The following is a 72,089-nucleotide window of genomic DNA, read 5'->3' as shown; positions in this document are numbered from 1 at the left end:
TTCTTGGAGCTTCACCCGCCGTCGAACGCCGTTCCCGCCGAGCCGCTTCACCTCCGCCCGCCGTTCTCCGTCGCCGGCCATCTTCGGACCTTCTCCGCCGCCGTCAAGCCCGCAGTAAGTTTCCCCGCGAGCTCCTCGTTGCTTTGCGCCAAGTCCCGAAGCAAAACGTGGCCGGATGCGCCTTTTTGCGCATCGCCGGCGAGCCCGCCGCCGTCCCCGTCGTCGCCGGCCGCCGCTCCCACCGTTGAACCACCGGCGCCACCCCCTTTTTGATTTCCGGCCGTCGGATCCCGGTTCTTCGGCCCGGATTAGACCGGCCAATTTTTCATACCCCTTCGGTCCACCATGGACCGGTGGACCGATGCCCTTTCAGTGGTCCACAAGCCCGTGGACCAATTCCATGTCATTTCCAATTAAGAAATAATTCAGTAATTGTTTTATTGCGTCATAATCCAATTTCCAGTATAAAATTATTTCGGTTTACTCTCTGGAAAACATGTAAAATTTGCAGTTTAGTCCCTACATCTTCAAAAGCTTATAACTTTTTGCTCGTAGCTCCGATTTTGGCGATTTTTGCGTCAAATCGTTTGTAGCGTCGTGTAGAATCTTTTTGTAGAGTTTTTGAATAGTTTCAGTACTGTTTGGTGTGCTGTTCTTAGAGTTTTGTTTGGTTTGTGTTTTTTCGGTCCGTCGTTTAGGAGCTGAGCAGTTCGGCAACCTCCAAGATCAAGTTTTCGAGGACTTTGAGCAGCAACCCGGTGAAGGCAAGTGCCCTTGAGCATTTCTATACCAGTTTTAGGACTTGCAGGTGTAGTTTTTATCCTTCATATGCATGCTGTCCAAAATGATATCCCATGCTAGGGTTTACTAGTTTTGTCTCAATATTTTTCCTTGTCGCCGTTGATGTATCAGGGTTAAGAAGATGGGTAGATCATGCTAGCGCTGTCCGGGTGGGAGAATGATTAATATTGACTAATGAACTATGTAACACTATCCCGATGAAAAAAAATGGTAATTCTTTTGTAGCAACATGGTATAGGTCTTCCCCAACAGAATGGATGGATTGTGGTGGTGCCTATGGCAAGTTTGTGTATGTATCTGTTTGGGGTCCTAAGGACCGGTTCTTGGGCATGTAACCAAGTTATATCCGTACAACCACGAGGCCTATATGGGTACGGCCTGGCCAAATAATTAGCGACCACCGATTTTGTGGGCATCACTGGTCGAGTATGTGGCACAAGAGGGGGCTTCTGCAGCGACTCGGTCGGCTGTTAGCGGTGAAACCTTAGTGGGTGCCTACAAATCGGCGGGAGTTTTGTAAAGGCCTTGTAGTGAGACCCCGACTCCTTACCCCGGAAGTATGGAGTAACAAGGGAATCACGACTCGTGGATCTGTGCAAACTCTGCAGAGTATCAAACTGGTCGATCAGCCGTGCTCACGGTCAAGAGCGAGCTTGGACTTCTTCAAGATTAGTTGGATCTGGGTTTTGGTATGGTTGGTCGGGTAGCCAGGTAATGGGATTATCTGGTGAGCTTTGGGGTAACCGGGTATGGGATACCCGGTGAGTCAAATCCCTTTGGTTATAGCAAGTGTCTTCACACCTAGTTAATAGGATGCCTGTTGCTGGGAGTATAGGTTAAGGCATCGTTTTGGTTGCTTAGTGCTGATAACCCCTGTCAAGCCTTTTTCTTGTCGAAAGCCTCATACCCTGCTTTCCCCTGCACTTGCGGAGTACAACCTTTTGTACTCACCCTTGTTATTTCTCCCCTGCATTTTCCCGCCATTCAGAAGCTGCCTTTGAAGCTGGTACCTTCGACCTCGATGACTTCGATCCCGAGCTGCTGTTCTAGGCTGTGGAGCCCCCGGTTGACGTCGTCGCCTGTGGAAGCTAGAGCCGCTGACGCTGAAGACCCCTCTTGTCTACCGCTGTGTTTTCTTTCAGACCCTCGGGTCATTTTGTAATAAGGTTAAGTTCGTTGTATCTTTTGCACTGTGATGATATCACTAATGATGTAAGCGCATGTATGGAAGTTGTTCCTGGCATACATGTGTTGTACCCGGTTTTGTTCCCTTTAAAACTGGGTGTTACAGAAGTGGTATCAGAGCCGTGTTGACCGTAGGACGCAGCCTAGGTAGACTGGACACGCTAAGGACTTATGTTTGTACAAAATTTACTTTCACAAAATTGTTTTCCTCCAGTTATTTCTTTCTCGGTCTGCTGCTTTTTATAAAATGGTTACTAATTTCTGTCTTTTCCAAAATTTTAGATGGCCCGTACGAAGATCACCCCGCGCAAGCGCATGTTGGTTCCCGACGTGGAGGTTCCTGCGGGTGCAGTCTGGAGGTACCAAACCCCAGCTGAGTTCTACTCCGACGGACAGCTGGCAGGGTACTTCGCCCGCACGTTGTGGTATCTGATGCAGGGTCTTGGCTACCACGACGCTCCACTCTTCAAAGGCGTCAGAGTTCCGCTTGGAGACCGTGGTTACTCCTTGACAGTGGAGGTAACAATGTTCGAGAAGCCCTCCGTCGACGACCTTCGCCGAGTCCGCCGAGTCCACACAGCCACCGCCTTCCGCCCCTGCACCGCCCCACTCTCCTTCGCGCAAGAGGCTCCGTCAGGCAGATGTTGCAGGACCTTCAGGCACCGCCGGCCAGCAGTAGAGTCGAGCTAGGAAGATGTCCCCTAGCAGAATAAGTCGTTTAGACTCGTGTCATTTGTAGTAGGGTGTGCTTGTGCTTGTGCTTGTGCTTGTGCCTGTTCTGTGTAGACCTTGTTTTGAGTTGGATCTTTGCTTGAGTGTTGGTGTGATGTAGGGGTTTCCCCTCTACATTTCATCAGTTATTATAATAATAGTCGGGAGTCCTTTCTTTCCGTTCCCTTCAGTTTCTTTCAGTTCTTGTCTCGTTTTCCGTCCCTGTTTTTCCCTTATGCTTCTCGCAACTTGGCAACAACAGATGGTGAACACCCGACGTAGCAACAACACCAACGACAACATCAACAACAACACTGTCAACAACAACGCTGCCAACAATAACAACCTTCCTCCCCCGCCACCCCTCATGGACGCCAACCAAGTCATGACTCTTCTTCAAGGTTTGGTCCAAGCCATCAACCAGCAGCCTCAGGCTCAGCAGGCACCGCTGCAGCAGCCACAGTCTAGACTCAGGACTTTCTTGAGCACCCAGCCACCTACCTTTTCTCAGGCAATAGAGCCAATGGAGGCAGATGATTGGCTAAGTACAATCGACAGCAAGCTTCAGATAGCTCAGTGCAATGGAAGAGAAAAAGTTCTCTTTGCATCCCACCAACTCAGTGGGCCAGCTCAGGAGTGGTGGACTGCTTACACTGCCGCTCATGAGGACCCCCAGGAGATCACCTGGGCAGAATTCCGAAGCAGTTTCCGCGCTCACCATGTTCCTATCGGAGAAATAAAGCTGAAAAGGAAGGAGTTCCTCAGTCTCAAGCAAGGCCCTATGTCTGTAAGAGAGTACCTCACTAAGTTCACTCAACTGTCTCGCTACGCCCCCAGTGATGTTGACACAGACGAGAAGAAGCAGGACTGTTTTCTTGAAGGTCTAAACTCCGGTCTACAGTATGCCCTCTCTGCCAACGAGTACCCTAATTTTCAGAAATTGGTGGATAGAGCTTTCATATTAGAAAAGAAGCGCCAGAATCTAGGTGAAGAACGTAAGCGCCATCTGCAGGGTCAGTCTTCTGGCAGTAACACTCGCCCCCGTTTCAACGCCCCTGCCACTGGTCCGATGTTCCGCCAGGGAGGTCAGAACCAGCTGCAGCAAAACCAGCAGAGGTCGCCGCAGAAGATGCAAGGTCAGGTTACAGGGTCTTACAAGCCCCCGATTCAGCAACAACAACAGCCTCGCCCCAACTTCCAGCAGCAGCGACCCAACCACAACCAGCCACAACCGCAGAAACGCACAGGTCAGGGGTCAGGCAACATTGGTCCGTGTTTCAGTTGCGGCCAATTCGGGCATCTTTCCAAGCAATGCCCTAAGAAGCAGCAAGGTCAGGCCCAAGGTAGCAACAACCAGCAGCAGCAGGCCCGCCAGAACGCGATGCATGGTCGCGTCAACCACGTTGCAGTGGAGGAAGCCCAAGAAGCTCCCGACGTAGTGCTGGGTATGTTCTCTGCAAACTCTCACCCCGCAACAGTATTATTCGATTCAGGTGCTACGCATTCTTTCATATCATACCAGTTTGTGAATGCTTATAAATTGCCAAGAGCATTAATGAAAAATAGAGTACTAGTAAGTTCTCCTGGAGGAGCAATGGAATCAAGGCAGGTATGCCCTAAAGTAAATATAAGCATAAGGGGGTAGATTTTCTTGCCAATCTCATCATTCTGGAATCCAAAGGAATCGATATCATTTTGGGAATGGATTGGCTGACCAAGTACAAAGGAGTCATAGGATGTGCAACAAAGACAGTACAGCTGACGCACACTGATGGTACCAAAGTGGAATTCCAAGCTACAACAGAGTCAGCCATCAACGCCAGTTTGAACAAAACCAATGCAGTGGAAGATAGCAGGGTGGTCAGCGAATTTCCTGATGTCTTCCCGGAAGATTTACCAGGTATGCCACCTGATCGAGAAATTGAATTTGCCATTGAATTAGTACCTGGAACGGCTCCTATATATAAGAGGCCATATAGAATGGATGCCAATCAGTTGGCTGAGCTCAAGGAGCAAATGCAAGAGCTACTAGACAAAGGGTTTATTCGCCCCAGTTCTTCGCCCTGGGGAGCCCCTGTAATCTTCGTTCCAAAGAAGGATGGTACACAGAGGATGTGTATAGACTATCGAGCTCTGAATGAAGTAACAATCAAAAACAAATACCCTCTGCCTCGCATTGAAGATCTGTTTGATATGCTGATAGGAGCATGTGTGTTTTCCAAGATTGATCTTAGATCTGGATATCACCAGCTGAAGATTCGTGCTTCGGATATCCCCAAGACTGCATTTGTTACTCGGTACGGTCTATACGAGTACACAGTAATGTCTTTCGGACTGACCAATGCCCCAGCATACTTCATGTATCTGATGAACAAGGTTTTTATGGAATATTTGGACAAGTTCGTGGTGGTATTCATCGATGACATCCTGGTTTACTCCCAGAACGAAGTAGAACATGAGGAGCATTTAAGGATGGTATTGCAGAAACTCAGGGAGAACCAGTTGTTTGCCAAACTGAGCAAATGTGAATTTTGGTTGAAGGAAGTTCCTTTCCTCGGTCACATCATATCAGCAGGAGGTGTGTCCGTAGATCCATCCAAGGTAAGAGATGTTCTGAATTGGAAGCCACCGCAGAATGTGTCTGAGATTCGTAGTTTTCTGGGTTTAGCAGGATACTATCGTCGATTTATTGAAGGTTTCTCCAAGATAGCGAAGCCAATGACCGAACTGTTAGGGAAGGGAGCAGAGTTCAAGTGGACAACAGCTAGAGAAGCCAGTTTCAATGAATTAAAGAAAAGATTGACCTCAGCACCAGTTTTGATCATGCCAGACACTCAGAAGCCATTCTCGGTATATTGTGATGCATCCCGTCAAGGTTTGGGATGTGTGCTTATGCAAGAAGGCCACGTTATAGCTTATGCATCCCGGCAGCTAAGAAAGCATGAAGAGAATTATCCAACGCATGATTTGGAGCTAGCCGCAGTTGTTCATGCACTCAAGATTTGGAGGCATTACCTGATTGGACAAAGATGTGAGATATATTCTGATCATAAGAGCTTAAAATATATTTTCACTCAGTCGGATCTTAACCTAAGGCAACGCAGATGGTTAGAGCTTATTAAGGACTATAATTTGGGAATCAACTATCATCCAGGAAAGGCGAACGTAGTAGCCGATGCCTTGAGCAGAAAATCTCAGGTTAATTCTATGACTCTCCAAGAGTTGAGTCCCGAACTATGCAAGGAATTCAAGAGGTTGAATCTAAGTATGGTGTGTAATACCGAGATGATTGCTATGGAAATAGACTCAACACTTGAACAAGATATAAGGAAGGGTCAGCTTGAAGATGACAAGATTTTGGAGATCAAGCAGTTGATCAAAGCAGGCAAAGCCCCGGACTTTTCTGAAGACAAGCAGGGTACAATATGGTATAAGCATAGGATTTGTGTTCCGGACATAAAGTCTATTCGGGATACTATTTTAAAGGAAGCTCATGATTCAGCGTATTCTATTCACCCTGGGAGCACCAAGATGTATCAAGATCTTAAGGATCAGTACTGGTGGTATGGAATGAAACGTGCAGTAGCAGAACACGTAGCTTTGTGTGATATCTGTCATCGGGTCAAAGCCGAACATCAAAGACCCGCAGGACTGCTACAGCCACTAAAAATACCTGAATGGAAGTGGGAAGAAATTAGCATGGATTTCATAGTGGGTCTACCACGAACGCAATCAGGATATGATTCTATATGGGTTGTGGTTGATCGGTTGACGAAAGTGGCTCACTTTATTCCAGTTAAGGAATCCTATCGAGGTCCAAAGTTAGCCGAGTTGTACATGTCCAAGGTTGTATGTCTGCATGGAGTGCCTAAGATAATTGTATCTGATCGTGGCAGTCAGTTTACTTCAAGGTTCTGGCGACGTCTGCATGAAACGCTGGATACAAGGTTGAATTTTAGTTCAGCCTATCACCCACAGACTGATGGGCAAACGGAAAGAGTAAATCAAATTCTTGAAGATATGCTGAGAGCATGTGCACTCAAGAATGGTAACAGTTGGGACAAGCATCTACCGTATGCAGAATTCTCATACAATAACAGCTTCCAAGCTAGTTTGAAGATGTCCCCTTTTGAAGCTTTGTATGGGAGAAAATGTAGAACCCCGTTGTTCTGGAATCAAACCGGGGAAAGCCAAGTTTTTGGTCCTGAAGTCCTGAGAGAAGCAGAAAAGCAAGTACACGAGATCCGGGATAATTTGAAAACCGCACAGTCAAGGCAGAAGAGTTATGCGGATCATCGACGTCGGGAACTAACCTTTGAAATAGGAGACTTTGTGTATCTCAAGGTATCACCAATCCGAGGGCTGCGTAGATTCAAAGTCAAAGGCAAGCTATCACCTCGGTTTATTGGTCCGTACAAGATACTGGGAAGACGAGGAGAAGTAGCTTACCAGCTGAAGTTACCACCTCAACTTTCAGGAGTACACGATGTCTTTCACGTATCACAGTTAAAAAAGTGCTTAAGAGTTCCTGAGGAACAGTTACCAGTAGAAGACCTGGATGTGCGAGAAGATCTGTCTTATGCCGAATATCCGGTCAAGATTCTTGAGACGTCAGAACGAGTTACCAGGAACAAGAGAGTCAAAATGTGCAGAGTGCAGTGGAAGCATCACTCAGAAGAAGAAGCCACCTGGGAAAGAGAAGATGATTTGAAGACGGAGTTTCCCCATCTCTTCTCCGATCTTTTCGAATCTCGAGGGTGAGATTCATCGTAAGGGGGGTAGGTTTGTAACACCCAAAACTTCAAAATTTGCAGTAATTTAAAATTTTGCTAGAAATTAAATAAGTGGATTTCATTTTAGCTCTATAGGAAATTAATTTCTAAATTTAATTTGGAATAGGTTGAATATTTGTCGCATTCATGCCGTTGTAGTTGCAATAAGGTTTTATTGTGTGGGAAATTCTTTTTGCTAAAATTCGCTAGAGTTCGCTCGGTTAAAATCTCTTTTGGAAAATAAGTTTGAAAACCTAAAGCAAAGAAGAAAAAAAAAGATTTCTAAAATGGAAAACCCTTCCTGGGCCGTCTTCCCCGCGCCGGCCCAACCCGCCTCTTTCCCCCTCCCTTTTCTCTCCCGCAGTGGGCCGCGCCCCTCCTTTTTCCGCGCCGGCCCGCAGGCCGAGCCGGCCTACCGCGCCCACCGAGCTGCTCACCTCCGCCCGCCTCACTGCCAAGTGGGCCCGGCTCTGAGCCGAGCCGCCCTCCCGCCCGAGCCGCCGAGCCGCCGGCTCGCCTTCTTCCTCATTCCGCCGCCGGACACCGACGCCCCCAAATCGCCGCGACCGTTTCAAATCGAAGCCTCCCCGTGCTTTAACTCTCCAATCAAACCACACCACCGTGATCGCCGCCCCCTATTTCCTCCATTTGAGCCGTTTCCCCCTTGAATACCCACTCGTTTGCATGGAAACCGAAGTTTTTAGTGCTTTCAAGCCGCCGGCCGAATCTCCTCGAATCCGGCCGTTCCACTCCTCCTCTCGGGTATTTAAGAGCTCTATCGGCATCCTTGTTCGGTTCCGCACCCGAATACCCCATCTCCCCTCTCTCTTGTGCACGGATTCGAGCCGCCGCCGTCACCTCCATTGCCGCCGGTAAGGAGCTCGGTCGCTGTTTTTTTTCTCCTCAACCGAACCGCGATTAAGCTCGCTCTTCGCTCTTTTGGTGCCGTCGGACCTCTAGGAGCTCACCCCGGCGCTTCTTGGAGCTTCACCCGCCGTCGAACGCCGTTCCCGCCGAGCCGCTTCACCTCCGCCCGCCGTTCTCCGTCGCCGGCCATCTTCGGACCTTCTCCGCCGCCGTCAAGCCCGCAGTAAGTTTCCCCGCGAGCTCCTCGTTGCTTTGCGCCAAGTCCCGAAGCAAAACGTGGCCGGATGCGCCTTTTTGCGCATCGCCGGCGAGCCCGCCGCCGTCCCCGTCGTCGCCGGCCGCCGCTCCCACCGTTGAACCACCGGCGCCACCCCCTTTTTGATTTCCGGCCGTCGGATCCCGGTTCTTCGGCCCGGATTAGACCGGCCAATTTTTCATACCCCTTCGGTCCACCATGGACCGGTGGACCGATGCCCTTTCAGTGGTCCACAAGCCCGTGGACCAATTCCATGTCATTTCCAATTAAGAAATAATTCAGTAATTGTTTTATTGCGTCATAATCCAATTTCCAGTATAAAATTATTTCGGTTTACTCTCTGGAAAACATGTAAAATTTGCAGTTTAGTCCCTACATCTTCAAAAGCTTATAACTTTTTGCTCGTAGCTCCGATTTTGGCGATTTTTGCGTCAAATCGTTTGTAGCGTCGTGTAGAATCTTTTTGTAGAGTTTTTGAATAGTTTCAGTACTGTTTGGTGTGCTGTTCTTAGAGTTTTGTTTGGTTTGTGTTTTTCCGGTCCGTCGTTTAGGAGCTGAGCAGTTCGGCAACCTCCAAGATCAAGTTTTCGAGGACTTTGAGCAGCAACCCGGTGAAGGCAAGTGCCCTTGAGCATTTCTATACCAGTTTTAGGACTTGCAGGTGTAGTTTTTATCCTTCATATGCATGCTGTCCAAAATGATATCCCATGCTAGGGTTTACTAGTTTTGTCTCAATATTTTTCCTTGTCGCCGTTGATGTATCAGGGTTAAGAAGATGGGTGGGTAGATCATGCTAGCGCTGTCCGGGTGGGAGAATGATTAATATTGACTAATGAACTATGTAACACTATCCCGATGAAAAAAAATGGTAATTCTTTTGTAGCAACATGGTATAGGTCTTCCCCAACAGAATGGATGGATTGTGGTGGTGCCTATGGCAAGTTTGTGTATGTATCTGTTTGGGGTCCTAAGGACCGGTTCTTGGGCATGTAACCAAGTTATATCCGTACAACCACGAGGCCTATATGGGTACGGCCTGGCCAAATAATTAGCGACCACCGATTTTGTGGGCATCACTGGTCGAGTATGTGGCACAAGAGGGGGCTTCTGCAGCGACTCGGTCGGCTGTTAGCGGTGAAACCTTAGTGGGTGCCTACAAATCGGCGGGAGTTTTGTAAAGGCCTTGTAGTGAGACCCCGACTCCTTACCCCGGAAGTATGGAGTAACAAGGGAATCACGACTCGTGGATCTGTGCAAACTCTGCAGAGTATCAAACTGGTCGATCAGCCGTGCTCACGGTCAAGAGCGAGCTTGGACTTCTTCAAGATTAGTTGGATCTGGGTTTTGGTATGGTTGGTCGGGTAGCCAGGTAATGGGATTATCTGGTGAGCTTTGGGGTAACCGGGTATGGGATACCCGGTGAGTCAAATCCCTTTGGTTATAGCAAGTGTCTTCACACCTAGTAAATAGGATGCCTGTTGCTGGGAGTATAGGTTAAGGCATCGTTTTGGTTGCTTAGTGCTGATAACCCCTGTCAAGCCTTTTTCTTGTCGAAAGCCTCATACCCTGCTTTCCCCTGCACTTGCGGAGTACAACCTTTTGTACTCACCCTTGTTATTTCTCCCCTGCATTTTCCCGCCATTCAGAAGCTGCCTTTGAAGCTGGTACCTTCGACCTCGATGACTTCGATCCCGAGCTGCTGTTCTAGGCTGTGGAGCCCCCGGTTGACGTCATCGCCTGTGGAAGCTAGAGCCACTGACGCTGAAGACCCCTCTTGTCTACCGCTGTGTTTTCTTTCAGACCCTCGGGTCATTTTGTAATAAGGTTAAGTTCGTTGTATCTTTTGCACTGTGATGATATCACTAATGATGTAAGCGCATGTATGGAAGTTGTTCCTGGCATACATGTGTTGTACCCGGTTTTGTTCCCTTTAAAACTGGGTGTTACAATAAATCTGGACCAAATAGGCACTTTGTGGAGGCGATGAGGTAATTCATAAGTAGAAGAATGCATCTATTCCACAAGCTGTCGTATAGGTTCTTAATATTTTTCTACTTATGTGTAGATGCCTAATGCTCTTGAGGGTCATGACAATGAGCAATCCCAGGAGCGGCATCATGCCCGTGGTCCTTCGAAGATGCCTACGGGACGATTTGTGATCACTAAGGTCTCACTAGCAGGGGAGCCAACTGCACCAGAGAGAGTTTTGGGCCCATACAAGTCAGTCTGTGGGATAGCTATTAAGGATTACGTGCCCATCAGCTACAGATTGTGGACTGGCGAACGAGGTGATCCACATGTTCTTCTTGATTTAATCAAGAACGACATCCTATGGCCCAAGATACTAGAGAGGTTCGAGTTCCCTATAGAGACAGATATGGACGTAGTTAAGAGTAAGGCGCTAATAATTATGGGCTTTTCATTTAAGAATTGGAAGGGCACACTGAACATAAACTATGTGCAGAAAGGTACAACACCAGATTTTAGCAATGGAACTAGAAGAACATTAGCAAACCTTTGCAGAGTACAAGTTGTTAGAAGAAGCATAGAGGTTGAGTGAAGTGAACAAAGCAAACTCGCAGAAGAACCTCTAACCCCACAATGTCGGCAGTGTGGGTACATGAGGAAAGAATGGCAATGGTAACAATAGCTAGATGAATTGTGTGAGAGAGGTGTCACGCCTGAGATGGAGGGCTAGAGAAAACGATCGATATGCTTCATTCTTGGGAGGAGTGCTTCTTACTCATTTGATGGAAGCTTATACTTTACGACCTCCAAAGACCAAGAAGTGATGCAAACTCTTGCAAAAAATGCTTGCGAAAGCCGATGAGCAGTCTACACAAAGTAGTTGACAAACGTTTGATACCAGAGGGCTACGCCATGGTCGAAGTAGATGAGGCAGTTGACCAATACCATCATGTTGAGGTGGACTACCCCTTAGAGGAGGGAGCGAAAACTATATGATAGAACGAGCACATATTCATTATGTGGGAGAAGGCCTACATAGTGTTTCCACCAGGGACATATACCGTGAACCTTTACTCCCCACGACACCTCAGGTCGTAGTCGCCTTGAAGATCTCCTTCTCCTTAGCCATCTTTTAAAATAAGTCCACCTCCCTAGCCATTGCCTCGAAGAAGCCCTGGTAGTAGTGCACCTGCTGTCAGTGCACCTGGTCCGGAGGATCCTGTTGTGGCCTTCGACCAGCTTTCGAAGTTGTTACTGTCGGATGACTCTTCAATAGAATGGCCTTCCAACGATGATGCGAAGGAGGAGTAAGAAGCAACGGCCTGTAAGCGTTCCCAGGAGGAGGAGGATGAGAGACTGGCCCGTTAGCTATGCGCTGCGGAGAAGCAAGAAGTAGCGTCCCGTAAGTGTGCCCAAGAGGAGGACTTGAGGCTAGCCTGTCAGTATGCTGTGGATGAGCACGAGAGGTTGGTTCGTCAGTGTGCTGCAAAGGAAGCCGAAGGCTGAAGACTCTATCTCTATCTGTTACAATGTCGACTCATTTTGAGGTTTTTGAGTACCTCACAAGGAATCTATTGATGGGGCTGGATCAGTTAGAAAGATCACGATGCAATATTTCCAACCTGTGGATAAACACTTCCATTGGACTCCGCATGAGACATATCTTACTTTTGTTGCACGACTATTTGTTGAATCCGGATCGAATTCAGAGGAAGAGTTGTATTCAAATTGGAGTCCGACTGGTGTTGGACAAGAAAAGGTGGCGTCAAGGTAATATTGTTGCCTTTGCAAAGGTGATTGTATACTTTTGGAATGTTCGCCATTTGATGTAGAGGTGTCCTATTGAATTTGTCATCTATTTGAAATGCACCTACATGCTAAGACGTCTTCTCCCATATTTCTTAGTAAGAAAACATCACGAGATTTATTTAGTAGTATCCCATCCTCATAAGTATGAATACGAATAGAGATAAATGAGTTCACCTCATGATTTGATTGAAATGTACGGGCGTTTATAATAGAACCTTGCATAAGTGCAACAACTAGATGATCATTTGTTGTGGTTGTATCCGAAAGAGTGATGTTCTTATCATCATCCCCTTCTTGAATTGAAGTCATCCTCGATGGTAGCTCATCTTCAATTAGTCGTGTTGTTGTGCACAACCTAAAATCAAGAAAATTGAGGTTATTCTCAAGTTATTCGTCCTCCAATTGTGCTAGTCTTTCAAATCTGAGTATAAGCAAAGTAATATATTAGGCAATATACTATTCTCATATAGAATATAATTTAAAGTACTTAGGAACAGATTCATCTTATTCTCATGTTTCCATTCATATGCTCGTATAATTGATTATTTGTATGCATTAAAAATGTTTTTATATCTTTTTGCGAGTTCATGTTGTTAAGATATACTTGAAGCATTCACTGCAATTGGTGGAACAATATTTAGTGTGTGATTGGTAGGGAGCTCCGCATCATACTCCCCTTCTTCAAGAAAAGCCATCCTTGGCATTTCATAGCCTAAAAATATACTAAACTAAAAGAACAATGTACTAAACGAAAAGAACAATGTACATACATGATATATATATTTGTCATCAGTTTAAGTTGTCTCCTTATTATGCACATTATATTTATTATAACAACTATAATAGATATATAACAAATATGTCAAATCAACACTTTAAAATATAGCATTCGCATCATTCACCCTCTCATATATCATGCATATATCATTTTCATTCATTTCAGAGTTATCAAAGTATGGCACAAAAGTTTACAGATCTATGAGATTTGGACGCAAGCTAGCAAGATTATCACAAGTAATGCATAATGTATGAACATAGAACAGATTATCCACACCACATTCTACAATCAAATAAAATCTATACTTTTGAGTGTAAGAACTCAAAAGTGATCTCATAGATGCAATTTCATAAATATGTTCCAACATACAAGATAACCTAATAGGCTTGCCAAACTTGATATAAAACAAGGAATCAATATGGGATATTCTAAAAAACACCTTTTTGTGAGATAATTTCCACATGAGTAAAATTGTATGTAACTAGTTCAGAACATGGATCAATTAAATATGTAAATATAGGCTCACATAAATGCAATGTACTTGGTATATACTCACAATTACTCACATTCCCTTGTTGCCAGAGCAAATAAATTCCTTTATCATTACCTTCCATGTCATCCTTACATGATGTAGATGTTGTGGGTGATGCGTCTTCACCATCTTCCTCAAGTGATGTAAGTTGTGGATTAATTACATTCTCTTCTTCTTTATTAACTTTTATAATGTAAGAAACACTAGAAGCAAATATGAATTCATTAGTTTCAGAAATATCATCACTTTTGCTAAAATTTACTTCACTCATTTCTTTTTTGATCTCTCACTATCTCAATTTTGATGCTCTCAACCTCACGTATTGTGGAATCACACAACTCACTATGTTCATCATTCTCACTTAATTAGGCTATTTGGCTCTCATACTCGCATTGGTTTTGATGCACTTTACCATCAACTACGATCTTCTCATGCTTTTGAATTCTTTTCTCTACCTCAATAGCACAATGCACAAGATCATGCATGTCATTAAAATATTTATGTTGAAGTGCGGCAGTAATCTCATAATTTAGACCACTCATAAAATGAGCCTTCATTGCATCTTCAGACTCATTAAGATCACAACAATTCAAACCACTTTGCAACTCTTGATTATACCCTTCTACAGAATTATTTTCTTTTTTCAAACGTTGCAATTTATTTAGCAAATCATGAGCATAATATGAAGGAACAAACCTAGCACACATAATTCTTTTTAAATCATCCCAAGTTTGTGGTTTAGTATTTGGATCAGTACAACAATATTTACTCCACCACATAGAAGCAAAATCAGTGAACCTACTAGTAGCAGCTATAACCCTTTTATTTGTAGGAAATTCATGGCAAGCAAATATTTGATCAACGGCTAACTCCCATGTAAGATAAGCATCAGGGTGATATTTACCATCAAAAGGGGGCATAGTGAACTTAATTTTGCCAAGCAAATCATCATTATCGCGTACCTATCGATGTGGGCACAAAGGTCTCATGCCATATCAATTGCGTTGAAGGCGGCACTGCTCATGGTCATTGTGGTTGTTGGCGTCATCAAGCTCTGAATCAATAACATATTTGTCACCGTTATCATCTATCTCTCTTCCTGAAACGCCATTGTTGTTGGCAGCATCAGGAGGTCACCACATCGTATCAAGTCACTGTATGATTTTTGCAAGAGAAGTGTTGATGGCACCTACAAAAGCCTCCGGAGTTCTAAGTTTGGTGTTGGTCCCAATCTGCACCATCTCCAACTGACCAAGGCGTTCATTAGTGACTCGTACGTCCTTGTCAAGTGCTTCTGTATGGAGCTTCACTTGTAACTCAAAATGTGATATGATCCCTTGGTACATGGTGAATGGGATGATGCATTCTTCAGGTGTTCATATGTTCCTGGTATGGTTAGTGGAAGACAAGAAACAAATCACAATAATAATATGTTCCTATCAACTACTAGGATGTGGTTTGTTGCAAAAGATCACTCAACTTTAAATCAAGCTCTTACCCATTCTTACCAAGCTAAATAGGAAGGTGACAAGCACTGGTGATCCCAAATCACTCCTCCTGAAGATTGGAATTGCCTTGGAACAAAGAGCATGTACGACATGTGGATCTAGGAGGGCTTCTAATATGTAGCAACGATTAGCAATATTCATATTAGCAATGCACATTGAAAATTTGCTCACTGTACTAGTGAAGTTTGCTAGTCCTAAGCTAGACTGTGCTAGAGATGCAAGCCTAGAACACAAGCGATATCACGGTGCAACACAACCCAAAAGAAGGTGATAGTTTAGATTATAGCAGCGGGTGCGAAGCTATGATGCGAAAATGGTGTTGGGGAATGGTCTCACATGCCCCCTTCGGACGGTGAGTTGAAGACCTCTGGTGAACATTGTTTATTGACGAAGGATGCAGTTGTGTATTTCAATAAATGCGGGACAAACAGACCCTTCGGGCCATCGACTCATGCCTTCGGGAGTAAACCGAAGGCCAACTCACAACACCAAGTATCATCGCAAGCGAAGCCTTTGGCAGGCCTTCAGACGAAGACTGAAATCTAGCCTGCAACGCTAAAATGAAGCCAGTCGAAGGCGCATTGAAGGTCCCATCTGCAATGGACCTTCGAGAGCTCAGTCAAAGGCGCGATGTCAGCCGGAGCTCGTGTAGAAGAGGAGGGTAAATTTGTAAATATAATAATGTCAATAGGATTGTACCAAAATACCCTCGAATATGCCAGGAATGTGGCAGTTAGAGTGGCAACATTGTAAAATATAATGTGGAGTGGTTGAGTACGGGCTATAAATAGACCGACATTGTAACTGAAGTGACGGTGGATATTAATGATATTGCACAGTTTTCCATACTCACGTCACTTTAGGAAACCTTCGGCTTTCCCCCGAAAGGGCCAAAGTCTCCAACAGTTGGCGCCGTCCGTGGGAATCGAGCATAGTGAAGACATGCCACCCAAAAAGAAGCCAAAGCCACTCGGTACATTGGCAACATTGCCGGAGCAGCCGATTCCAATGGGGGCTTTGGCCGAAACACTCCCTTTGGCGATGGAGCCAATTAACACTTCGACCGGTGGAGCTGACGGTGTCTAGTTAGGACAAGATGCTATGAATGTGGTGGCCCCAGATGATGGCGAAGCTCATCACGAAGACATTATCTAGGAAGATGCAACTGCAGCAATACGAAGAGTGGAAGCTAACCTTTGCGCTCGCTTCGAAGCTTCAGCAGAAGAAAGCAGGAAAGCACATCTTGTTGATGAGTCTGACAACCTCGGTAACCTGGGATGGTATGAAGAAGAAGAAGAAGAAGAAACCAAAGAGGAAAGATCCGCCAGGCTAGAAGCCAAAGAATTGGAGAGGCAAATTGCACAGAAAAGTGCATGTTGGATAGCTTGGCAGCAAGTTGGAAGGTCGCGGAGTACCGCCGATGAGTCGACGAAGCTAGAAGAACCCTGGAGAAAATGCAAGAAGAGATTAACATGTTGCAATGGGCAAATGAATGGACCCATCACATGATGACCCCTCCATCAGCATTTGAAACACGGCCAGTGCGGGATCTTCACCTTAGGTCATGCGTTGATGACCTAGAATCACTACTCTCTGTCCACTTGCAGAACCAGCCCTGGCCTTCGGGCTTCAAGATGTCGAGGGTGGTAATGTTTGATAGAGAGTCAGATCCAAAGGAATTCATTATGAGTTTTGAGGGAGTAGTTGAATCCACTAGGGGAGACTACACAACACTGACGAAGGCATTTGTGTTGGCAGTCAAGGGGATTGCCAGGTCGTGGTACTCCGCTTTGCCTCTAGGATCAATTTACTCATGGGAGTAGTTGCATAGTGCCCTTTATAGTAATTTCCAAGGAATAGAGTAGAGAAGGTTACCGCCGACGACCTTTTCGCAGTCAAGCAACAGCCAACGAAGACACTGCCGACCTATATGCGTCGCTTTGTGCATGTTCGCTGCCAGGCGATGGGGTTGAGTGAAAATACCATCATTGATGCCGTTATCCAGGGCATCGAATGAGGACTTTTGGCAAGAAAGCTTACACGCAAGAGGCCAGAGAGTTTTCAGGAGCTCCTCAACAAGATGGAGGAGTATGTAAGGTCTGAAATGGATAACCTTCGGAGAAAAAGTGAGCTGGCAGTGTCTAAATTGTCGAAGCCAAATTCATCTAGCAGTGATGCAAATGCTGGCCAGTCAAGGGATAGGCTAAAGCTTATGAAAAAAAGAGAAGCATTTGAATGCATATCAAAGCAAAAAAAATCAACCAGATAGACTCCGGATTGGTCGAGGTCGTTCAAGAGTACATCAAAACAGAAGGCGAGGGTACTCGAGGTGCCAAAGTGGTACAAGCTGCAGAGGCCAAGAGGGTCAAGGTGGATGGGCTCTGTGGGACCTGGCCACACTATACTATGAGTTGCATGGCGAAGGTGCTGGTCATAGGACTAACCAGTGTCCACAGGTCATAGCCATAAAAGAAAGTTTAGGGAAACAACCCTTCGATCCTGCAAAAGTCGTGCATCATGCCACACATTTCAGGAAAGGCAACACATGGGAATTCAATCAGACCCATGACCCAAACCCCACAACGTTCGCTAATCAGTGGCGTCCAATGGCTGCAACGTCACAGTATACTCCTACGCCTTTGGCTCCGCCGGACCAAACCTTTGATTAGCTAACAACTTTCCAAGCACAACTCTCACCCCCTCTGCCAAGACCAACAATCAAAGCCACTCTAAAAGCTAGCAGATCGGTGGACACAATAAACCGTGGACTCAATGTTGTGTTGGCAATCACTGGAGGATCCAATCAGGAAACTGAGTCAAAGAGACAACGAAAAGAATATGTACGAAAGGTTAACCATGTGGGAATAGGACCTACTTATGTCCATTCGAAGTGGTCTCATGTACCCATTACCTTCTCATAGGAGGATATGAGGGTCCTAGATTACCCGCATACAGACGCATTTGTCATCACTGCAAACATTTTAGGAAATAAAGTGCACAGAATCCTCATAGATGGCGGAAGCTCGGCAAACATCATCTTCGTTGACGCTTTTGATAGGATGGGCATGCAATGAAATGAACTTCGACAGGTTGGGTCCCTGTGGCTAGGCTTCGGGGGGAAAATAATTAATGCTTTAGGAAAAATAGAGATCCCAGTTTCGTTGGCAAAGGGTCAAACTTTCGGATGGAGGATATTATCTTCGATGTGGTTGATATCATCTATCCTTACAATGCAATTTTCGGACGGGCAGTCCTAAATAGATTTGGAGCAACACCACACCATTGGTATTTGTGCATGAAAATGCCTAGTTCTTGGGGTGTCATAACTGAAAGGACAATGATGTCATCTAGAGGGGGGGGGGGGTGAATAAGTGTTTTTACAAAAATTTGTCTCCTTTTACCGTTAGCCTAAACTTGCAGCGAAAAATAAACTAACGGATTTTTCACAAGTTAAAATCCTAAATATGCTAGGCTCAACCAGTGCACAATCACCCTAAATAAGTGTGAAAGTTACAATCCTAGGGTGACAAAAACTATTCAATTCTAACGAAAGATATGCAAGAAATCTCTAGTTGAAAATCCTGAAAATATTGTTCACCGAAGTCTCTGGGTTGATCCGGATATTCCGGGTTCAGAGCTGATTGTACAATATCCAACGTTTCTGGGTTAAATCCGGAACCTCCGAGTTCAACAGTGAACGAACTCGAAATTGAAATTAAACAGCGCTAAAGGGTTCTAGCTCAAACCAAGTGAAGTCGTGTGTTCCAAGTGATGATTCCAAATAGATCCACGGAGAACCTACAACCAAATGCACACAAACAAGTAGATCGACCAAAATGCGCAAATATTAAGCAAGAACACAAGACATGCAAAGAAGAGAGGAGCATGTAATTTGTTTTTTGAAGTTTGGACACCTCCTCTAGAGATTCCTACATATCCGTTGAGGGGCTCGGTCACTTTTGAGCCAGGTCTTTCTCAACCCTTTTTCTCGCCAATCTCGGTCACACTTGAGCTTGGGATTCCACTCTTGATTTCTTCCCTTCCGGAGGTAAAATCAAAGCCTTTATAAACTTCCCGTGACACACCATAACCTTAGGTGCTCACCGATGATGCCTAGCCTCCTAGGAGCTCTAAGCTCTAAGAGTAACAAATGCTTCACGAACTTCTCACCGATGAACTAGAGTGCTCAAGAATGGATTTTAGCTCACTTGCACTCAATCTTTCAATCTCTTAACCCAACTCACTTTTCTTCTCAAATCTTTCACTAAAATAGAGAGGGAAGGAGTTCTTTTGGCTCTAAAATGTGTTCTCTTCCGTGCCCTTTCAGCAGCATAAAAGAGGGGGGGGGGTGAGGGGTATTTATACCCAACCCCTAAAAACTAGCCGTTACAATATTTTTTGTACTGACCTGGAGTATCCGGGTCAACCCGGAGTCTCCGAGTAAACTAAAAAAGGCCCAAACTGAGATCCCAACTCGGAACCTCACCTGGAGTATCTGGGTAAACCAAAAAGACCCTAACAGACCACTCGGCTCGGAACCTCACGCAAAGACTCCGGACAACTCGGAGTCTCCGAGTTTAGTATAACTTGCCCTCTAAAAACGGTGATAACTTTTGATCTTGAAGTCCGATTTCAACGATTTTGGACTCTACAAAAAGCTTATTCAGAGGGCTACACATCCCAACTGAATTCATGACCTCAACATATTGGATCAAGCTAGAAAAACTACAAAACTCAATTCAGATACTTCCACACTTTCCGCACCAGGCTCCTAAAGCTAACTCTCACTTTGAGTTGGTTAGAAAACTCTTGATCATTGAGACACGACAATTAGCTCTATGTTGCATACCTCTTAATAGTGTGGCATACCTATACTCAATTTCAAAGATAAAACTCGTTTGAACCAATTTGAGCCTTTGACTACCTTCAAGTACCTTTTCTTTCATTCAAACTTTGAGGGTTCTCAACTTCCATATATTCTTCACTCCATCTCTTCTTGATTCTTCATATGATTGATGTGAATCACTCATAGCTTCCCATAGCCTCACACGATCCATTGGTGCAAAGCCTTTAGTTGCTCTTCACCACCGCCTTGGTCCTTCGGCGCCAAGCCAATTGCTTGCCCTTCACCAGCGGATGATCCATCGCAGCCGAGTCTTGCTTGCCCTTCACCATGTTGCCATAGAAAACCACTTTGTATTCAACATATTCAAAGAATTCACTTTATCAAATATGAAATCCACTCTTGTTCTTCACTGTTGGCATATATGATTTCAATTCAACTTTTGCCTTCTATAGATCCAAGCCCCAACTCACTCACAAGTAGAAAGCACATGGGTTAGTCCATAAAACTTAATTGATAATTTTATACCTTTAGACTTGATCTCCACAAGTAACTTAGCCTTCATGCTTCAAGCTTTTTCTTTGAGCTTTTCCTTCTTCTCATGAGCATCACTAAGACCTCAATGGCTTTGATGCAATTCTTTAAACTCATAGCATTTCTCAATGAATCCATGCTTAATTACTTCTGCATCTCCTATGGAATAACCTAATAATAATTATCAACATAATTATTAGTCTATAGATATTATCATTGACTTGCCCGAGCATCACTTAGAGCTAATTTATCTTGATGCATAGCCCTCCTCCATGCATCATCTATGGAATAACCTACTAACAATTCTCACCACCATTGTTAATCCATAGGTATTTCCATTAATTACCAAAACTACACATAAGGGCTAGATACACATTCAATAATGGTGTTCGGAGATCAACAAGTGACCCATAGAATTGAAGTGGGAAATACTCCGGACTTGTGAAATGTTCATGTATTAGCAGAACCTTTGATGAATCCTGAAGAATGCAAAGAACAGCCACAGACACAGCGGGCGATGAAGGCTAGGCTTGAAGGCCAGACCAAGAAGGTGCTGTTGTGTCAAGACAGGCTAGACAAAGTAGTTGTCATCGGGGTAGAGATCACAGATGAAGCTGAGTGAAGGTTGATACGGTTCCTTCGCAACAACGAAGATGTCTTCGCTTGGTTTCTGAAAGATTTGCAAGGAGTTAATAGAGAAATCATTCAGCATACTCTAAATGTCGACCCGAATGTGAAGCCAAAGAAGCAAAAGCTTCGGAAGGCTTCAAAAGAGAGAGAAGATGCAGCGAATGCTGAGGTGCAGAAGCTGCTTGACACTGGGGGTGGTACGCGAAGTGTTGCATTCAGAGTGGCTAGCCAACCCGATGCTAGTTAAGAAAAGTAATGGCAAATGGAGAATGTGTGTAGATTTCACAGACCTTAATAGAGCTTGTCCGAAGGATGACTTTCTTTTACCATGCATTGATCAATTGGTGGAATCTGTGGCTCGATGTGAGATGTTTAGCTTTCTGGATGCATATTTTGGTTACCATTAGGTTTGGATGGTGAAAGACGACAAGGAAAAACCAAGTTTCATAACCTCCTGCGGTATATATTGTTTCGTAAGGATGGCCTTCAGCCTTCGGAATGCTGGTGCCACCTTCGCTAGGTTGGTCCAGATAGTGCTGAGATCATAACTAGGGCAAAATGTCTCTGCATACGTTGACGATATAGTGGTAAAAAGCAACAGAGAGGACAAATACCTCGATGATCTTCGAGAAAAAGAGTGGACAAATAAGGGTGAAGTGCAGAATTAAAGCTAAACCCAAAAATGTGCATTTGGTGCACGATCTGGGAGGTTGTTGGGCTTCTTGGTCTCAAAAAGGGGCATTGAAGTAGATCCTCAGAAAATTCAAGCGATACTTGACATGAGACCTCCTAGAACCAGAAACAAGCGCAACGCCTAGCAGGAAGATTGGTAGCTCTGAACTGGTTCATCGCCAGATCCACCGAGCAAAGCCTTCCTTTCTTCAAAACACTTAAAGGCTCTAACCCTTTCAAATGGTGTGTGGAGCAGCAGAATGCCTTTGATGAGTTAAAGAATTATTTGACAGAGCTGACGGCCCTTTCTAGCCCAGACCCCAAGGCTGAGTTGTTGCTGCACATAGCGGCATCTCCTTCAGCAGTAAGTTCTGTACTTGTGCAAGAGAGTCAAGTAAATGACAAAATGCAGCGATTTATGGTATACTATGTGTCGGAGGCTTCGGCGGGGCTGAAGAGGTTCTACTCTGAGATGGAGAAGATGGCTTATGCACTGGTGATGGCATCGCGAAAGCTTCACCATTATTTGTAGCTCATAAGATAACAGTGCCCATCTCCTTACCACTTCATGACATGTTTGAAAATCATGAAGCTACAGGAAGAATTGGAAAATAGGTCACAGAGGTTACGCTATTCATGTTGGCCTTCGTTGCAAGGACGATGATAAAATCTCAGGTGCTAGCAGAGTTTTTGGTAGATTGGACACCGCAGGCCGGAGCTCAGGAGGAAATCCTGTTAGACCCGGTATGCATTGTGTATTTTGATGGAGCCTGAGGGGTTTCTGGTGCTAGTGTGGTGACAATAGTATCTTCGCCCTTGAGATTAAAGTTATGATACGCCTCCAGGATAGAGTTTTGGTCAATAAACAACGTTGCAGGGTACGAACCAATTCTCCTTGGGCTTTGTAAGGCGTGGGCATTGGGCGCTTGAAGGGTCCTGGTCAAGACAGACTCTAAGGTGGTTGTGAGCCAAATTGACAAGATATTTCAGATGAAGGAGCCAGAACTAGTTAAGTATATGGCAGGAGTGCGAAGCATGGAAAAGTATTTCTTGGGGTTTACAGTCAAAAGCATATCAAGAAATGACAACTTTGAGGCTAATGACTTCGTAAAGGCCACGGTGCAACATCTACCAATTCCACCGGATATTTTTTATCAGAAGTTGAAGGTGCCAGCTGTCGAGGCCCCTTTGCAGGCGACACGTTCTATCACTGTCATTAAGAGTGAAGATTGGCGTTCACCTATAATGGCATAACTTCGGGGATACTACGAACCCGAAGATAATGTAGAGATGAAGCGTATGGTGCAGAGAGCCAGAAACTATAAAATTGTGGAAGCCAAGTAGCGAAGGTAGTCAAAAACATTAAAAAAGACATGCGCATGTAGTGAAGGTAGTCACAAACATTAAACAAGAAATAAAAGCATTTATATTACATAAGACGATTGAACATTCGACCCAAAACAGCACTTCACACACTCAGACATGCTCTCGATCTTCTGCCACCTTGGTGGTGTCCCCGATGTTTCACGAAGCGGCAGCCTGTGAGGCTAGTGGGGCAGAGGCTCTAGCAGAAGAGGGATCGTCCTTTGCCTTTTCCTATAGAAAGAAAAACCAATAAATATGCGGGCAGGTGACAAAAATCTCGAGGGCATAGCTGAGAAGCGTACTTGTTGACAGTTCATTTCTGCTTCTCGGAGGGCCAATTCACGACCACATTTACACTAGTAATTGGTCATGAATGATCGTGCAGTGGCCTCTTTGCCTTTGTCACAGCCGCAATCAACATTTCCAGAGGATAGCAAAATGTTGGCTTTTGAAGCGTCGTGTGGTGGTCATAGCCGGTAATCTCAATAGATTGGACTACACTCCTGGCTGAGACCATGGCACAGTAGTCACCATATAACTGAGCCGCAGGCAGAAGGCTACTGCTGGTATCAGTAATCCATCCAAGAAGGCCACCTAGCCTGACATCATTAAGCGTTGGAGGCATGGCCGAAGCACCAATTTTCTCAAAAGTCCTGCTAATAGCTTCGCTAGCTATAACGACCTTTGGCTGCAGAGACTCTAATACTATAAAGGCATCGTTAGACAGCTGCTTCACCTCCTCTAATTCTTCGTGTAGCCATTGCGCTACATTTTTTCAGCATTGTAAAGGGCTTGAAGCTCACACACATTACCTTCGGACTCCATTAGGTTCTTGTAGAGAGAAATTACCTCTTCTTCTGCACTTTGTTTATTCGAGGTGAAGGGCCCACACTTCTTTTTCAAGCTATTGCGAGTGTAAAACAACCTCCTTTGTCTGCCGTGCATAATCCCTCTTCTGGGCTTCGACTTTCTTCTCCCGTGCTTGATACAGAGCCCTTTGTCCCTACTCATTTTTTGCGTGAGTTTCTGTGTGCTCCGCATGTTTGCGCTAAGTGCGTGAAAGAAGCATAGCCAGTGACAACACTACAGTATGTGAACAGGTATGCAAAGAAAACTTGCATGGAAATACAAAATACCTTCGTGATCGCCTTTTCGGTCGATAAGTTCAGAAGCAAGCTTCCGCGCCAATAGAATCTCAAGCTCAGGAAGAACGAAGCTGTGGAATATTTTCTTCACATTGTTCACCTCCCTAGAACTTGGCTCAAATGAAGTAAGATTTAGGGTTTTAGTGTCGATCGCCTTAGCATCGAGTAAGCCACTATGGCACATGAGTCCCTTGCCACCACAGTGGGGCAAAGGTGGCAAAGTGTTCTCCTCTTCGGTGTCTGTGGCTCTATGGCCTTCGGAGGAACTGTCCTCACTGGAAGAGCTAGAAGATGAAGAGGCTGAGGATGATTCAACTTTGATTCCTTTAGCATTTTTTGTTCATTCGAGTTTCTCGGCTCCCTCCTCCGCTGGTTCAGCAATGATGCACGGATCCGAAGGCTCATCATCGTCATCGCTAAATACGTTCGTGGCGAGGTCCACTTGAGCAAAAATGCCAGACTTCGGTGAAGCGGCGAAAAATTCGTGTGTACCCTTCAGAGGCGCCTATTGAAGAGGCATAGCACGAATGGCTATTGAGCCTTCGGGGATCTCTTCATCGCTCAAGTTGCCAAAGGTCACTTGACGAAGTCTCTTCTTCAGGGCTGAAGCTTTCTTTCTTCTGCCTCCTCACGATGAAGGGTTTTCGATCCTCCTCTTTCTCTGACTTCTAGCAGCAGATGCTTTGCTGGTCTCGGCATTCGAGGGCCGGTCATCTTTGCCTTGACCCGATGATAGCAAAGACAACTTTGGCCTGTCTTTGTAAACAAGGCCTCATAGATCAAAAATCCAGTTGAGTCGGCGACCTAAAGCCTGGTCAGCGCATAGCTGAGCCTCACCTTGGGTGAATTTCCCCAAGAGAAGCATAGCATTGGTCACCACTTTGCCCACTATCAAGTCTGTCCCGAAGCACATAATGTAAGGAAAACATAGAAAGCTGAAGTGCAATTAGGAATAGGATAACGAAAATACCTGAGAAACCTCTAAAATCAAGCTAGGGACTGCAAAGTCCCTTTGGCCCTTTATCACTGAATCTTGGGATGGACCAGCCTTGGTTGAGGGGTCACACCCCAGATGCCACGAACTCCTCTATGAGGTTGCGCGTGCTCAGGTGCTTCGCACACCTGGTGAAGGCTTTGAATGCCACCCTCTGGGAGTTGTTTAGTAGTACATCTGGGGATCGGTTCCCCTTAACCTCTTCGCACTTGGACACATGGTACATGGTAGAACCACTATTGTGTCCAGTCCTTCGGCCACTTTCTTTTTTATGCCACGACAAGCGTTGCCAGCTCGGCATGGTAGGTGAAGTTTACACAGCCGTAGTGAGCCTCGCTTTGCACACTAGACATGAAAACTGGCTTCAGCTGGCGGTGGAGTTTGTGGGTAGCAACGAAAGCCCTGGCCGAGGCCTTCGCTCCTTTTGAACGTGCTGCCCAGGAAAATAGACTGAGCCGAACGATGGCGTTCCGCGTCAGCTGATGGAGGTAGACTTCGAACAATTTCAGAACCTTGGGGACCATCTCATCGCAAGGGAGGTGAAGCCCTGCTCAAAAGTAGTCCACGAAAACGATGGCCTCATCGTCTTCAGGCTTCGCAGTTTCCTGGTCCTTCGGATGTTTGACCTTCAAAACATCATTGATCAGGCCTTCTTTAATTAGTCCAACTAGGACTTCTTCATCAACCTTAGATTTCCCAATACAGTATGTCTCTGGGCGGCTTGTTTTTCCTCTTGGAGCCATTAGATCTCTCTGGGCTTTGGAACGAGATGTGGGAGTCTTCGTACGAGAGCAAGTGCTTCAATGAGTTCGCATGGTAAAAAGTGAGGTGCCGGGTAGAGTATATATATATATATATAGGGGTTAAAAACAATGCTAACGGTAGTTGAATCGGTGCACATTGGAAATTGAACCTTTTCCTTAAAAGATGGTTAAGTACAAACCGAAGGCACCTAGAATTTGAACATTAGCGTTGCGCAGGGAAAAATCGTCAACCAAGTAAAACAAAAAATTTGAATAACAAAAGGGGGCTAAATGTTAAAGGGTAAAACGAGTCACCGGAAGTCTTCGACGGGCAGAAGGGGATGGCGTTCGGTCGTACCATTAGATTCATGGGTTCAGGTCATCGAAGGCAAACCTTACCCATGGGGTGCTGCTGTTGGGGAATGGTCTCACACGCCCCCTTCGGACGGTGAGTCAAAGACCTCTGGTGAACATTGTTTACTGACGAAGGATGTAGTTGTGTATTTCTGGAAATGCAGGACAAACAGACCCTTTGGGCAAGCGACTCATGCCTTCGGGAGTAAACCGAAGGTCAACTCACAATGCCGAGTATCATCACAGGCGAAGCCTCTGGTGGGCCTTTGGATGAAGACCGAAGTCCAGCTCATGACGCTACGACAAAGCCAGTTGAAGGTGCGTCGAAGGTCCCGTCTGCAATGGACCTTTGGGAGCTCAATGGAAGATGTGGCGTCCGCTGGAGCCTGTGTAGAGGAGGATGGTAAAGTTGTAAATATACTAATGTGCTTAGGATTGTATCAAAATACCCTCGAATATGCCGAGAATGTAGCAGTTAGGGGGGCAACATTGTAAAATATAACTTGGAGTTGTTGAGTACTGGCTTTAAATAGACCGACGCTATAACTAAAGTGACGGTGGATATGATTGATATCACATAGTTTTCCATATGTGTGTCACTTTAGGAAACCTTCGGCTTTCCCCCAAAAGGGCCGAGGACCCACCCTTGTGTCTGGTAACTTAGTCTCCAACAGATGATATTGCACAGCGTGGAGAAAACTGCACTATAAGGTAACTGGAGGCACTTTCCAAACATATTACAACTCAAATTTCCAAACCTATTCAGATTTGCTCTCTTTTTTCTTTCTTTTTCTTTCTTTCTTTCTTTCTTTCCTTTTTTTTTCTTTCTTTCTTTCTATTTTTTAATCTGAATCAAACTCTTTGTTTTTCTCTCTATCTATTTCTATTCCGAAATGAATGTTATCTTCTTTCCTTATACACAATATGATCAATTGAGAAACAAAGTGCACAACAAGATTAGAACAGTAAAGTGTGGAGCGGTGGGTGTTAGGTGTTTTGCATCAAAGATGTATGAGCACAAGCAAAATTTTTAGTGGGTGCATGGAAGTGATGATAATGGCGTGTGCAGCAGTGACATGATGAAAACGTGATAAGAACTCAAAACTCTAAAGGCAAGACACGAGACCAGCGACTCAACATGACAATGCAACAAAAGTTCAACAATGCAAATATCAAACCAAATTGCAAGGCATAAAGTTTTGGACCACGGATGATCTAATGCTATTTTTTTGGGTTTTTCTGGATTATAGGTAAAAGAACTAATCTACTAAGTCAGGAAATCTCTCACTGATCAATTGGAGCTCTGATGACACTTGATATGTCTTGCGACCCCGATCTTTTGATGAGAATGGTAGCTATCGATTTTGGTGGAGAAGACGTTGACGATTTGACTATAACCGTACAAGACATTGCGCCTTAGCAATCGATATAGCAACTTTGGAGCGTTATTGATCACACCGGGGCCTGATCAACCTGACCACGAAGGTCTTTGTTCCTGCAAGCAACCGGAGAACGAGTAAGAACAAGATCAAATCAATCAAAAATTGCGAATAAGAATCCGAAGTTTCAATAATGAATTTTGAATACTCAATAAGGTAGAATTCTGTCGACGATAAAACAGGCGGTTTAACCAACACACCCGACCCGTTACGCCATAAAGTAGCTAAGAGCTAGACTTCAATCTAAACAAAAACCAAGTATTTTGGCCGCACCTGGCCTCTATTTATGGGGCATGCAATCCCCCTCCCCCCCCCCCCTAAACTTTACAAAACAAGCTAGGAAAAATATTCGACTCTAACTCTATCTGTTATAATGTCGGCTAGTTTTGTGATTTTCGAGTCGCTCACAAGGAATCTATTGATGGGACTGGATCGGTTGAAAAGATTATGATGTAATCTTTCCAACATGTGGCTAGACACTTTCATTGGACTCTGTACGAGAGAGATATCTTCATTTTGTTGCATGACTAATTTTGAATCCGAATTGAATTCGGAGGCCGAGTTGTATTTGAATTGGAGTCCGACTTGTCTTGGACGTGGAAAGGTGGCATGTTAGGAATGTTCGCCATTTGATGGTGTACTTTTGTAATGTTCGCCATTTGATGTAGAGGTGGCCGACTGAATTTGGCATCCATTTGAAATGTGCCAACATGCTGAGACGTCTTCTTCCATATTTTTATGTAACAAAACATCAACAGATTTATTTAGTAGCATCCTATCCTCATAAGTATAAATACAAACATAGAAAAACAAGCTCACCTCATGATTTAATTGAAATGTATGAGCTTTTATAATAGAACCTTACATAAGTGTAACAACTAGATTATCATTTGTTATGGTTATATCCGAATGAGTATGTCATCATCATATGCATGGACGCAAATTGTGTATGTACTTCGGTTAATGAAGGCATGCACACCACATCGACCATGGAGATCTGACCTGGGATAGGTGGAGCTAGTACATTTACTTCGACATACATTTAGTTCATTGGCTTGTCTTGGATAAGTATTGGATTAAATTTAAGTATTAACGAACTAGCAAATAGTTTTGATATACTGCCAGCCAGAGTTGCCCTATATTACTGTCTGCTGGAGTTGATTTGGAGTTATGTTACTATATCAAACGCGGGTGCGATCTCGGCTCTTGGGGACGTCCATGTCATCACCACCGTTCCCAGCCATCGGATCAGAGGTCGAGCTGATTTGCGCTGCCCGATTCTTATCCTATCGAGGGCTTCGTCTAGAATACTCGGCCTATTGTTCCGATTCCCCGACTCCTCCCTATCGTTCTCGCCGCGAAATTGAAGTCGTTGCTACTGTGAGGTCCGCCACTGTCCCCGCTTCCCTCTTCCATGGCTCACCCCGGAGGAGCTGGTGGCCCACACCATCGCCCCGTCAAGACCGCCTTCCTCAGACCGCCCGTACTGCTTGCCTGCTATTTATAGAGCTCGGGGCAAAGGCGGTCTCATTTGAGGGAGGTTAGAGCATCTCTAACGGATTTTTTTTATTGGATTTTCGTTTTATTTAGTGTTTTAATGGTTTCTTTTTACAGTTTTATTTACGAAGAGATTTTTAAGATTATTTATTTTACCTCGAGATTCTCTCTCCTTTCCCTTCGCGAATCTCTTCGAAAGGAGGCCGTTAAAGATAAGAAAAAAATAAAGAAAATAGGAACGAAGAGAGGAATCAGAAAAGGAACGAAATGAAGAAAAAATGGTTGGAGATGGTGTTACAACAACTCCCTTCTCTAATCTCCTTCTGAGTTTTTATTTGCTAATCAAAGTTTTAAGTGGCACTATCTTGTAGTTGTGCACATCGTGCGCGACACCTACAGTGTGTGGGAGTCAAGGTACTGAATAGTGTTGGTAGTAAGGATGGCAGTGGGCCAAGTTGAGTCGGGGCACCGCAGGTTTTGGACCCGGAGGGGGGTAGGGTCGGGTATAAAATTTCACCCGCAGGGTTATCGGGTCGAGGGCTTGATTTGGGTCGGGTCTAGGGCTGGGGTAGTTTTTGCACCCACGGGTCCACACATGCCCCAAATGTAGCTCAATTCGGCCACGGTTGCATCTTCCATTTGCCCACCTGGTGTCCTAAGCGGCTGAGCCTCATCTCATCTTTCACCTTCAGACGCAGCCACCGCCCACCTCCTCTCCAAGCTGCTGCGCCACCGCCATCCTCCTCTCTAAGCTGTTTTGCCACTGCTTTTTTCTCCAATAAACCAAAACTAGACAACCAGCCCGTCCTCTATCTCTCTCCTAAAGCAAATTCCAACCGGCGCCCATCTCAATCCCTAACTGAATCATGGTCGGGGGTTGGCGGCTACCCACCGATGGGCAAGCCCCTACTAAAGCTGTGCTGCGAGGAGATCTAAGGGAGCCGCTGAACTCCTACCGTCGCTGAGCACCATCGCCAAGCGCCACCATCAAGTTCTTCGCATACCCGGCCGAAGCCCGGTCGCTGCAGTCTCATCTCACATTGCCCCTTCGCCTCCCACCTTGGCCTCCCTCTGCCCACGGTTTCATGCGTTGCTGACAACACCCTCACTGCCATCTCCGGATACGCGTGACAGAGAGCGTCGCATAGGTGGTGGATGAGGCAAAGCTGGAGGGCAAGGTAGTGCCAGCGTCGATAGAGGACGGGAGGGAGTCATGGCCCTGGCGGTGGTGGCGGCAGGTCAGTGGCAAAGCCGAGATGATATGTCTTGCAATTTGTGGCTTAAAGAAGCTCTCGGGTTGTGGGTTGCCCCATCGGGTCTCGGGTCCTCGCCGGGGTCAGGGGCGGGTGTGGTTTTACATCCGTTATTAATTTCAGGGCTAGATCGGGTTTGAAGATTTGGGTTTTATATCGGATGCATTCTTGTTACACCCGGCCACGACCCAACTTGCTGCCACCCCTAGTTGGTAGCGGCCGCAATAGCGGTAGCGGGTATAAACACTTCCTAGACCGTTGCAGCGCTTGTAATTATACTTTACCAGCCGCTATTTAGTTATGGTTGCGGTCCTTCCTAGCATATTATTTATTTAAATTTTTTATTTTTAATATTTAAAATTTTGTTGTCTTATTACCTTTATTGGTATATTTTGCACGATTTTTATGAGAAGAAATTCATAATATATATACATTGTTACACAAAAAATTAGATTTTTTTTAAATACTGCTATTGGAACTTAGCACAACCATTCCGCTATCTATTATTTATTACCTTGGTGCGAGTTTCTACCCCGACTGCATGGACCTGTCAGTCCGTGAACATGCATTTTCTTTTAACTGGAAACCTCAAAGCCTTGGCGGCTAAGTTGTGGGTCCCAGCGGCTACACTTGGTTAATTAATTGCTTAAGGGCAGTATTTAGTGCATGCAGGCGTTCGATCGTGGGTCTAATAACCTCCCTTTATTCTTAATTATCATGATTACGGAAATACTTTTTATTATCTGCCGGCATGCAAGCTTCATGCACGAGCCATTTTCTTGCCAACATGAAAACATGGCCTCGTTTGTTTAATTGACTTGATCAATTACGTGCAGGTACGATGTAGGAAATGTTAACACGTATGGTTTGTGTGGGGCTCTTTTATTTAGCGAACTAATTGGCTAGCTAGTTCGAGAGGTTTTGAGCCCAAGCATACATACAACCACTTAAACTATGAACGTGGGTTAGTGATACTTCCCAGTTCATTCCATTTTCTCTATTTCTTTTTGTTCTCTTTTTACTTGTTCAACAAGTGTGCCAGGTATATGTGTCTCTTTCATTTAATCGGCTAATTATTTACTTAGATGAAGAAATACTGAGTTCACGTGCCGTGTAATCTTGTGCACCAGTTGTATTCACATGTAGCCGCTACGGACGCACAAGTGGATAACCATACATAATTTTTTTATTTGATACGGCCCTAATATTTTAGGCGCACCGATATGCTGTGGATGATGAGTGATTATATTTATCTCCCACTTTTTCAGTGAATGATTGTTTTGAACTGTCCATTTAATTCTTATTCAGACCGAATTTAGCCATTAGTGTTATTTTATTTAAGATAAAGACTAGTTTCTGACCGTGTGGACTAAGTCATTTTGGCCTGCACGCCACTCGCAACCGCTCGATCTGGTGCATCCGGTCCTCCTTCCCACTATGCTCCCTCGCTCTACTCGATCCATCCGCTCCCTAAATATCTCTTTTCCTCATCGCGTTCTCTCTTTCCCCAAATCTCTCTTCTTAGAACCGCATAAGGTCTCCATAGTCTTCCCTAAGCTACAGTAGCAAAAGCGAAAGCCAGACGATTCTTCGGTACCGGCGTTGATCCCACCGTTTCCCCTCCTCCGGCGGGCTTCCTGCCATCCGTAGTGACTGGGGAACGGTTGGATTGACGTCTGGTGGTGTTGCAGCTAGAGCGTGTACGGCGCTGCATGTGGGTGCTGCTGCGGTGCGAGGAGGTCGAGGGTGGGGCGGTGTCGCCGTGTCGGTTGGGAGTGCCACTGTCTTGCTCATCGTCCTCGTCGTGCTCATCCTCCCCGCCGTTGTGTGGTGCTGTGTTCTGCCCCCGTACGCCGTCATCAAGCTCATCATCCTCGCCGTGGTCTGGGTGTGTTTGTGTTTTGTATGTTTTTGTGTTTGGGTAGGATAGTTAGTGTTCTAATGGAGTCACCGGCGGCGGTGTTGTGCTGGATTTTGTTTCTCTATGGTGTCTCCGATGTGGTTGCTGCTGTCGACAGTGGCCCCATTGACACCATTGTGCGGCTCTCTGATGGTAGCCTCGTAACAGCCTTCGAGACGGCTATCACGACGTTTCTGAGGTTCGTGGGGTGGGATGTCCCGGTGCCGAGGGTGAGTTTGGGGGCTTCCAAGGTGCCATGGTGGTGGGAGGAGGTGGCGATTCGGTGAGCTCAAGCGTAAAGGGTCGGATGCGGGGTGCTTTGGAGCGACGAGACGCTGACTACTAGCTCCGGACGCAGGTTGTTTCATTTTTCAGAGAATACAATTGTTCTATTTGTAATTCTGCACTGCATGTATGTTGGTTCTGGAAGCCTATCAGTGCTTCTAAGACAATTTTGACGCAATTTTGTGCAGATTTGGTAGAACACAGGGAGCGTCAGTGGCATCTGCTGGTTGCACGAACATGTGCTCCGCTGCTACAAGAGAGATATCATGTCTCTTCTCAGTTGCTTCATGCTTGTCATTTCATTGCAGCATGTCCAAAATTAAGGAAATGAAAGATGCCATTCTAGCCCTTTTTACTTTCATTTTCTTGTAGTTAGTTTGATTGGGCATTTGAAATCCATTTTTACCATTTCCTATAAAGTTCATTTGCACAAAATCTCTAGTATATTTGTCTGCCGCACCTGGATAAGATGTTTTTTACTCATCATAAGCAATTCTTCTATGATTGGTATTTGAGGTAAGCATTTTTCTTATAAATGCAATGCTTAAGTAATATTTGAATGATTGAGGCAAGTTATGTTTTAATGTTAAGCATTTTTTTTACCGGTTAGAAGTATTTCCCCTCTAGAGATTAGATGCATCTGAATTTTACGAGGAAAACGATGATTATGTGAATTATTGATATTGTTTTATCTGATTATATTCGTGAGCCATTTAGATTAATCTGTATGGTTGTGTCAAATCTTGTAAGTCTTTACCTTTTCTCCCACTTAAATGATGAAAGCCATGTACACCAGCACAGTGATGATCAATTCAATTACATCCTAATCTATATTGAGTTAGTGATAGCCTAAATTTTATATTGAGTTAACTTCAATAAGTAACCATTTTCTTGGATGATGAGATCTTAGATGTTTCTGACATGTGTAAGAGAAGTATATTTTCAAAACGTAGAAGCAAAATATAATAGTATATAGAAGTATATCTTTAAAAATTGAGAAGCAACCTAATATTTAAATACCTGGTTCAATAAATCAACTCATTATTTATTTAGTACATGCAGGCGTTTGATCGTGGGTCTAACAACCACCCTTTATTCTTAATTATCATGATTACGGAAATACTTTTTATTATCTGACGGCATCCAAGCTTCATGCACGTGCCATTTTCTTGCCACCGTGAAAAACATGGCATGGTTTGTTTAATTGCCTTGATCACTAATTACGTACAGGTACCAACAAATATTTATGGGAAGCGAACGTGAAAACATTAAAAAAATGTCTTCTCCAATCCGGATCAATTGCTGATAGGAGATGATGAGATAATTTATTTGTTAGTAATCGTAAAATTTTCTAGACGTTATAAGTTTGGATTTACAATAATGACATAATTATAGATGGATAGAAGGTGGATATACGATGTGAGTCATGTGAGTGTAGAGTACAAGAACGGTGTGGATTGTTTCCAATAATATGACATAAATAACTATACATTTTATATGAGAGATCAGGATAATAAGAGCGTCAATCAAAATAGCAGTGTCTGTATAAATACCTACGACTGTAATGAAAATAGCGAGACATACTATGGATTCGTAGAGGTGATCTGGGAGCTTGAATATGGAGTGTTAAAGATTCATCTTTTCTAGTGCCAATGGGTCGGACTCCTAGGAGTGAAGATCGACGAGTACGATATGACTATAGTGGATCAAAAACTCATTGGATACAGAGAAGAACTATTCGTACTTGCGAATGATGTTATGCATGTCTGCTATGTGAAGGACCCGGACTCGGCTAACAAGGAAGAGAGCCACATAGTTCTTCAAGGAAAAAAAGGATTGTCAGAATGAAGAATGTTGTTGACGGGGAAGACTACAATCAATTCGATGCGGTACCTCCTTTCGGAGAGGACATCGACCTAGGTCCCATGGAATACACCGATGAACTTCTCTATGTACGTTGTGATCATAATGAAGGGCGAATCGTTAAGAAAAAAATAGCTAAATTGTATTAATTACTATGTATGAATTTTTTTTAGATGCAAGTATACCTCATTTTTGTTATGGAAGCATCAATTTATAGTTTATGGTGGAAGATGTCTTTATTATTGAGCATATTGATATTTGATTTTTAATAATGAATTAGCAATAGCACAAGCTAGCACTATTTATATGTATTACTATTTTTATTTTTAGTGAATTACCTACAGTTATGAGCATATTTATTTTCATTTTTTAATGATTTAAAATATTTATCAATGAAATTAAGATATATAGGAAGCTCTAATTATATTTTTAATTAATTAGCAAGCCCCAATATAGAAACTTAGGTATGCACATATTTATTTTAACTTTTTTATTGAATTAGAAATTTAAACCACGAAATTTAGGTATATACAAAACTTAATTTTGTTATATAGCAAGTTCAAATTTAAATAAATATGGATTAAGATTTTTAGTCAACAGAATGTTAATAAATAAAGATAGTATAAACTTAATCAAAATCACTTGAGTAGGGCAGCAGTTTATTCGGTCTTACTTGGTGCAGATCGTGGGTTTGAGTATCTACACGCGCATGAAGCTAAAACAATTTTTTTTCACCCTGTGGCACTAGCAGTAAAAGGGGTTTCACGTCGGTGGATATATTGGACCGACTGTGAAACTACTTTCACTGCCGGTGGACTAATTGGGCCAGCAGTAAAAGTAGTTTCACTGCTGGTAATCCTCTTGAGCCGATAGTGAAGGTATCATTTCTCTATTGGTGGTCATATCGAGCTGACAGTGAAAGTCCTCCCTTATAAAATGGCTTGACGCCTTGCGTCCTTTGAGACTTTGAAACTTTTTCCCCTTTCCTATGCCTGTAGGATCGAATATGCATAAATACCCAATCAGAGAGGGGAGGGGGTTGAATGATTACAGAAACCAAATTCAAAGATTAACTCACCCAAATCAAAACTCGATTAAACTCGGTATTCCACTCGATAGAGAATGCACAAGCTCTAGTAAAAATGATGTAGAGAAAGAACTGCTGGTCGGATTGCTCTCAAATTTGGTCACCAAAAATTAGATTCAAATAAAAACTAACTCAACAAGTATCGAGTAAATCGGATATGTGGATCAAAAGTTATTCCTGGTCGAATTAGACCGTGTCAACCAGTATCGAGTAAATCAAACCTTAGTCGAGTTGACAAAAAACTACTCGAGAACAAACCAAATCTACTCAAAATTTTCTCAAATCAAACACTAGATATTCTAGCAAGGTTTTGGATGGATTCAACCAAGATGAAACTTCATAGACACATGACATTAACTAAAAAGCAAAATCGAGCATGCAGAAGATAAAACAGAGAGAAAATTTCGAATCAGTAACTCATCAACTTACAAAACTTGATTTTCATTGCATAGATGAGTTTATAAGATGACTCTCCAAAGCATCCAACAAGAATTTCCACGAAATCCCAAAACAACTCTCTCTCTCTCTCTCTCTCTCTCTCTCTCTCTCTCGTTTATGTGCTGCCCTATTCTGCGCTTTTTTCCGAATACAACACACCTTTCTATTTATAGGGTAGACACACACACAAATATGATTGAATTAAACTACAACTCCCGGTCGTATTCAATATGGTCTCTATCCTCCTCTAATCACAAGAGGATAAACAACTTCTGCTAATTAATCTAATTAGTCAACTACTCTTATGTAATCATGCATGCACATCTTACATGCACACATGCATATATGTAACCAACTCAGAGTCCGTCTCTAACACTAACTCTTGTCTCAAGTCCAGCTACCACACGATTCCCTCATGCCTACTTCGAATTGAACACGAATTAGTCTTCACGTCCTCTCACGATCAGATTGCATCATGCGTCCATCGTGAAGCCTTGTCTCCATATGCATTATTTTCTCAGCTCAAACATCCCGCATGACATCTTCGATCACCATGACCTTAGTTCCTCTTGAACCTAGTCGCTGAACCTCAGTTCCTCCCTAAACTTAATTCGTCGATCCGTCATCAACCACATTCACCTTCGAGTAACACCTGCACATGAATCAAACAACAATCGAATACGAGTACAAGTCCTTTCTAACTTGACTCAAGATCAGTTCACGCAAACACCATGCAAACTCCAAGCAAAACCAGCACGCTAACATAAGCATACCCAACTAATGATAACGCATCAAACCAACTATACTATCCAAGCATATCTTAGTAACTCATGAACATCAACCAAATATTATTATGCTAAATCACTTTACTCTGCCAATTTTATCAATCAAACCAATTTTCATCACTTGATCTCACAATCTCTCCCTTGATGAAAACATTGAGAACCCTGATGTGAACATTGGTAACCCTTTTAACAGACATGATTTGATTTTGAAATCAAACGCTAAGTGAAATCAAAAGCAAAAAAAATCCTTTGAAGAAAAAAATTTCTCTCCCCCCTTTGAAGCAAAAATCCTTTGAGACAAAAATGAGCAACTTTCTCTCCCCCTTTGGCAATGATTTCATCAAAAATTCAAAAGAGAGAATCAAATCTTGTTATTTCAATTATTTCAATGAGCATCAGAACTCATCCACATATATAACAAATACTCGACCAAACCACACTATCAAGAATACTTGCACCAACCCGTCTACACATGTAAAAATATAGTGTGAGCACAACTTATCAAGTATAATTAATGATTTATTTGTAAGGCATGGTCTCCCAATCTCAATCACTCGAATCCTTAATTTATATGCTATCAAAAACATGAATATCAAAAGTATGTCATTGATTTGATTAAAAAGACATATAACAGGATGCCAATATTGATGTCAAGAACTTCTCATATTTTTTTGCAAGGAATTATATACACCATCAGCATTATTCCATCCAACCATACCAAGCCTATGTCAAAAAGACAATCATAAACTTAAGACAATAATTTTGGTCATACACGACTTCTTCCAAGTTTATATTAATGATAAGCAGTCTCAAAAAAAGAAATGCGACAGTGCATACTTCCTTGATCTTTTATCTATCAACTATTATTCAGCACTTTTTCATTTCTTTGATTCTTTCACATATAGCATTTTTATCAAAGACCAAAGTAATCAAGAGAGTTTAACCATGACAAAATTTAATTCAAGTTGTCATTCGATTTAAAAAGTCATGACAAAAACTACACAGTTACACATGTCGATATGAAAGTGGAAAAACTCCTATATAGCATTAAGCACTGGCTTCAAAAGTCATATATATATCAGATATGATACTCATCATATTTCATTATTTTTTTATTTTTATAAACTTCGATAAGTTCCAAAGATATAAGAACTCCCTCTCAAAACAATCCCAGAGGATGAATAACACCGAAGAAAAGTAAACTGAGAAGAATCCAAAGGTTTTATGAAAATATCTGCAAATTGGTGTTCAGTATTCACACGGAGAAGTTCAGTATTTTCTTTTTCAAAATTGTCTCTAAGAAAATGAAATCTGATGCCAATGTGTTTAGTCTAAGAATGTTGCACAGGATTTGTCGCAATACTTATAGCACTAGTGTTATAATAGAAAAGTGGAACACTCTCTAAATTAACCTCATAATCTTTAAGATATTATGAACAACTAGCAGCAGCTATATATTCAGATTCAGCAGTAGATTATGCAACAGAGGATTGTTTCTGAGATGACCATGGAACAAGAGAATTACCCAAGAAATGATATATACCAAATGTACTTTTTCTATCAATTCTACAACCCCCAAAATCAGCATTAGAAAAAGCTCTTAAGCTAATAGATGAAGAAGTAGAAAGGCAAATGCCAAAATCTTGAGTTCCATTAAGATACCTTAGAATCCGTTTGACAGCTTGTTGATGTGAAGCACGTGGAGAAGCTTGAAATCGTGCACACAAGCATACAACAAATTGTATGTCTGACCTTGAAGCGATGAGATACAAAAGTGATCCAATTATACTTCTATATTCTTTTTGATCAACTGGCTCATCATCTTCATCAGGTGTCACACCCGGTTTTAAGACCAAAACCAGATGTAAACTATATGTATGTCAGGATCAGTTTAATCATACATATAGCGACTTTATTAGTGTAACAGACACAGTGCTTCTTATTACAACATTAAATTATTACAAAATGACCACACACGGGTCTAAAGAAAAGAACACGGCGCAGCTCCAAGCCAACAGGCAGCCGACCGAGAGTTCCACAAGCCTAGAACTCGGCATCATCCTCGGGGAAGTCGTCCTCAGGAAATTCTTCAAAAGTTTCACCTTCTGAAACAGCAACCGTGAGTATTTCCAATACTCAACAAGTGGGGGAAAACATTTAATTTGATATGGTGGCTTGAATCAAGGTTTCCTATTCTAGGGTTTCATTTGCATAAAAGCCAATTTTTAGCCCTGAACTTTGGAAAACAAATTTTTATTTTAACCGGGAAAAGATGTACCAAAGATTTTCTTTAACCTCCGGGAATTCAACCCAATTCCCAAAGATTTTCTTTAACCTCCGGGAATTCAACCCAATTCCCAAACCAAGAAAAACAACCACCTGACTAATCATGTGAGGGTCCATGCTGCTCATAACTGTGAGCATGGCTGAATATTCAGTTTGACACTCTGCAGAGTTTGCACATTTTACCCACGAGTCGTGATCTTCTCTGTTGCCGGCACCTGATGGTACCTTACACACTTCCAGGGTGTGCGCCAAGAGATCACTACGAGGCTTTTCCAAAGAGTCTCCCAGTACGCACTCGTCTACTGAGGTTTCACCGCCGTACATAAGTGGAGTAACCCTCCACCCCAGAAGCCCCCTCTTGTGCCGGGTAGAATCGGGAAGTAACCCTTCCTTATCTACACATCCGATTGGCTCATACAACACTGGGAAAACATCTAATTACTAGGCCAAGCCGTACCATATTGGTCTCATGGTTGCTCTGTTTGCCATGGATGTTCGCTCCACGAACCGGTCCTTAAAATGGTCTGGGCAAGACCTCCAATAATCCCATAAGGGTATATTTCCAAACATTTCCAAACAACCAACCATGCTGGGAAAAGTAGCCCTTTCTTGCCCAAAACCCCAATTATCTTTGTTGTTAACTCCCTTAACAACATCAGTTTCCATGATATTCTTCCTATATCAATTTTTAGTTCATAATTCAAGATTCATCACCTACACGCTACATGTTCATCTAAAGCATGGCTAAGCATAAACATGATGATCTTGTATGGATAAAACATCTATATCTAACACTAGTATTTGCTATACTACCCATTTTTGTAAAATAGCATGCATATTTGACAAAGACTCGCTTTATGTAAAAAAAAACTAGGTTTGCATTATGGTCAAGACACTTGCCTTCGTCGAAGTGTTGCACAGGTCCTTCAAAATCTTCCTCCTGAAAGTTGCCGAACTCCTGGACTGAATCGTCTACACGAGCACACAATCTAACATAAGAACAGTACACCAAACATTCCTAGAACTAGATAAAAACCCTATAAACAGATTCTACGCGATGCTATGATCATTTGAGCCTGAAAATTGCCTAAATCGGAGCTACGAACAAAAAGTTATGATTATTTGAAGTTCCAGAGGTGTTTCTACAAAATTTCCTTATTATCAGAGAAAATCCGAATTGTTTTTATACTGGAAATTGGATTTATGATGTCATAAACAATATTGGTTTATTCTTCTATTAGAAAGGAAATGGAATAGGTTCATGAGCCCATGGACTAGGGCCAATTGGCCGGTCCATGAGTCCACGGTGGACCGAAGTTCAAATAATGAAGTGGTTTTAATCCTGCCGTAGAAAGGAGATCAAACGGCCGAGATTGATCCGGGCTCGGTCCAAAGGCGCGAACGGTGGCCGACGGCGGCGGGTTGGTCGGAGCGCGACCGGAGTTGGCCGAAACGGGCTCCGGCGGTCGGGTTGCTCCGACGAGCGGCGGAAGGGAGAGAGAGGAGGCCGGTGAACTTACCCCGGGCTTCGGTGAGGTCGGGGCGGCGGCGAAGTAGCCGGCCGACGAGCGCAAGCGGCAGAGGCGGTCGGGGCGCGACGGGGAAGGGGCTCCGGCACCCAATTGGCGACGAGGAGGCGCGGGAACTCCTCCTAGGTCACCTGCGAAGCCGGCAAGGTGGTTAGAGAGGCCGGAGACGGCACAGCACGCAAGAATGGTGGCGGCGGCGTTGGACTCACAGGAGACAATGGCGATGGAAAACCGAGAGAGAAGAAAGGGTAGAGATGGTTGGACGGGGTGCACAAAAGAGAGGGTTAAATCCTTTAGATGCAGTAAAAACTAAAAGAATTCTAATGGCTTCTAGTCTAGCAAGCGGAGCAAAAGTTTCCACAAAATCTAGCCCTTCTACCTATGTAAAACCTTGAGCTACAAGTCTAGCTTTGTTTCTAACAACAACACCATCCTCACTTTGTTTATTTTTGAAAACCCATTTAGTACCGATTAGTGTATGACCTGGAGGAGGTGCGACAAGCTTCCATACTTTGTTGCGTTCAAAATTTCCAAGTTCCTCATGCATGGCATTGATCCAAGATTCGTCAGTTAATGCATGTGAAACATCTTTGGGTTCAAAAAAAGCAACAAAAGCTGAATGAGCATGAGAATTAGAATCAATAAACCTGGATCATGTGACTCGCTCATGCAAATCTCCAATCATCTGATCTGGTGGATGACTCTGCTGAATGTGCAAAGGAGCTGTCACTCGAGAAGCAATCTCTTCTTCTCCTTAAATACGCATAGATGATGTAGTAGCTTGAGTATGTCCAACTGTAGCTGAAGTGATCGAAGGTGTCAAGGGATCTACAACTGATTGCATAATTGGAATTAAAATGCCATCCTCATCGACATCATCATCATCCACAAAAATACTCTTGAACTCCCCCTGAATATATGTACCTATACCTGTATCACTTGATCTAGTTCCAGGATTAGTCTCATCAAAAGTAACCTCATAGATTTCAACAGTATCCAAAACAAGCACTTAATAGCCACGAGTATGAGCAGGATATCCAAGAAAAATACCATCTGTTGATCTGGACTCAAATTTATCCAAATTTTCAGATTTCAACACAAAGCACTTGTAGCCAAAAACTCGAAATTGAGACACACTAGGCCTATGTCCAAACCGCAGCTCATATGACGTTTTACCTAATTTAGATCTCAAGAAAACACGGTTTGAAACATAACAAGCAATGGATATAGCTTCAGTCCAAAATTTTCTAGGAGTACAAAATTCATCTTACATGGTCCTAGCCATATCGACCAGAGTTCTATTCTTCTTTTCAACTATACCATTTTGTTGAGGAACTCTTGGTGATGAAAATTGATGTTCAATACCTTTCCCAGCACAAAAGTCATCAAAAGATGAATTCTTAAATTTTGTTCCATTATCACTTCTAATCGCTCTCAAAGATCCTGGGAGATCAATAGACAACCTAAGAACTAAACTTCTAAAATAACCAAAAGCTTCATCCTTAGATGCTATAAAATAAACCCAAGAATACCTAGAGTAGTCATCAACAATAATAAGCACATACCATTTACCTCCAAAAGATTGTACTCTAAAAGGACCAACAGTATCAAAGTGTAAAAGTTGATTGGGTGCATTTGTCATAACCATGGTAATGGGTTAATGTGAACCTGAATGTATTTTACCATGTCTACAAGAAGAGCAAACTAACTCACTGTCACCCTTAAGCTTAGGCAAGCCACGAATAAGATATAAACCACTAACTTGAGTGAGATGATCTATACCAACATGACCAAGTCTACGATACCAAAACAATAAATCATTATAAACATTAGCAACAAGACATCTAAGCTTAGAAGAAGGTGATACATCAAAATCGTCCTTAAAAACTCTTTCAAAATGTGAGATTTTAAAAACCAGATCACCTGAAGCATCTAATACTTTACATTTATTTTTCTTAAAGCACACCTCAAGGTCTTCACCAATCATTTGTGAGATAGAAAGCGAGTTAAATTTCAAGTTTTCGACCAAAGCAACATCCTTGAACATAAACCTGTTATTTACCTACACTGTACCTTTTGCAATAATTGAGGTAGAAGAAGTATCTCCAAAAGTAACACTTTTAGCATGAGATGGATGTACAAGGAAGGAGAACAAATTTTTATTACCAGACATGTGGCGTGAGCATCTGGAATCGACTAGCCAAATGTTCTCCTTCCTCGCTCGAGAAACCTACAAGTAAATAGAAGGTGTCGATGCCTCAGTACTAGGGTTAGTAATGAAGCTTTTAGGAATCCAGTACTGAGTCACTCGACCAACAACAGAAGTAGGCAAAACATGAGTAGCCCGAGTACTCGAGAAGCTCGAGTAGGTTCAACTCGAGTTACACGAGTAGTAAAAGGTGATGACTGTTTCACTTGAGGCACAAAATGAGGTGCCACAACCTCACGAGAGATAAAACGTGCCTTTCGCAAATTAGACCTAGCCTTAGACTTTTCTTTTTTTGTTGGTTAGGTAGTCTAAAACAAAAATCTACTAAATGTCTATCTCTACCGCAATGAGTGCAAGTGTACTTAACCTGATGTATGGATTTTGAAGAAGAAGCAACATTTGCATTCATTGTAGAGGATAAAAATCTAGTAGACTTAAAAACAAACTTCTTAGGTTCAGATTCAGCAAGAGCTTCAAATTTTCCACAGCCAAGAGCTCTAACAATAGTTGGTGCATTTGTCCTAGAACGAGTATAGGGATCAAAACCTAAATCTTGTTTACATGTACTTGACTTAGATAAATCTAAAATCAGGTTCAGATGTTTCTTTCCCTTAGAAAATGTTCTAAAGTTCCTTTCAAGTAATCAACCTGTTTAGAAAGAGCTAGGCACTTATGACAAGCAAAACTCATGGGTTTCTTTTGTTTACGACAATTAGAGCATGAAAGAACCTCATGAGTAATCATGTCATTAGCTATTTGAGAAACTCTAGTATTAGCATCATGCAACTTCAATTCAACAATTGAGCAATTACAATAGAAAATTGAATCATGCAAATTAGACGTTGAACAACTTGCATTTTTAATATGTGTGCAATTTAACACAACAAGTTTTTATTTTTTCTCAATTTATTCTCTAAGTTTCTCAAGAGTAGAAGCATGAACAACTTTAAGAGAAGTGAGCTCAGAATAAATTAAGTCACATGACTTGCAAGCATCATCATCAGGAATTAAAGTCTTAAGTCTTGCAATTTCATAATTAAGCGATTCAATTAAAACATCATGTTTCTTAATTTTCTTGTTACGTTTCTCTAAGAGTGTACCAAGATGAACAACAACATTATATAGATCATCATAAGTAGGTAATACCTCATTACCATCACTGTCAAGTTCATCTTCGGTCAAGCTTTCTTTGTTGCTTGCCATGAGACACAATAAAGTCAAATCACGTAATGTCTTGCTCTTAGATGTTGTGTCATGCTGCTCTTTGAATCAATGTCACTCAAGTTGACTTGTTCGAGCACTGAAAGAACTCGATGAACAATCTTGCGGTTGAGAAAACTCTTTTTCTTCTTGTTGTTGAACGATCATTTGTTTTTCTCCTTCTCCTCTTTTGATACTTTATCTACAAGCTTAGGACAATTGGAACGAATGTGGTTGAGACCACCACATTCATAGCATCTTTGAGGACCTCCACTTCCTTCTTCCTCATATGCACATTCTACAATGCTTTAGGAAACCAAGTAGAAAGTAGTGCTAAATCTTCTTCAGGAATCAACTCAAGCTGATCATCGATTAATGAAGATATAGAAGGTACTGAAAAACTTGATGAAGAAGATTCAATATGAGACATGCTGGGTTGAGAGACCAAAGCAATTGATTTATTAACGTTCTTCCTAGAAAAAACATCTAGCTCATGAGTTTCCAATTTAGAATAAAGTACATCTAATGTAGGTGAACTCATGAGAGTAGATTCTCTAATAGATGTAACTTTCATCTCCTATACTGACATCAGAAACTGGATTCAAAGAAGAAACTAACCCAATAAGTATCGAGTAAATCGGATATGTGGATCAAAAGTTATTCCTGGTTGAAGTAGACTGTGTCAACCAGTATCGAGTGGATCAAAATCTAGTCGAGTTGACAAAAAGCTACTCGAGAACAAACCAAATCCACTCAAAATTTTCTCAGATCAAACACTAGATATTCTATCAAGGTTTTGGATGTATTCAACCAAGATGAAACTTCATAGACACATGAAATTAACTGAAAACCAAAACTGAGAATGCAGAATATAAAACAAAGAGAAAATTTTGAATCAGCAACTCATCAATTTACGAAACATGATTTTCATTGCATAGATGAGTTTACAAGATGCCTCTCCAAAGCAACCAACAAGGATTTCCATGAAATCCCAAAATAGCTCTCTCTCGAGTTTTTGTGCTACCCTATTCTGCGCTTTTTTCCCAATACAACAGATGTCTCAATTTATAGGGTAGCCACACTCACAAACGTGACCGAATCAAACTACAACTCCCTGTCATATTCAATCTGGTCTCTATCCTCCTCTAATCACAATAGGAAAAACAACTTCCTCTAATTAATCTAATTAGCCAACTACTCTTATGTAATCATGCATGCGCATCTCCCATGCACACATGCATATACAAAACCAACTCAGAGTCCATCTCCGACACTAACTCTTGTCTCAAGTCTAGCCACCACACGACTCCCTCGTGCCTGCTCCAACTTGAACACGAATTAGTCCTCACGTCCTCTCATGATCAGATCGCCTCTTGCATCCATTGTGAAGCCTTGTCTCCATATGCATTGTTTTCTCAGCTCGAACGTCCCGCATGACATCCTCGATCACCATGACCTCAGTTCCTCCTGAACCAAGTCGTCGAACCTCAGTTTCTCCCAGAACTTAGTTCATCGATCTGTCATCAACCACGTTCGCCTTCGAGCACCACCTGCACATGAATCAAACAACAATCAAGTAGGAGCACAAGTCTTTCCTGACTTGACTCAAGATCATTTAATGCAAACACCACTCAAACTCAAAACAAAACCAACACGCTAACATAAGCATACCCAACTAATGATAACACATTAAACCAACTATGCTATCCAAGCATATGTTAGCAACTCATGAACATCAACCAAATTTCATTATGCTAAATCACTTTACTCTGCCAATTTCATCAACCAAACTAATTTTTTATCACATGATCTCACAATGCCCTCCGCCAAAATGCCTTCTGATGTTGAGGAGCCCACACTGTCGGAGGACCACGAGCCCGGACCGATGAGCCCGTACCTGTTATCCCTGTCCTCCTCGACACCTTCATCCTCCTCCCCGCCCCCATTCCCATCCTCCTCGACGCCCAGCTTGCGCACTCGCCACCCAGACCCTTGCCGTCTTGCAGGTACCCGCCGTTCTAAACCTCATATTGACCTTCTTACCTCACCTCCTTATCTCCTAGCTATTGTAATGGAGGCAAGTGGCATATAATCCTTAGTTGAAGTTCAGACATTACTTTTTTTTTATCAATTCTCTAAAAATGATTGTATTTGTGTTATGTAGTAGTAGTATTGAATCTATTTTTTTTTTGTTGGCCTTGTTATCAAGGTCAAATTGGTGCCTGCCTTGGGATTGTATACTTGCAGTGGGGTAAATATGGGTGCATAGTTCACTGTTGATGAGCTTGTGAAGGTGTTCTTCTCATTACAAAACCGTTCACCATCTTACAATCTTTTAAATATCGGAAGAATGTTGTGGCAATGGGCTACATGTGTTTTCCGGGGTTGGCCGAGGGGTATGTAAGAAACTAGTTGAATAAAATATCGTCTCACTAAACAGATATGATGATTATATCTCGCATAGTCATGAAGGGATCTCATTGCCAATACTCTTTAGAAAAGTAGTGGATGACACTAGATAGGTAATTGAACTTGAGGTTGTTCCTTTACTGCAGTGGGAGATGTGAATGAAATTGCAAAGTTTAATTTGATGGTCTGCATAACATGTATAAATCATGATCCTTTTAGTGAAAGGTAGATGAAAAAATGAGTGATGAAAGGTATAATTAGCATGTCCTTTGGCATTAGTGTAAACTCTATTTCAAAATATGCACAATAATTTGCAAAATTTTGTGATGGTAAAGAAAGCAAAAGTGGAAAAGTGGCATGCTTATATGACAAGCTATATGTATCAAGATGAATTTACATGTTGATGAATCATTAATGTTGCTAGACAGATCTTAGATGTGTCTAACGATAGTTTAATCTGCAAAAATTTGTGATGGTACAGAAAGCAAAAGTGGAAAAGTTGTATGCTTATATGACAAGCTATATGTATCAAGATGAATTTACATGTTGATGAATCATTAATGTTGCTAGATAGATCTTAGATGTATCTAATGATAGTTTTCGTTAAAGCTCAATAACTTGATAATAATATAATTAGAATTCTAATTGCACAAGATGCACAGAATAATTTGTAGTGATAAAGTCAGGCTCATTAATTGGGAGTTTGTATTCCTGTTTGTTTAGCAAGTTAAACACCTGGGAATATTCTTGTCGCAGTGGTTACTTTGTAATAGCACTTTGATGCCAATTCGAGTTGAGAATATTGGGTCATGTATAAGGACGCTTATGATCCTACTAGAGCCTATTCTATACATTTTTGTTACCTTCTGCTGTTCGTTGTTAGATGAGCAAATGATGAAAGGAGATAATTATCTTCATAATCTGATACAAATGATACTAGGTTTCCAGATTTTTGTTACCTCCTATGGAGAGGAAAACATTTCTTTTGAAATAGAATAAAATAGTGGCATTGATGATATGTCTCGAGGCCATATTTCTTTCTTACCTAGGACTTTGGTACCGATTACCTGTTCAGAGAGGAAGGGTATCCAACTCGTCTTGAGAGAAACTGCTCTTTGAACCAGTAGGACTGTCATATAAATGGTGACTTGAGAAGAATGCTTTCTCTCTGAACAGGTAATCAGTACTGACGTCCTAATAAGGCCATTTGCTAGAGGCACTGTGCCTAATAGTTTTTTTTGCAAGAACATTCTTTGGTGTTAGTGTTTTGTAGTATATTATTTTTGCATATTCTTTGAATAGGACTGTTATGACATGATATGTTGTTCATCATGGCTAGCAAAGTGGAGTGTTCTCCAATTGGGAGGAATACCATGCACAAGTTAATGGATTCAAAGGAGCATGTTACAAAGGATATAAATCCAAACATGAAGCTGTTGCAGCATACAACAGTCAAAGTTATCCAAGCTGAGCTAAAATTGGCTAACTTCAAAAATAAGAAGTGTGATTTCATGTGTAAAGATGTCATAATCCTAGTTCTGGTTGTAATCATCATTATTTTGCTATGTAAGATGATGTGACTTGTAAGATCAATGTGTCAACTATTAGTACCTTTATGCCTATTTTGTTATGAAAGATGTAACTTTTTTTGTTAAATGTGGTCGTAACGTACTTATTTACAATATTATATGTGTATGCATTCTATCTATCGACTCCTTCATGGTTATCTCACTCTTTCGACAACCTCCCTCCGTCCCTCGTCGGCTTTATCTCTATCTCCCTCCTTCCTCTGCTCATTATATGTAGAATACTCAACCGCTCGTCATTGTATGCAGAACTCCCAAGAAGGGGTGGCATCACCAACCACTGATCCAGCCCAAGTGCTAGAAGATGTAGTGCCGCCATCAAACATTGAAGAAGGTAGCCTGAGCGACTACCTTAACCTGGACCAAATAGACGCTAGTGGAGGCGATGAGGTAATTCATAAGTAGATGAATGCTTCTATTATACATATTACCGTGTAGGTTTCTAATAGTTTTTTTACTTATGCGCAGATGCTTGAACTCTAGAGGGCTACGACAATGAGCAATCCCAGGAGCGACATCATGTCCGAGGTCCCTCGAAGATGTTTACGGGACAATTTGTGATCATGGAGGTCTCACCAGCAGGGGAGCCAACTACACTAGAGAGAATTCTGGGGCCATACAAGTCAGTCTGTGGGATTGCTATTAAAGATCATATGCCTATCAATTACAGATTGTGGACTGGCGAACGAGGTGATCCACACGTGGTTCCTGATTCAATAAAGAATGACATCTTGTGGCACAAGATATTAGAGAAGTTCGACTTCCCTGAAGAGACAGATATGGAAGAAGTTAAGCATAAGACGTCAATGATCATGGGCCTTTCATTTAAGAACTGGAATGGGACATTGAACATAACGTATGTGTAGAAAGGTACAACCACCAGATTTTCGTAAATGACCACAACTGGAAGATCATTGGCAAGCCTTTGCGGTGTACAAGTTGTCGAAAGAAGCACAGAGATTGAGTGTGGTGAACAAAGCAAACTCGAAGAAGAACCTCTACCCCCACAAAGTCGGTAGTCATGGGTGCATGAGGAAAGAATAGTAGTGGTAACAACAGCTAGATGAACTGTGAGAGAGAGGTGTCATGACTGAGACGGAGGGCTAGAGCGAATGATCAACATGGTTCCTTCTTGGGAGGAGTGCTTCTTACTCGTCTGATGGAAGCTTATGCTTTACGACCTCTAAAGACCTGGAAGTGATGTAAGATCTTGCAAAAAAGCTTACGGAAGCCCACAACCAGTCTGCACAAGGCTCTTTCAAGCCAAACAATGGTAGGGACGAGCTCACCTTGGCCCTGGGAAACAAGGAGCACGGTAGTCGCACACGAGGCGTTGGGGTGATGGGTGGGAAATATGGATTCCCAGGCGATGCCGATAGTTACAAGAGTCGAAAGAGATCCTAAGCAGAGCGAGATGTAGAACGAGAGGCAGAACATGCTAGGATGACGAAAATGCTTGAACAAGTGCTAAAAAAGGAGTGGGAACATACAGAAGAAAAATAGAATAAGCACTATGACAAGCCCTCATGAGTGAACGGGGTGCCATTGTGAGCGAATAAGAACGGCCAACAGTGTCTCCTAATGTTATAGGCTCTAGCCCCGGTGGTCATTCAAGTAGATGTGCATCAACAGGAGTTCCGGGAGATGACTCCATCACTTATGTTGTGGACCTCATCACAGCACGGACACCTTGTGAACTACACATTGGTGTTAGGAACATTACCATCAAGGTGGCTTCCAACGTGACTTATCCCCACGGCTCCCATGAACATTTGCACGGATGTCCAATACTAAAGGGTTACGTCGTGGTCAAAGTAGACGAGACAGTTGACTAGTACCGCCATATTGCGGTGGACTACCCCGTAGAGGAGGGGGCAAACACTATAGGAGAGAATGAGCACACATTCATCGTGTGGGAGAAGATCTATATATTGTTTCCACTAGGGACAACTCCTAAGAATCTCTACTCTCCACTACACCCTGGGCCGCCATCGCCTCGAAGATTTCCCTCTCCTCAGCCATCTCCCAAAAGAAGTCCACCTCCTCAGCCATCGCCTCGAAGCAAGATCAGGTTCTGCAACATCCAAGCAGACGACATCATCTAAGAAGTCGGTGACATCTAAGAAGTTGGCAGAATCCAAGAATGTCTATTAACTCACTGATGAGGAAACATAAAAGATTGTAGATGCCAGTGTCACGTCTCATTTCCATCCTCCACCACCTACACTGAAGCCTATTGTGCCTAAAGATGCCTTGAAACTTTTCAAGAAAATGGCCAAAGCTAAACAGATAGGGGTAGCTTCAAGTAAGCCGCCGACTGACTATGAACGCATTAGCATGAAGCAGGCCAAGAGCGAACTAGGACCAATCGTTAAGGATTCTCCAAGCATTGCAAACTTCCTGGCTGATTTAAGAATAATAGTAGAGGAACTAGCATGGCTTACTGTTGGAGTGGATATATCAAAGTTGGATGTTACATGGCCATTTGAGTTTAACAAACCTTTGGTCAAACCAGGCATAGAAAGAAACCTTACAACTCAAATGTGCCGATTACATCATTAGTATTTGGAGCAGTCTAGGCAGGTTTTTAGGCTTTTCCCGTAAGATACAGGTATGAATATTTCCTCAACGGAGATGGCTTCTTTTGGTTGGAATTCTTGCACTTGTATGAAATGTACAAGGAAGATGCCCTCGATGTGGCTATAGTCAGAGTGTGGACTCTGTAAGTGACTTATGCATATAATTCACATTATATGATCTTGTACCTTGAAATTGCATAGCTAACTTCTTTGTTTCATAGAATGGAGACCCAAGCATATGAAAAAGACTTAGATAAGAAAGTAGGATTCAACGATCTTAGGCTTGTGAACCAAAAACTTGTAACGAGTAATCCAGACTTCACCGAGGACTACTTATTGAAGTGTTTGCTTCACCACTAATACAAGAAATTCACATTCTTACCCTAAAACTATGAGTGCGTGTTTGCGCACCAGGGCATCTTCATTTTATGGGTAACTAGATTCTAGTACTAATTTGCTATGGTGCATAGTCTGCAGTTTTCATTGGATCCTTTTTGTCATCCACCTAGACTTGAGCAAGATCATTGTCTTGGACTCATAAAAGAGAGATAAGACGACTTACCAACACCTCATTGACATGCTAAACAGGTCAACTCGATCATTTAATCTTCTCAATGATTGCATCTAAGTTTAATTGGTATTCATATTCACGTACATGGCGTAGCAAGATACCACAAAAAGAGTGTTATCCACTTTCCATTCAGTAAGTAGTATGATGTAAAAACCGACTTTTCGGTACACAATCCATATTCATGTCTTACATTTTCTACTGAATAAAAGTGTTCAATTCATTCCACTGACGAATCCTTTCCTCTTGAAGTGTATGAGGCAACCACCCGGTAACAATCTCTGCGCGTTTTATGTTCTTACTTTCATGCACGCATTCAGCCTGGACGGAGATGCTGTTAGGTTCAATGATCTTGAGGTATGAAATAACATATCGATACCTTCTTTTCAAGTCCTACACATGTTCAAGAACTAATTCTTTCGATTCTTTAAACACAACGCTCTAAACTACGCACAAGTGTGTTATAACTTGCAAAAATACATGCCGTTTAAGAATAGATAGTAGGGTTCTTCTTGGAACATGTTATCAACCCAAATGACGATTTTCATGAACCGATCGTGCCGTCCACGTATGAGAGACCTTCAGATGACACTCTATCTTCTAGTAGAGGGTATGCTACAATGACAACATATTATATTTCACTAATTGACACAATATTAATGAATGACATTAATTCCTATTTTTTAATGAATGATATGAATTACTATGTAGGATGCGAAGTTGGTATCGTCGGACGACTCTTCGACAGAATGGTCTTCCAACGATGTTGAGATGGAGGAGCACAAAGTAGTGTCCCGTAAGCATGCCCAGGAGGAGGAGGATGAGAGGCTGGCCCATCTGTTGTGCACTATGGAGGAGCAAGAAGTAGTGTCCCATAAGTGTGCCCAAGAAGAGGAAGATGAGAGGGTGGCCCGTCAGTGTGCTGCACAGGAGGCTAAAGGCTCAAACCATAGAGGCGTTCAGGTGTCAGACTTCGATGTCCTTGACAAGCCAGCGAGCCTAGAGCATAGGCGACGTTGCGGTCAATCAGGCGTGGCCAGGTCCTTTGCTCCACCATCATCGCCCCCCCGGCATCCACTGACGTACATACGTCATCAGTCGTCAGTGCGGAGACGCGGTCCTCATTGCGTGAGAGGTAGTGTGATACTGGACTGGCTCAACTCGATCGACTTTTCAGGGTTGACCTGTGAGAACTATTATGTATATATGTGTGTTTGTCGATGTCTAACTTATAATATGTTACTATGTATTAATGAAGGTGTTTTATTATTGATTTACAGTAAATATATGTATCATTTTATGCACGTATTGAGAGAGATACGGAGAGATTGAGGAGAGAAAGGGAGTACAGAGAGGATAGAGAGAGGGAGTTGAGGGAATACGCTGCCAGCTGAAACCTTTAGCCGGCAGTGATTCCAGCGAATCACTCGCAGCCGAAGGCTTCAGCCGGCAGTGATGCCTTAGGTATCACTGTCGACCAAATCCTTCAGCCGACAGTGATAACCCTCTTCACTACCGGTCTACCGAGCCGGCAGTGATAGTTCTCCACTATCATTGCCCATTGCCCGCTGCCGGCTCCAAAACCTGTAGTGAAGGGGGTTTTGGAGCCGGCAGTGAAGGGGTTTTTTAGTAGTGCCATTTCATTGCAGCATGTCCTAAATTAAGGAAATGAAAGATACCATTCTAGCCCTTTTTACTTTCATTTTCTTGTAGTTAGTTTGATTGGGCATTTGAAATCCATTTTTACAATTTCCTATAAAGTCCATTTGCACAAAATCTCTAGGATATTTGTCTGCCGCACATGGATAAGCTGTTCTTTTCACCAGTAATTTTTTTATCTCAAAAATAAATATTGTATGTTTTTACGGGAAATTTTTTATTCATCATATGCAATCTTCTATGATTGATATTTGAGGTAAGCATTTTTTTTATAAATGCAATGCTTAAGCAATATTTGATAATGATTGAAGCAAGTTATGTTTTAATGTTAAGCATTTCTTTATAGGTTAGAAGCATTTCCCCTCTAGAGATTAGATGCATCTGAATTTTATGAGTAAAATAATGATCATGTGAATTATTGACATTATTTTATCTGGTTATATTCATGAGCCATTTAGATTAATCTTTATGGTTATGTCAAACCTTGTAAATTTTTACCTTTTCTCCCACGTAAATGAAGAAAGCTATGTACACCAGCACAATGATGATCGATACCAATTCAATTCCATCATAATCTATATTGAGTTAGTGATAGCCTAAGTTCTATATTGAGTTAACTTCAGTACGTTACCTTTTTGTTGGATGATGAGATCTTAGATGTTCTGATATATGTAAGAGAAACATATTTTCAAAACGTAGAAGCAAAATATAATAGTATATAAAAGTATATTTTCAAAAACAAAGAAACAACCTGATATTCAAATCTAAAGTAAACTACATCAAGTACTTGGTTCAATAAATCACCCCATTGTTTATTTAGTGCATGCAGGCGTTTGATCGTGGGTCTAACAACCTCCCTGTATTCTTATTATCATGATTACGGAAATACTTTTTATTATCTGCCGGCATCCAAGCTTCATGCACGTGCCATTTTCTTGCCAACGTGAAAACATGGCCTCGTTTGTTTAATTGACTTGATCAATTACGTGCAGGTACGATGTAGGAAATGTTAAAACGTATGGCTTGTGTGGGGCTCTTTTATTTACCGAACTAATTGACTAGCTAGTTAGAGAGGCTTTGAGCCCAAGCATACATACAACCACTTAAACCATGAACGTGGGTTAGTGATACTTCCCAGTTCATTCCATTTTCTCTATTTCTTTTTGTTATCTTTTTACTTGGTCAACAAGTGTGCCAGGTATATGTGTCTCATCATTTAATCGGCTAATTATTTAATTAGATGAAGAAATACCGGGTTCACGAACCGTGTAATCTTGTGCACCAGTAGTATTCACATGTAGATGCTACGGGCGCACAGGTCGATAACCATACACAATTTTTTTATTTGATACGGCCCTAATATTTTAGGCGCACCGATATGCTGTGGATAATGAGTGATTATATTTATCTCCCACTTTTTCAGTGAATGATTGTTTTGAACTGTCTATTTAATTTGTATTCAGATGGAATTTAGCCAGTAGTGTTATTTTATTTATGGTAAAGAATTTCGGCCCGCACGCCACTCCCAGCCGCTCGATCCGGTGCATATGGTCCTCCTTCCCAGTATGCTCCCTTGCTCTACTCGATCCATCCGCTCCGTAAATATCTCTCTTCCTCATCGCGTTCTCTCTTCCCCCAAATCTCTCTCCTAAGAACCGCATAAGGTCTCCAAGTCTTCCCTAAGCTACGGTAGCAAAAGCGAAAGCCAGACGATTCTTTGGTAGCGGCGTCGATCCGGCTGTTTCCCCTCCTCCGCTGGGCTTCTTGTTGTCGGTAGTGACTAGGAATGGTTGGATCAACGAATGGTGATGTAGCCTCTAGGCCCCTAGGTAAGTGGTAAGTATTTCAATTATTAATGACAACTGTATCGTTGTAACTAACAATTTATTTTGAAGGAAATAAAAAAATCGGTTCACAAAGATAATTGGGTATTCTTGGTCCCTAAGGCGATTATGTGAACGATCAAAGGACTTATGCATCAAGATTATGGATCTTCTACTTCTGAGTGTCACAAAGGAGATAAAGGATACTTAAAGAAGTATAGGTTATTTTCTTTAGTCTTTTGACCGTAGTATAAGAGGTGCTTAGAGTAGTAGTTTGACCTAGTGAGTCTAGACTTGGTTTGATGCACATTTGTGAAATTCTAGCACTAGGTAGCTCATAGAAGCCCATGGTTGACATGTCAAGAAGCTAGAGCTCAAGAAAGTTTGAATTGAACGAGTTTAGAGAAAATTTACCTCACCGGATGATCTGGTCTATGTGAAGTGATCTCACCAAAGCATATGGTTATCTCAAGATAGAAAACACTCTAGACGCACCAGATGCTCCGATGAACAAAGTGATGTAATCACCGGATGATTTTCGAGGTGACACGTGGCCAAAATTGTTAGAAGTGTTACACCAGATTGTCCGGTGATAGTGTGGTGAGAGCACCGATCTATTTTCAGCAGAAGGGGCATTGCCAGGAAAAAATGAAGTTCAACTCACCTGATTATCTGGTGATGCAATGATGAAAGCACTGTACTATTTATTGCAGTGACGATCCAAAGGCAAGAATTCTGAAGCTTAGTTCACCGGATGGTCCGGTGAAGATAGTGTTTTCACCAGACCAATTCTTGCAAAGAATAGTTTCTTGTGGCAGAACAATCTTCACTCACTGGATGGTCCGATGAAGGTAAGAATGGATCACCGGAGTAATATTTTCAGAGAGGATTGTTTCAGTTGGATTGAAGGAGTTCTACTCACCGGATAGTCCGGTGATAGACACATGCACACTGAAGCTTTTCTACTAGATTAGATTTTGAGAGCAAAAGAAGTTTAACCCATCAGATAGACCGCTGATGGCAATGAAATCATCACAGGAGCATATTTTCTAGAGAGGGTTGCAACGGTCAATTTAGCTAGTTTGTACGAAAATGATGGTCCAGTGTTAGGTCGATGTTGATCGGATGATGTCACTAGACTATTTCTCAACAGTAACAGCTAATGACAGCTAGCATAGTAATAATAGAAGTTTGTACTCACTGGATTGTCCGGTGTGAGTAAGGAGATACAGATCATCCGGTGTTAATCGAAAAAGTGAGTGGTTAGGTAACATCTATAATTTGGAGCTCTAGCCTATAAATTACCCTCCACTTGATTTCATTTGGCTCACTCGTGTCCCAAAGGAGTTCATACACTATGTGTGTCATCAAGAAGCAAGAGAGAGCACTTGAGTTGATTTTCATGTCCCTAATTGAAGATTAAGGACATCATTAGCACTTGGAGAGTAGCAAGTGTGCATCTAGCTGTAGTCTAGGCTTGATCTTGATCAAGTAAAACTATTGGCTTATTACTCTTGGTGGTTGGCAACACCTAGCTGGTCTTTGGTGATTGGTGATGTCTCGGTGAGCTCTTAGAGTTCTTGTGAGAGCCTCGAGAAGAGATATGTACTTGGTTTCATGCCCACCAATCTGGAGATGGAGAAATGACAATCATGAGGGAGCACTCGAGTTTTGGTGACTCAAGAGGAGCAATATCCTTGGTGGATGCTCCAATGAGGACTAGGGGGGAGTGCCAACTCCTCGATACCTCGGGAAAAAATACGGTGTTCTCTTGTCTATTTTTTACTATTCCACAATTTAATTTGAACATTTACATTCTTGCAAGCTTTCAATTCCACATTTTCTTAGTGTCTTTGCTTGCTTGTTTAGTTACCTTCTCCTAACTTGTTTGTGTAGTCACATTTATTTTTAGCTAGGGTAAGGTTATTATTTGTTCTAGTTTTTGCTATATTTAAGTGAAGAGGTTCTTTCTAGAGTTAGGAGCAAAGAATTTGCTAATGAGATTTGGACCGCTCTTTGTCATGAGGATTCTAGGAAAATTTGTGAGGAAAGATATCATGTGCTTATGAATGCGCTTAATCAATTCAAGATGCTTCCTAATGAGTCGTGCAATGATATGCATTCTCGCATGAATATGCTTGTGGAAGAAATCAATTTTCTTGAACTCACTCGATTATCTCAAGGAGACGTTATTCGTAAGATCTTGATGGTGCTTCCCAAGCCATAATACGAAATTGTCATCTCTTTTCTTCATAAAAAGGATATCAATGACATGACCATCACCGATGCCGTTGGGAAGATATGTGCTCATGAGATGTTCTTCTTTGGAGATCATGATTCTTCATCCAAGAAGAATCTTGCCCTTAAGGCAAATATGGTTGACAAGAAGAAGAAGCAGATGATGAAGCTCCCATCATCAAGTGAAAGCGCTGAAGATGATGATGATGGTGACGACTCCTACACCGAGCTTGCTCTTCTCATGAGAAGAGCCACAAAGATGATATCCAAGTTTCAAAAGAAGGGCTACAACTATGATCCCAAGAAGAACAAATTTCGCCCAAAGAAATTTGACAAGTCCGGTGGCAGAGACAATAAGAAGTGCTACAATTGTGGTAACTTTGGCCACATATCATATGATTGCCTCATCCCGACAAGAGAAACAAGAACAAGTCTAGGAAGATTGATGCAATTGAGAATGAGAACAAGCACAAGAAGAAGGATCAAGACAAGAGGAAGAAGAAGCTCTTCAACAAGAAGGGTGGAGGCTGCAAGGCCTACATTATTGGTGAATGGGTCTCCGGCGAAAGATCAAGTGATGATTCCAGCGATGATGAAGACAACAACTTCGCGGGCCTCGCCATCACCAATGATGATCCACATCCACCTCTACCTCCACCACCTATGTACCTCATGACAAAAGGTAACAACAAGGTGAGTAGTGAGGAAGATAATATTAGTGATGATGATGGTCTTTCTCCTAATGATCTATCTAAGCTCATGAATGACTATGCTACTATCATCAAGAAACAAAATGCTAAATTCAAGTCTCTTGAAAATGCTAATGCTATGCTTAGTTCTAATCATGATGAGTTGCTTGCTAAATACAATAATGTGGTTAAGAAACATGATGAAGTAGTTGCATCTAGCAAGTCTCTTGAGGCTAGTAACAAGAAGCTAAAACTTGAGCATATTGACTTGAAATACAAATATCAAGAACTTAAGTTAGCTTATGATGCATTGATCCTAGCACGAATGAATTGCCTACTATTGATATTGTTAAGGTCAATGCATCTACTTCTTTTGATGATCTTCTTGATATACCATGCTTCTCTTCATATGATAATATATCATCTTCTAAGACTAACCATGTAAGGGAGCAAGAGCTCAAAGAGGAGATTGCAAATCTCAGTTCATGTGTGGCCCGGTTGACTAAGGGGAAGTACAAGCACAAGAAAACTCTCATGATGAATGCATTATACTACAACAAGAGAGGCCTTGGATGCTTCTCCAACCCGATGGATAAGATCATCAAGTCACCGGTGATCAAGAATTGATTCATCAATGAAATTGGTTCATATTACCAACATTGTGAAGTCACCGGTTACCACATAAGGGAGTGTCCAATTCCTACTAAACCCCTTCCTACTTTTCCTTTCAAGTACAAGTCTACTTTCAATTATCACCATTTTCTATTACATAAAATTAAAAGTGGCAAAGTCATGGCTAAATTCATTGGAACTCAAGCTAACGGATAGCTTCTTAGGCAAATTTAGGTGCCTAAAGCTCTTGTGAGTCACTTCAAAGCTACCAAACATGGTTTGATACCTAAACAAAAAGGTTGATCCATGTGTGTAGATGAACTACAAAGCCGGTGGTAAGCATTGGGTGCTTGATAGTGGATGCACACAATATATGACCGGCAATGTAAAGATGTTCACCTCACTAGAAAATAACGTGGGAGATCATGACAAAGTCACCTTTGGTGATAACTCTAAGGCAAATATGGTAGGTTTGTGTAAGATAGCAATCTCTAATGATCTCTCTATTTCGAATGTTCTTTTAGTAGAGTCGCTTAGCTTTAATTTATTTTTTGTAGCTCAACTATGTGATTTAGGCTTCACATCCTTATTTTGTGATGTTGACATTATTATAACTACCAAGAAGCATAATGATCTAATCTTTAAAGGCTTTAGACATGGACATATATATCTTGTTCTCCTCTAATGAAGCTAGCTTGACTATATGCCTCTTCACCAAGACATCTATGGGTTGGCTTTGGCATCGTTGACTTCCACACGTTGGAATGAGCCAACTCAAGAAGGCATTTAAGAATGGAATGGTAGTTGGTTTGAAGAATCTTGTATTCGAGAAGGACAAGTTGTGTAGTGCTTGCTAAGCGGGAAAGTAAGTTGCAAGCTCACACTCATACAAGTCCATGATGTCAACATCAAGATCCTTGGAGCTACTACACATTGACCTCTTCAGACCAACTACCTACAAAAGTCTTTGTGGTAATCTCTATTACCTTGTCATTATTGATGATTATACAAGATACACTTGGACTTTCTTTCTAGATGATAAGAGCAAGACTGTTGGGATCTTCAAGAAGTTTGCGAATGGGGCTCAAAATGAATTTGAGACCACACTTGTGAAGATCCAGAGTGACAACGGCACAAAGTTCGAGAACACATACATTGAAGAATTTGGTGATGATAGAGGCACCAAGCATGAGTTCTCATCAACCTATACCCCTCAACAAAATGGTGTGGTGGAGAGGAAGAACAAGACCATGATCACTCTTGCAAGAGCAATATTGGATGAGTGTGGTACGCTAGAGAAGTTTTGGGCGGAAGCAATCAACACAGCGTGTGATGCATCAAATCGAGTGTACCTCCATCGGGCTATTGAGACGCCATATGAGCTTCTCATTGGGAGGAAACCCAATATCTCATACTTCCGAGTGTTCGGGTGTAAGTGCTTTATCTTCAAGAAAAAAAACGCCTAGGAAAGTTTGAAAAATATTGCGATATCGGTTTTCTTGTTGGTTATGCATCTAACTTCAAAGCATATCGAGTATTCAACAATGCCACCGGTCTTGTTGAATAAACATGTGATGTGGAGTTTGATGAATCTAATGGCTCCCAAGGAGAAGGTGTTTCTTGTGATGATGTAGGTGATGAACCCTTGAGAGATGCAATGAAGAATATGCCAATTGGGGATATCAAGTCTAACGAGGATGATGAAGATATACCTTCTACTTTAATTCCACACATCTCCATGGTGTCCCAAGTTGATGAAAATGAGGACAAGGATGATCAACCACTTCCATCACATGATGTCCATATCGAGGAAGCTCAAGCTTAAGCTCAAGATGTTGCGCCACCGCAAGATACACCTCAATAACCACAAGTAAAGTATACAAATATTTCCAAGGATCACCCCATTGACTTGATCATTGGATGTCCATCTAGGGGAGTACAGACTTGCTCTTTTCAATATGCTTATTTTTGTGAACATTACTCGTTTGTCTCTTTTTTGGAACCGACACATATAGATGAGGCTCTTAAGGATTCAAATTAGGTGATGGCTATGCAAGAATAACTCAACAACTTCACCCGCAATGAAGTATGGATTCTTGAAGAAAGGCCTCAAGAAAATAATGTAATTGGAACCAAGTGGGTCTTCCGCAACAAGCAAGATGAACATGGTAGTACGCAACAAGGTATGACTCGTCGTGCAAGGATTTGCACAAGTTGAAAGTTTGGATTGTCATGAAACATTCGCTCATGTGGTAAGGCTTGAGGCCATTCGTATCCTTCTTGCATTTGCTTCACATCATAACATTAAGCTTTATTAAATGGATGTGAAGAGTGCATTCTTAAATGGTTTCATCAATGAACTTGTTTATGTTAAACAACCCCCCGGTTTCGAAGATACTAGATATTCTAATCATATCTATAGGTTGCACAAAGCACTTTATGGACTCAAGCAAGCCCCAATAGCTTGGTACGAATGCTTCCGTGACTTCCTCATCAACCAAGGATTCAAGATCGGGAGGGTGGGCACCACATTGTTCACAAAGATCATCTACAATGAGCTTTTCTTGTGTCAAATTTATGTTGATGATATAATATTTGGTTCAACTTACAAAGAGTTTTGCAAGGAATTTGGTGATATGATGTCTAGGGAGTTTGAGATGTCGATGATTGGTGAGTTTAACTACTTCCTTGGATTTCAAATCAAGAAATTGAATAAAGGGATGTTGATCAATCAAGAGAAGTACATGAGGGACATCCTCAAGATGTTCAAGATGGATGATTGCAAGCCAATCAAGGCTCCAACGCCTACAAATGGACATATCAACTTGGATGAAATGGGTAAACCGGTTGACCAAAAGCTTTATCATTCTATGATTGGGTAACTTCTTTACCTTACCACATCTAGGCTTGATATCATGTTTAGTATATGCATGTGCGCTCGCTTTCAAGCTAATCCTAAGGAATCATATCTTAGCACGGTTAAAAGAATCCTGAGATACCTAAAGCATACACCTAGCATAGGCTTGTGGTACCCGAAAGGTGCTAGTTTTCTACTCTTTGGTTACTCGGATTCGGACTTTGCCGGATGCCATGTGGATCGTAAGAGTACTTCAGGTGGGTGCCACTTGCTATGGCAATCCCTAGTTTCTTGGTCGTCTAAAAAGCAAAACTTCATAGCCTTGTCCACTGCGGAAGTCGAATACATTGCCGCTAGAGCATGTTGTGCTCAAATCCTTTATATGAAGCAAACCTTGTTAGACTTTGGTGTTCGTCTAGAGAAGGTTCCACTCCTTTGTGACAATGAGAGTGCCGTAAAAATAGCAAACAATCTCGTTCAACACTCTTGTACAAAGCACATTGATATTCTCCATAACTTCCTTAGAGATCATGTGGCTAATAATGATATCTCTCTTATTGATGTAAGGTTAAAGATCAATTGTTGGATATCTTCACAAAACTTCTAAATGAAGCAACCTTTTGTAGATTGCGAAGTGAGTTGAACATGATAGATGCTTCAAACATCATGTGATGCCTTGTCATATTGATGCATTCATGATAGGTGCTTATCTAACCTTCTCAAGATAGTGATGAACATGGGTTTTGCTTGAGATAGAGGTTTTCTAGTTTCTCTCGCGGCATATTGTTGGGTTCACCATTTAGAAGCTTAAGAAGGGAAGTAATATGACAAGATAGATTTATTTTATGATATGCATTCATATGCCATATAAATTGCATTCATGTTTAAATTTTATGCATTGCATGTGCATTGGCGGTAAAGAGACCACGAACGAGAATATCACTCTTTGAGATTGTTGTTCGCTATCAATGTGAATATACACCTCCATGAGTTCGATTGTAATGATGTAAGTGCTTAATGACTATTGAGTCATGTTCTATCGAATTTAAAACCTTAATCTTTAAGTTCATAGGCAATGTGCCTCATACATTTCCTTGGAGTTTTCTCCTCTTTTTTATTTTTTTCTTACTGCCTATTGCAAAATTATGTATGCTATAGAATTTTTGGCAAATATATGCAAATGAGTATTTGAGAGAGTGAGGCTTCACTCAAGCTAGTCCAAATATTTGTTTTTGTTGTGTGTTGATTTGAAGTTTGGACTCAGCGAGAGATTTTAGTTCAACAGAATATTTTTCCTTCTCACTGAATGATCCGGTGCCCCTTCGTTCTCCTCAACGGAGCATCTGATCTTCTGTTCTCTTGACTCAGCTTCTTTGAAGAAGGCCTGGTGGCTTTATATGGTGAGCAGCTCAGTTGCAGCGGACAGTCCGATGTTTGAAAAATGGTTTGGCACGTAGAAAAAGTCTGGTGTTTATGAAGTGGTCAGGACCAGACCTTCCTGTGTTCAGTCAGTGGCAATGAAAATTAGAAGTTCTAAAATTTGTCCGGTGGTAGTGTTCGATATTCAGTGGAGCTTCATCGGAGTATCCTGTGTTCAGAATTGGATTTCTTCAGAAAGAAGATCCGGTGTTCAGTGGAACATCACTGGAACATCCGGTGTTTGAAAGTTGTTGCGGGTCCCTTTTGAGATGCTCTATGGAAATGTCCGGTGCTCAGTTCTCAGCATCACCGGACCTTCGGTGTTCACAAGATTCATGGGACCCACCTATCATATAAGCTCTCGGCCGCCGCTCTCCTCTCTCTATTTTCAATCGCGTGCTGCCACCCATTCCCGCCGGCTCACCGTCCCTGCACCAACCCCCGCTGACCAGCGCTCCCACCGAACTTCCTCCACCGCTTACCACCGACCAGTGCCCTCACAGCTACCCGACAACAAGTCATCTAGAGCGTCGCCGCCCTGCGTCCCAAGCCACCGCTGTCCTCTATGCCGTTGTCCAGGTCACCGGCCACCGATCTCTCTCCTTCACCATCATCTCCTCCCTCCTGGTCATCGTGGTGAGCACAAATTTCGGCCAAATCTTCAAATTTCCAAACCCTAGCTCTCAAATTTCATAATTCTTTTCAAATTTATGCACATACATGTGAACTACATTCAAACAAATGCAAAATTAGTTCAAATCCATGCAATTTGTGAGCATGTTCATTTGTATATGAGTTTAATTGCTCAAATTCTTTAAATTCGAGTTGAATTCATTCAATTTTTCTCAAATATCATTCAAATTCAATCCCAATCTAAGAAATTCATGATCAATTTCTGGAATTAGAACCATATCATTCACGTTGATCATGTTTTAGGGCATGTTGATCTAAATTGTTGATAATGTGCTCATTTCTTTCGAATCTAGGTCATACATCTTTTGATCCATTCATTCAAATTAAAGTCATATTCTTTGAATTTGATCATTGCCCTATCGCAAATGTGAATCCATAGCATGTTCATCAAAATTCTCCTAAGTTCTTGCTTAGGATTCAGTTTTGGGTCATTATCTTGCCAATTTTATACCCAATGTGTTTGTGCATCCTGTTGTCATCTATCTATCTATCAGATGGGTCATGAGCGCACTAACAAGTGCAAGGGCAAGGCTGTTGAGCAGCCAAAGAGGAAGTCAAAGGCTCAGAAGAAGTGGAATAGAGCCTTGGCAGCAGCTGATGCAGCAAATACTCAGCGAGGTTTTACGATCCGAGATGACTCCACTACTCTACGTCGGTCCACATGCACCCATCCTGCTGGGAGGTTGGGCTTGACGCCTTCCAGCCAATTAGGCAGCCAGAAGAAGGCTCATCAGGAGCCAAAGACAATTGACGACGAGGAGGAGGAGCATGCAGAGCAACAGCAGATAGAGCAGCCACAAGCAGAGGTAGACCTCAGGCTCATCGATGTGACTTCTTACAAATTATCGAGGATTAAGAAGCTGCATTTTGTGCCCACTAAGGAGTGGTTTCCTGAGTTTAGAGATGAGGGAGTTGATCCCTAGTTCTAGACAGTCCTGCACTAGAGCTTCTTCCACTCTTATCTCATGAAGAAGGTCAGTTTGAGCCAGCACAAGACGCTTAACTGGTGCTATGTAGTCAGCTGTAGGGCGAAGTGGATGTGAGGCAGCACTTTAACACCTTCCCTAGACTTTCAACTCTGCTCACTGATGTGGACAAATATGTAGAGGACTAGGTCAGAATGTTTTACGCCACAGTATGGATTGCATCAGGGAGGAACTTTATTCAGTTCATGTTCTAGAGTGACACTTTCAAATTATATTGAAACAATCTGCTTGAGGCTCTGGGGGTTCAGGCGAGTTCTAAGTATCTGCATGAGATCGTTAATCTGAATTCCAAACCCCCTTGTCATCCTATGGTTGGTGGCATATTCCTCAATGATGAGGAGATCAGGCAGCTCTTCAGACAACCCTTCGCTCCAGGTTTACCGCGACTGCCAAACATGCTGACACCTGTAGTGAAGGCCATCCACATGGCCCTGAGATGGTGTTTGCTACCGAGGATCGGCTACAGAGAGGCCATCACCAGCCTACAACAGTGGTTGATTCTATCTATCCTCACTCACCGCAGTTTTGATATCGTGGATCTAATCCTGAAGCCTCAGGATGCAGTTGAGATGCAGTTGAGATGCAGTTGATGTTGAGATGCAGTTGAAGCTTCAGGATGACATGATTCACCAGCAGGAGCAGCAAATGGTCTTCTTGCAGTCTCTTTAGCAGCAATAGCAGGCCATGTTCTCAGCACTTCAGTCGGATAGAGAGAACAATGCTTGCATGTTCTCTTTCCTGTTCTAGCACACCAGCCTTCAGTTGCAAGTTGCACCTCTAGCACCAGCTCTAGCTGCCAATCCTCTCCCATGCAGCATCAGTATACTCCGAGATCAGACTTTCACTATCAGCTCTCTTCACCACGAGTACCTTCTCAGCCTATCGGGACGTCTTCGAGGCCAGTGCTTACTTCACTAACATCATCTCTATCCACTAGACCTCCCTATTTCGAGGACTCACCTCAGCCGACGGTTCCAGCTCAGGAGCCTCCTGTTGTGCCTCCAGCTAGCTCGTAGCCTGCGCTAGATGAGGTTGATCCTACTCTTCAGGAGGTGCTCAGTCAGGTTGAACAGGAGATGGCCGCCTAGTGTGTCAACACCTCCAGTTCTGACCCTCGTCTAGACCCAGTGTAGAGTCAGACTGTAACAAGAGCGTTCTCTCTAGCCGATGACGCTATCGTTGAGCTTATCTTGTCTGCATCCGACTTCGAGACTGGTGCTTCTCAGTTTGTGGTGCAGCCTTCTTCAGCAGTGTTGGCTCCCTCGTCTCCTCCAGCTCCAGATGTGTAGATGTGTTTTCTTTTTGGTGCTTAGATGCCAAAGGGGGAGAGAGTCTAGAGTGAGGGGGTGTCTTGGAGAGAGATATCTAGTCTTGAGTGTCTAGAGAGCTTGCTAGTTTCAGGAGGAGTATAGTTTAGCTTTTGGGTAGCTAGGTTCGTCTTGTTGGATCTTATGGATTTTGATGTAATGACAGGCCATTTGATTCTGAATCAATGTGTTTAGCTTGTCATCATATTGTGTTTTATTTCATGCGTGCTTAATTCTATTTCTTCTAGCATGACATGTTATTCTAGTGCTAGGATTTCTCTTACTTTATTGTTATTTGTTGTCAATTGCCTAGTATGATAGGGTGTACTTCAATTCATATCTATATCTTCTCGTATGTATTGTCATCAATCACCAAAAAAGAGTAGATTGTAGCATCTAGGCCCCTAGGTAAGTAGTAAGTGTTTCGGTGATTAATAACAACTGTATCATTGTGACTAACAATTTGTTTTGAAGGGAATCAAAAATTCAGTTCACAATGATAATTGGGTATTCTTGGTCCCTAAGGCGATTATGTGGATGATCAAAGGACTTGTGCATCAAGATTAAAGATCTTCTAGTTCTAAGTGTTACAAAGGAGATAAAGGACACTTAGAGTAGTATAGGTTATTTTTCTTTAGTCTTTTGTCTGTACTATAAAGAGGAGCTAAGAGTAGTAGCTTCACCTAGTGAGTCCAGACTTGGTTTGATGCACACTTGTGAAATTCTAGCACTAAGTAGCTCATAGAAGCCCATGGTTGACATGTCGAGAAGCTAGAGCTCAAGAAAGTTTGAATTGGATGAGTTCAGAGAAAATCTACCTCACCAGATGATCTGGTCTATGTGAAGTGATCTCACCGGAGCATATGGTTATCTCAAGACAGAAAATACTCTAGACGTATTGGATTCTCTGATGAACAAAGTGATGTAATCACCGAATGATTTTCTGGGTGACACATGGCCAATATTGTCAGAAGTGTTACACCAGATTGTCTGGTGATAGTGTGGTGCGAGCACCGTTCTATTTTTAGAAGAAGTGGCATTGCCAGGAAAAATTGAAGTTCAACTCGCCGGATTATGCAATGATGATAGCACCAGACTATTTATTCCAGAGGCGGTTCCAAGGCAAGAATTCTGAAGCTCAGTTCACCAGATGGTCTGGTGAAGATGGTGTTGACACCAGACCAAGTCTTGCAGAGAATAGTTTCTTGTGGTAGAACAAAATTCACTCACTGGATGGTCCAGTGAAGGCAAGAATGGGTCACCAGAGTAATATTTCTAGAGAGGGTTGTTTCAGTTGGATTGAAGGAGTTCTACTCATCAGATAGTCCGATGATAGACACATATGCACACCGAAGCTTTTCTACCAGAGAAGATTTTGAGGGCAAAAAATGTTTAACCCACTGGATAGACTGATGATGGCAATGAAATCATCATCGGAGCATATTTTTAGAGAGGGTTGCAACGGGCATGTTCGGGGGGAAAATAAGCTAGCCTGAGGATAATGGTTGAAGATTACTATCCGGGTCCCCCCAGAGTCTTGATCTCTGCCTCAACTAAAGGCTCAACCTCTAAAGTCATCAGGTCCCTTCACGGTACCTGTTCGTACATGCGAAGCCTTCCCTTCTCTTAACTGGCACGACCTCCCGAAGGCTCAGCCTCCCGAAGCCTCGGTCCCCCGAAGCCTCAGCCTCCCGTAGCCCCGGTCTTCCGGAGTCCTGCTTCCCGAAGCGTTCACCTCTCGGATCAATTCCTCCTGAGGCCCCACCTCGGGATGATCGGGCTACCTTCCCGAAGGCAGCAGGGTGAGTCAGCAGTCTCTGGAAAGATCTACCGAAAGGGGAGCACCGGTCGTGCTTTGCCTGCCAAGAAGTGACCAGCATTAAAGGCCTAGGCTGATGGGCGCCACTCTGACACCCTTGCGTAATGGAGGCTATCCTGACACCCCTGACAGTGCGGCACTGGGCCACAATTGGCGACCGACTTACCGCACTCGAGGGTGCAGGCACCACGATAGTTACCACGGTGGATATTTATCTCCCCGATAGGATAGAAAGTAGTTATTCGAGATAAGGCCGAGTAACTCGGTCGGGTCCCAGATTTTCATACATTATGATAACTTGTATGCCAAGCTACACATGACCCTATAAATAGGGGGCCATGGTCATCTGGGAAAAGAGGCGGAAAAAGAAAGGGAGAGACAAGGCTTACAAAAATTGTGGCGACGGGCACAGAACACGCACCATAGCAAACCTGTCATTCTCCCTCCAGATCAATTCATTTTTCAAACTCGTGGTGCTCCTTCCTTTCAAACTTCGTCTCCAAGCTTGAGTCTCCTCCTTAGAAGAAACTCTCGCCGTATTTGCTGGGGCAAGACAAACTCTTGCTCCAACAGTTAGCGCCGTCCGTGGGGACCGAACACAGAAGTGCTAAGAGAGGTAGAAATCCACCAGGAAAACCACCAGAGAATCGCCTAAGCCGTCATACTCCCTATAACACCCTAATTTTTCCACCTTTAGAAATTTCTTAAAATTTTCTAAAATTTAAAATGAGTTTAAATAATTTAAAAGAGTAAAATCCTATTTTATATGAAGGAATATATATTTGACATAGGATATAATTGATTTTTTTTGCATTCATGCTGAATTAGGCAAATAGGATTTTTATTTGGTTTTTGATGGAATTTATTTGAAGTGAATTGGCTTTGATTTTGAATTTGAAATTTGGATTTGAATTTAGAAAGAAAAGAAAAAGAATAAATCCTTTCTCGGGCTGTTTTTTTTCCCCGGCCCAGATCTTTTTCGGCCTCAGCCCAGCAGCCGGCCTTGGTCTCTCTCCTGCCTGGGCCGTGCCCTGCCTCGGCCCACTCCCACACGTGTCACATCCGGTTTTAACAGCCAAAACCAGATGCGGCTTATGTGTGCCCAGGATGTTCAACACACATAAGGACATCACAGGTGAAGTAACAAAAGCAATACTTTTATTAAATAAACGTTAAACTCTTACAACAATTGACATATATTGTCTTCTATGAAGATATCTGCAGCGGAACAGAAGCACTGGTGCCCAACAACACCGCAGGCAACTGACCGGGAGACACGTACCTAGAACATCACAATCTCATCTTGATAGTCTTCAACATCTTCACTCACTGAGCAGCAGCATACATGTCGCATGGTATAGGGAAAATAGCAAGTGTGAGCACATGATGCGCTCCGCAAGTGTGGGAAAGTAACGATATGCAGGCTTATACCAAGAATAGGCTAACACATGGTAAATTTGCATAAATGCGAGTAATGAAAATATTTTTGGACTCAAAAGCATTAAGCAATTATTAAGTGAATGTAACCCATACAGTTCAACACCCAGTATGCAAGGCTCCCCACCTTGCATACCATAACCGTCTAGTACTCCCTGTACTATAACCAAAACCATAACCATCTAGTACTCACTGTACCAGAACCATTACCACAACCATCTAGTACTCCCTGTACCAGAACCATAACCAAACCCTTAACCACAACCCACTAATCATGTGAGGATCCAAGTCTCTCATATCCGTGAGCACGGCTGTTATAACAGTCTTACACTCTGCAGAGGTTGTCTAGCTTTCCTCACAAGTCAGTGAATTCCATGTTGCCGTGTTCGTAAAACACTTAACACACGCCAGTGGTGTGCCACCAAGAATCACTGTACGACACTTTTCACTAACCAGAGACTAATCCAGTATGTGTCTGCCCACTAGGTTTCACCGCCAAGCTTTACGCGATTTCAACTCCTACCCAGAAGCCCCCTTTTGTGCTGACCCAACACACACTGGATACACTCTAATCAGTATGTCACGCCTTACCCATATCAGCCTCGTGGTTGGTACGTTACTTCTTGGGTTGTTGCTCCACGAACCGGTCCTTACTTAGGTTACTTAAGCAAACACTAAACCAACATCATAACCATGACAACCATCCAAACCACTTTGCTCAAGGCCTAAGGTTCCATTTTGCTAGACCATTAACATATTAACGACCATTGTTGCATATGTTCATTAGTCAAGATTATGACACTTCTCAACATCCCAAAAGCATGGCTAAGCAATCTACCCATAAAAGACACCTAACTATAAACCATCTAGGTTCCAAGGGATGATAAGGAAAAATCTAGAGAAAACCCTAACATAGGTGACTACCCATCATATTGACTCTGCATGCAATTTTGTAAAACAAAACATTTAAAAACATAGGTTCAATATGATCAAGGACACTTGCGTTTTTCCCAATGCTGCTCAGTGTTGTCGAAATCTTGGTCTTGAAGTCCCTCGAACTGCTCCGAAACGTTATCGACTAATCGCGAGAACTACCGACAAACAACACAAAGGAAAACACTAAGAACAACATACCAAACATCATTAAAATACTTTAAAAAAACACTATGGTTGGATAGGGATGATTTTAGAAATATTTAGATGTAAGAATCGTCTAAATCATAGTTAAGATGAAAAGAGTACAACTTTCGAGAGATAGATTAAACTGAAAAGGAAATGCTGATTTTTCGGAACTATCTTCCTATAGGAAAGGTTTTATTGCACAATCAATGTGTCGGTCTTGACAACATCATTGCACAAGGTTCAAGAAGTGTAGGGCCGACTAGACTTCATTGACTAGGCTAAGGAGAATGATATGGCGCTGACTTGGCATGGTATGCAAGTACCATCTTGGATTAAAGAAGGGATACGCAGAGATCTAGTCTCGAGCACCTATGATGGATCAAAAAGGCCGAAGGTTGCGCTTCTAGGATAAGGATACTACATGTCATTCTATTTAGCGGTGGTGGTTTGGGTTTCGTCGGAGATGGCGATCGAGCATGTGGCCACAAACATCAATGTCGGCTTCAGTGGTGTTTCAGTGAAACGAGAGAAGCATGGTGTAGAACGCGGAAAGACTAACTCAGCGGTATGGTTGGTTTTGGAAGGGGTCATCCGAGGTAGCGGTAAAACAGCGATGACTGTTTCTAGGTTTCGTGGTGACCGCGAACAAATGCAGGAACGAAGACACTCGTGTTCCCAGAGATTAGCTATGAAATTTGGGGAACCGTTTGAACAAAGATGTTCATATAACCCGGGAACACAATGCTATGGCATGGGTTTTGGTAGATCATCCACTGAGAGGAAGAACGATCAGCATAGATGAGACGGGTGATGGCTGCGACATGATGTGGTTGGCAATGGCGTCCTGGTCGTGTCGCTGGACAAACGGGGATGGGCTCCTAGGGTAACGTAGAAGACTCCATGGGACACATCGTGACATGGTTGATGCATCCATACGGCTTTCGGATTGATGGGGGACACGAATGCAAATCCGGTGCGCGTGCAGAACACGTGCAGAAACCGGACAGCGGGTATGTCGACCTTGATTTCGATAGTTTGGCTAATCTACTGGCCAAACTAGTTGGTGAGGGCGTGGGGAACATCATGGGACATGCACCGGTGAAAGGGCTTGGTGATTTGACCTCTGGTCGGTCGGGAACATCGATGCCAATCAGCTACAACGCGGCTATCCGCGACGGTGACGACCATAGCGGCATAGATCGGGCTTTGGCCCAGGCTAGGACTTGGCTAGAGACTTAGTATGATGCTAAAACAGTAGTAAGAGAGGAGAATAAGAGGTCCTTACCTTGCTTTGATGGTGGAACAAGGAGGATTCGCGGAGAAGATGATGTAGCGCATCACGAGCGGCGGCGGCGGCGACTCCGGCGAACGGCGGCGCTCCGGCGACGCACGGACAGGGCAGCAGCAACTTCTAGGGCTTGGGGACATGAAATAGATGTAGGATAGGGCGTGCAACACATATATATAGGGCTAGGGGCGGCTGGATGAGGTAGAGTCCAAACCGAACACGATTCGGATTCGAGTCCGAGTCGGTTACGATTTCCTTTTTCGCAGCTCTGTATTTCGAGGATTATATCTCCATCGTCCGGACTCCAAATTGGACGTTTCTTGATTCTAAATTGTAGTACTAGAAATTATCTACAACTTTTATAGTCATTGCAACTTCTGAAAACGTCATCTTGATTTCCAAAAATGCGCTACAAGATAAACTATTTGAACTCAGACTTCTCTGCACAGCACTGATTTCGGGGGCCATAACTCCCAGCTCCATTATACAAAAGTGGACTTCCATAGGTTCAAATTGAAGCTCTCGATGAGACCTACAACCTTGGTATTGTCAAGATTTACATTAGAGGCCGTTTTGAACTCCGAAACTTCATGAGAAGATGAAGCTGTCCAGGACTCCGCAAAATTGAGCTAAGGGTTTGGACTTGAGCAAGATTGAGCCCAAATACACTTTAGGTATATCTAGGGTTTAGAAAAGAAACTTTTGCAGAGAAATTTGAATAGGATTTGAATTTGATTTGAGTTTGGAGTGAATTTGAGAG

General features: G+C 42.6%; 1 long non-coding RNA gene across 1 annotated transcript; it reads left to right on the top strand.

Moving 5' to 3' along the window:
- Nucleotides 1-29,453: 29,453 nt before the first annotated feature.
- On the top strand, nucleotides 29,454-33,668 carry LOC133899502 (uncharacterized). Its single transcript, XR_009906364.1, has 2 exons — nucleotides 29,454-32,914; nucleotides 33,030-33,668. It is a non-coding gene; the product is annotated as an uncharacterized LOC133899502 (long non-coding RNA).
- Nucleotides 33,669-72,089: the final 38,421 nt, after the last annotated feature.

Source organism: Phragmites australis, chromosome 18 (assembly GCF_958298935.1).
Source record: "Phragmites australis chromosome 18, lpPhrAust1.1, whole genome shotgun sequence".
Lineage (NCBI taxonomy): Eukaryota > Viridiplantae > Streptophyta > Magnoliopsida > Poales > Poaceae > Phragmites > Phragmites australis.
The sequence above is the reverse complement of the archived record's forward strand: the minus strand, read 5'-3'. Positions and strand labels throughout refer to the sequence as shown.